The 72,089-nt window shown below is 37.2% G+C and overlaps 2 protein-coding genes across 3 annotated transcripts; one reads left to right on the top strand and one right to left on the bottom strand.

The window, feature by feature from the left end:
• The first annotated feature begins 36,963 nt into the window (after positions 1-36,963).
• On the top strand, positions 36,964-55,015 carry TIP1 (Ankyrin repeat family protein with DHHC zinc finger domain-containing protein). Of its 2 annotated transcripts, none has more exons than XM_028255813.2 (13): positions 36,964-37,686; positions 38,876-39,016; positions 44,985-45,097; positions 46,181-46,260; positions 46,399-46,562; positions 48,319-48,457; positions 48,551-48,650; positions 51,584-51,641; positions 51,855-51,932; positions 52,023-52,121; positions 53,018-53,096; positions 53,266-53,414; positions 54,343-55,015. In XM_028255813.2, exons 1-13 carry the CDS (start codon positions 37,384-37,386, stop codon positions 54,760-54,762), a joined length of 1,923 nt encoding a protein of 640 aa, XP_028111614.2. In that variant the 5' UTR covers positions 36,964-37,383; the 3' UTR covers positions 54,763-55,015. The 2 variants fall into 2 exon arrangements, 1 of the variants encoding a protein (XP_028111614.2); XR_014328593.1 differs by having other exon boundaries at positions 36,984-37,686; positions 53,018-53,155.
• A 3,070-nt stretch (positions 55,016-58,085) lies between these two features.
• LOC114309934 (protein PHOX1) lies at positions 58,086-64,780 on the bottom strand. The gene is made up of 3 exons (XM_028255812.2): positions 61,660-64,780; positions 61,341-61,574; positions 58,086-58,461 (listed from the first exon to the last, which is right to left on the bottom strand). Exons 1-2 carry the CDS (start codon positions 63,941-63,943, stop codon positions 61,426-61,428), a joined length of 2,433 nt encoding a protein of 810 aa, XP_028111613.2. The 5' UTR covers positions 63,944-64,780; the 3' UTR covers positions 58,086-58,461; positions 61,341-61,425.
• Positions 64,781-72,089: the final 7,309 nt, after the last annotated feature.

The raw sequence follows: 72,089 nt of genomic DNA, 5'->3' as shown, positions 1-72,089 counted from the left end.
TTTATAAGCAGAAATTCAGATAAATGTAAACCATTTTTTAGTTTACTAAAAAAAGCCATGGATTTTTTGTGGACAGAGGAGTGCAAAATCGCCTTGGCCAACCTAAAGAAATACTTGACAACAGCTCCAATTTTGTCAAATCCAGTACCTGGAAATGAGCTATTCTTATACTTGGCCGTTTCAGAGCATGCAGTGAGTGCAGTCGTAATCAGAGAAGAGAATGAAGAAAGAATAAAGGGCAGTATACTATGTGAGTAAAACCCTAGCAGGCGCAGAGACCAGGTACTTACCCCTGGAATAATTAACACTAGCCTTGATAATGGCTTCAAAGAAATTGATTCATTATTTCCAAGCCCACAAGATTGTGGTGTTGACAGAGCACCCCTTGAAGTCCTTGCTGCAACAAGGAGATCTGACACGCAGGATAGCCAGATGAGCAGTAGTAATTATTTCCAAGCCCACAAGTTTGTGGTGTTGACAGAGCACCCCTTGAAGTCCTTGCTGCAACAAGGAGATCTGACACGCAGGATAGCCAGATGAGCAGTAGTATTGGGCTAATATGACTTGGAATTTACACCCAGAACAGCAATTCAGGGTCAAATTTTGGCCGACTTTGTGGTCGAATTCACACCTAGTGCTATTTCACATCGGGCTCCGATGAGCCGCGGCTTGGGGTGTCAAGGGGAACAAGAAGAGACCTAGTTGGGAATGAAAAACCCCACAGCAGAGTACAAAAAAGAAGAGAAACTCAAGCCCTATGATATTTACATTAGTGACTCATTTCGTCTGTTTGTTAACGGGAGCGGGGGCAGGAATGGTGTTGGTATCACCAGATGGCGAATGTTAGAGCAGTTTGGGGTTCAAAGCCTCAAACAATGAAGCAGAATATGAGGCGCTAATCGTAGGGTTAAAATTAGCAGCAGTAATGGAAGCTGACGAGGTGGTAGTCTTCTGTGACTCCCAACTTATTGTGAACCAGGCAACATGCGAGTATGCAGTCCGAGATGAGAGAATGATAGCCTATGTCAAAGAGGTTGTTAGACTGCTAGCCTTATTTCAGGATTGCCGACTACAGCAGGTTAGCCGAGATGACAACAACCATGCCGATGCCTTGGCTAACCAGGCTAGTGCAATGAAATCCGGGGAGGCAAGGACAATAATAGTTGATTATTTGTCAAGCCCAAGTGTGGAACCACTAATCACAGAGTATGAAGCAATGTGTGTAGAGATGGATCCAAGTTGGATGGACGCAATAGTGATGTTTCTTAGGGACGACAAGTTACCGGATGATCGCAAAGAGGCGCACAAGACCAGACTTAAATCGGCCTGGTTTAGCCTAACCATAAAAGGACATCTCTATAGAAGGTCTTTTACTGGTCCCCTTTTAAGATGTGTGCATCCCTCCCAAGTTGAAGACTTCTTGTATGAAATACATGAAGGAGTATGTAGAAGTCATACTGGGGGCAGATCACTTGCTCATAGAGCCATTACTCAGGGGTATTGGTGGCCCTACATACAGAAGGATGTTGAAGCCTACGTCAGAAAGTGCGAGAAGTGTCAGAGGTTTGCACCTTTGATACATCAACCAGCAGCCGATTTGAACCTAGTGTCCATCCTTTGGCCATTTTCCCAGTGGGGTATGGATCTTGTCGGACAACCACCCCAGGCAACTGGGCAAAGGAAGTTCTTGCTGGTAGTAACTGATTATTTCACAAAGTGGGTAGAAACTGAACCCCTTGCGAAGATTCAAGATATTGATGTGAAAAACTTCATATGGAATAACATCATTATCAGGTTTGAGATTCCGAGGGAAATAATAGCAGACAATGACACTCAATTTGATAGTAAGTTAATCAAAAGCTTCTGTGTAAAGTACAAAAATCAAGAACTATTACTCTACTCCAAGTTTCCCCCAGAGTAATGGTTAAGCAGAAGCATCCAATAAGACTATCTTGGATGGGATCAAAAAGAGGCATGAAGCAGCAAAGGGAAAATAGGTAGAAGGTTCCCCAATGTACTCTAGGCATATCGGACTACGCCGAGGAGATCAACTGGGGAGTCTCCATTTGCCATGGTTTATGGCATTAAAGTAGTTATCCCACTAAAAGTCGGCATTCTAGGGATCAGAACCCAAGGAGTAGAAAATGGTACTAATGAGGCATTTCCAGCCCGAGATCTAGACCTATTGGAGGAAAAAAGACAGAAAGCAACAATTCAGCTGGGGCCATACCAACAACAACTTGCTGGGGCTTAGAACAAGAAGGTCAACCCAAGAGAGTTCAAAGTTGGGGACCTTGTGCTAAGGAAAGTGGTCGGCAACAAGAAGGATCCTAGGGAGGGCAAACTAGGCCCAAATTGGGAGGGACCTTATAGAATCATCTCGGTCGCTAACAATGGAGCGTATCGGCTTGAGGACAGTGATGGCAAAGAGTTGCCAAGACCCTGGAACCCTTGTAACTTTAAGTTTTTCTATCATTCGATTTTTTGTTTTTCGAAGTTTATGTCATAGTTTTATTAGCCGAGGCAATAATAAAATTTTAGTTTGATGAATTTGAAATTTGTGTGAAAGGACGGATCAGTCCCATGGCAATGTTTCTAGAGTGAAACATGACAAATAACTTAGGTTTATTGTATGGCAAAGTTGAATTATACTTGCATATAATAAAGTTGAACTAAGTTGGCGATGTTTCTAAGTGGAACATGAAGAATAACTTAAACTTATTATATGGAAAAGTTGAATTATACTTGTATATAATAGAGTTGAACTAAGTTGGCGATGTTTCTAAGTGGAACATGATGAATAACTTAGACTTATTATATGACAGAGTTGAATTATACTTGCATATAATAGATTCGAACTAAGTTGGCGATATTTCTAATGAAACATGACGAATAACTTAGACTCATTATATGACAGAGTTGAATTATACTTACATGCAATGAAGTTGAATTAAGTTGGATTAACCTGGACTTGCCATGTCGGCAGAGTCAAACTCAGATTGGAACTAAGTGCATTTTAGTTAGATTAACAGAGAAACCAAGGTTGATAACCTCTGCTAGTCTTTGTTTGAATCTAACTTCGGCGAAAGACCATAGACACATGCTTAATGTGAACTTAAGTGAGACTTGGGTTCACATTAGGGGGCAGAGAGCTGGAGAATGATGAATAAACTTAAAAGTTTGAAGTTTTTGGGACTTGTTGAAATTTTATAGACAAAATTTACAAGTCAAAATGGGCTTAACACTTGTTGAAATTTCAGAGAAATTTACAAGTGAGAGTTAGCCGAGGTAATTATGAATAAAGTATCCGAGATACATATTACCCAAGGTAACCAACCAGGTTGTCCAAACTTGGAAAGGGTGAAGTCTTAGAATATAGCATATGAAAGTAAAAAGTGATACTGAATAACACTTGTAAAAATATTTTGATATTTTTAAATGCTAGTCGAGGTATTCCGATGGTTAGCCGAGGAAAACATTCAAGGTTTATATTTGAGGTATTATATCCCAGAGTCATTATACAGTTAAGGTATACTTTGAAAAAATGAAAAATTATTCAAAGTATGGAAGTGGTAAATATACATAGAAGAAAAGAAGACATACAACACTTGGAAAATGAAATCAGACTTGTATTCAAGAAAAATATTACTTGTTCAATTACAAAAGGGGCCACATCGGCCAAATTTCAAGCTAAACATTGTTCAGACAAAACAGAGGTACAATTGAAAGAAGAAAATTCTAAGTGCTGGGGGCATGGGCATCGGCCTCGACTGGCAGTGTTGCATTCTTCTCCGCCTCTACCTCGGTATCTATTTCAAGTAGAGTTTGATCCAAACTCTTCTCGGCACATTATACCTCGGCCTCTGAAGTGGTTAGTCTAGGAGAGGCGCCCTTGGAAGCCAAGTCATCCTCCTCATCTTGAGTCAAGTCAAGGACTTACTCATTTAAGGTGGGGGACTTGGCATCAGTGGCAGCCTCCTCCTCCATTTCATCAACATCACCATCCTCAGCATCATCCTCGACAGCTTCATCGCCAGAGTCCTCGTGCTCTGGAGGGAAAGGCACTTGAAGCAGATTGATGTCTCGGAGGTTGAAGTCCATTGGAACAGATAACTTGTTGAGCGCCGCCGTCCAACCAAGGTAATAACCTTAGTTGCAAGCTAGGTTGACTTGTTGTTTGTACTGGTCACGGATGGTAACATGCCCCTCTTTGTAAGCCTTTTCATCGACTGCCTTGACCTCGGCCTCCTTGGAATCAAGGGCCTCTTGAAGCTTAGCCTCTAAGTCAGCTGCCTTGGCCTTGGCAGCCTCAAGATCAGCTCTGGCGACCTCGGCTTCCGCATCGGCCATTTTGGTTTTTCCTCGGCCAAATCCTGAACAGCTTTGGAAGCCTTGGCTTGATCCAGTTGGGCTCAATTGTTGGCTTCGGCATGATTAAGTGAGGTGAGGAGTTTGGAAGCTTCCTTAGTCTTCTTTGTCAACTCCTTCCTTGTCATCTCAGTCTTGACCGCGTATGAATGAGCATGCTGGATAGCCTGCAAGAAGTAAAGCAGATTAGTGAAAATTGACTAAGTATAGAAAGACTGTAAAAGAGTAAGTAAAGAAGCTTACCAAGACCGAGTGTTGCATCATAAGGGCGAAGTTTTCATATTCATGTAATTCAGCCATACAGTTCATGTCTTCTGGTAAAAGAACAACCGTTCACAAGGCTGCGTCGACTTCAAGATTTATTGCGCTGTCGCCAACTGTCAGGGGTCTGTCATCCACCATGCCCTCGGGAGCCCAGGTCATATTGCGATGGAAGCTACGGCTACCCTCAGGATGGTCAAACCTCCGCCTTTTGGGTGGTTGAGAATTGGATGCATCGGCCTCGGCTGGCCTTTTCTCAGAGGCAATTTAGCTCTTCTCTAGCTCGGCCAATTTCGAGATCGGCACAGTGTCCTCAGAATCAATCTCAGTCACTGTGGCCTTAGCCTTGGCCTTCTTCACTCTTTTCAACTTTGGCTTCGGTTGGAATGGAAAAGATGATGACTGCACCATCACAACCCCGGGGATATTGGCAAGGAGATCCTCAACGATGGCTGGTTTACGGCCCATTTCGTCGATAGTGGAAGTAACTGTTACTTTGGTGCCGAAGTGTATTGCTGGAAGGGCGGTTGAGGGATTGGCTGGGTCGTAAGCTGATGCCTCAGAATATCGGCGTTTACGACTGCGAGTTCTGCCAGCAGGGGCAGAGATTGGAGCTCGGTGTCGGCGTTAGTGCTGGGATGGAGGAATAAGTTAAGAGGCAAAAGTAGGTGGTTGCTCAGCTGGGTCAAAAGTGGAGGCCTGATCTAGCCTTGGAGATGAAGTTGTTGGTGGAGTTGTGGCAGAAAGAGGGGTCTTATTTCGTAGGGGTGAGCATGGTCCGGATTGGGTTAAAACCAGGACCAATCCGTTATTTACGGTTCCTGAAAAATTAGAACCAATCCAATCCGTTTAAATCATGGAACCAATCCGAACCAATCCATTTAAATATGGATTGGATCGGTTTAAGACCACGGATTCACATAATTAAATAACAAATATATATATATATAACACTTTAATTTCATAAAAATATAAACATAGCGCTATATTAGTTTCACGATAGCAACATGTTTTTCTATAATAGCGACATACTGTTCTAGAATTTAAACAACCATACGAAAACTGGTTTCACCATAAGTATTTAAACCATTACAAATTAAAACTAAAAGCTAACAAACAAAAGTAATAAAAGAAGATATTATACGGTTTTAGGTTTGAGTTTAGATTTTATATAGAATAAGAGAAGATACTATGGGGGAGGATGTATAATAAAAATATAGACTATTTGTATACGGTCCGGATCGGTTCCAATCTAGAACCATGAGGTTCAATCCGAAACCAATCCATGGACTACAGATTTTTAATTCTTCAACCTGGAACCGAACCGCGGATTCAAAAAACCAATCCAAACCTATTGGATTGGACTGGACTGGATTGAATTATGGATTTCACATATTCCTTGCTCAGCCCTATTATTTTGGCGTGGAACGTCAGGCAGGGCCGACTTGTATGTAGGTATGTAGTTCAGTAGAAGAAGCACCTTACGCTTCTACACAGGGAGATCTTAGATCTCGGCTAGGAACAAATGATTGCCGAAATCCCTTCGCCGGCTAGGGAAGAACTGCAGAAAACAAAGAGTAAACATTAGAAGAGATAAATAAACTAACAAGCCTTAACCAAAATGGAATTTCAGTATGAATGACTAAGTCTTACCATTACCCTTTTTAAAAACTGTTTGGCTCAAAGGATAAAGATGGAGGTCGTCATTAGGAGAAAACTCTCAGTTGCCTGAGACGATGAAGTAATCATCTCCAGCACCCTTGTTAGAGTCTGGGAGGTCGGCTATTAGCTTGAGATAGTATATGTAGCCTTTTTCAGACTTAAGGCCACACATAGTGTAGCAGAATTGGATATCAGCTAAAGTAATCCTAGCTTTTTCTCGGTGTGCTAGTTCAATTATGCCATTTATGACCCTATAGGAGTTCATGGCGAGTTGCATGGCGTTAAGTTTGTAGTAGTGAAGGATTTCTCAAAAGAGAGTATCAAGGGGAAACCGAAATCCACATTCGATGAATGCAACAACGGGAAAGGGCATAGAGTCTCCGTTAGGCATGATGGAGTTTTCTTTCCCAGCTAACCTCAAGTGGACATCGGTTGGGATGGAGAACTCTCTCCTAAAGTACTCAAGTTTTTCTGGGGTGTCCACCCTTCACCTGAACATCCCCATGATGTCGGCTTAGTAACAGTTGGGGCAAGATTTGGAAGAAAATGAGTGGAATAGGTTTGAAAACCTCGGCTTAAATCTAGACTAGCACTAGGGCTAAGGTTTTCTCAGATCAAAGGGGAGTTTATTTCAGTTTCTCCTAAGTGTTTGGTTTTTAGGCAAATCCCAATCCTAGAAACTACAGAAACGGGTTGCAAAGGCAAGATTTGGAAAAAAGCAAGAAAAACAGAACAGAAAAAAAAAAAAAAAAAACATGATTCAGACTCAAGAAAGCAAACAGAAATTCAAGAACACTGAGTAAGTGTGTGCAGATGTGCAAAAGCTAAGAACAGTGACAAATTGCTAAAGCATCAAGTATATGAACAGTTCATATGTGTAGACCTAGAGAAAGATTGAACAAAGTCGCAAGCAAACATGTTTGACACCCAAATGATGAAATTCAAAGCACAAGTAAAGATTCAAGAACACAAGCAGATTTACAATGGTAGCAAACAGCGTGTAAACAAGCAATAGATTTTGAAATAAATCAGCGATTGAACTTAAAGAAGAAGGAAATTATGACTTATCAAATGAAATGAGCGCCGATATGGGGATCGTCGGAGTCAGACGACGCGAATGGCCAGGAACAAATGATGAAAAGTTCGCTGGATGAGGTGAATGAAGCACAGTTGTAGAGAGCTCGAAGGAACAACAATGGTGATTTTTGAGAGAAAGTTTGAAGAAAAAATACTCAAAAGTGAAGAGACGGATAGAGAGGGAGAAGTTTTTGTTAAAATTGTGAAAAGGTGGCAAACCATAATAATCTGCCTTGGACGACGTGTCTGTCAGGTGACGTGCACAAAAGCGACGCGACCTGATAGCGCGTGTCAAGTACGAACCAATGAGGGAGCGACGCGTGGAGAAAACGATTAAGTAAACCGTGCGTGACAACTCATGCGTAGATAAAACTCTTGGAGTTCTTGATTTAATGAAACAAAAACCTCGGCTAGATGAGCGATCTCTGTTCAGGAACTTGAAGAACTTGGTCCTTGGTTCTTGGTTATTGATAAAGCAAATTGCAGAGTCTTGGTCATGTGAAGTTGACAGATGATGATCTCGATCATGAAGGATAGAGTAAGTCTTAACCGACCTGCTATGTGGACAAACGATGTAGATTCCATTACCTCAGAATGCCGAGGTAATAGAACCTAGGGGACAGTTGTGGGGACATATTTTGTGAATGACCACACGTGGCCAAGGTGACACCAAAGTGTCAGTCGAGGTGCCACGTGGCTTGGTCACGTATCGAGATGATCTCGGCTAGGCCGAGGTTATCTTTGGAAATATCAGAATCCGAGATGAGCGGATAAGAGACAAGAGCCCTAGAATGGGGGAGGACCTGAGTCTAGATAAAAATAAAGCTCTTGTGGAGTTTATCTCTATCTAGCTGGGAGTCCAAGATGAGCATTGAGCCAAAATCCATTGAAGCTAGACATCTACAAGGATCAGGTTAGTGCTGGCTATAAAGGTAGGGCACCCTCATGGGTCTAAGATACGCTTTTTTTAGGCCCTGTCTAGTGAGTTAAGCACTGTTGGCTATCTTTGAGAGATAATTACTGACTTAATCGTCGGAGTGCCCCCGGGTGGACGAATCATCGCTGGATTCTTATCTTTTTGTATCAGGTTGTTCGGACTTAATCTTTTTTGCCGGTGCTCTCCTGCTGATTTTTCCTGTTTGGTTGTGTGGTCAAAAATCAACACCCACATATAGTAAGTAAAAACTAATGGTTATAAACATCTCAGTCAACAATGATCCACATATAATTTTGGTATTTTGTTTTTGTGGAAATATAATTTGGGTATTTAGAGATTCATAGAAGTTGCAAAAAAGTGTGCAATTTCTTGGTTCTGTTGTGTTCAGGTTCTAGAAACAAATAGAGACAAGAAACCCAACAATAACATATAAGGGGGTGTTTGGTAAGAAAAATTTTAGCCAAAAATTAAAATAGCCTATTAAAATAACAACTTCCCAAACACCCGCAAAGATTTACGTAGTTCGACAGATCGCCCATGTTCACGAGAGCGGGTTTCATTAATTTCAAGAGAATAAACAAGTACAACAATGGAGAAGGAAGAGGAGGAGGAGACTCTTAAACTTAACTCACACTCACTCACGCTTTGCTTATACTTGTTTGCTCTTAGATGCTCTTGTTCACTCTAATTTTTTCACTCTGTTAGCACCCCTATTTATACAACAAAATTGGAGGACAAAAGTGTATTTTTTCATAATTTCAGCTTGTCAACTTGCTTGCAAGTTGCATTTGCAGGTTCAAGTTTTAGAAATACAACTTGTCCACTTGGTTTTTTAGAATGGGCAATATTACGTACTTCGAATTTGAGTTTGCCTCGAATGACTCGAATTTCATTTTGTCTATCGTTCAGCAAAAAAGTTGATAGTTGCGGTCGATAAGGTGACAACCGCAGTAGACAAGTGTTTCACCCGATTGACCGATAAACAAAAATTTGAACCATTCAAGAAAGTTCAATTCGAGACATGAAGGATTTCTCTTTTAGAATTTAAGCCAACCCATTGAGTGAGTTGACTTAATAAGCCACTCAATGAATTCAACTCAATTCAACAGGTTCTTCCATTTGTAACCATGTCATTGTCTATGTTATAATTTTGTCATGGATCTATCTGAAATGTCCTTGCAACAAAAATTTAATAGTTTATATTTAAACTTAAAATAAATAACATCATTTTAGGGTATGTTGTGCAAAAAAATTAACATAATTTTAGGATAAATTACACTGATCTCCTTGAGATTTAAAAAAATAAAAATAAATCTTACAGTTTTAACATAAGTACATTGATATTCCTTTTAGTAAGATTAAATGAATCGAAACTAATATAAATGATGCGAAAATATAAAAATAAATAATGTAAAATATGCGTTTTTGTATAAACGAAATTACAATATTAATTTTTTATCCATATAACTAATCAATTATTAATAAAAATGAGATTAAGTATTATATGAATAAAAAATCAAGAGATATCAATATAATTATGCCTCTGTTTGGAAAGTCCATCTTGGGTTTTTTTGGCTAAAATACCCACAAAAAAACAAAATAGGTTTTTTAACTCGATAAGACAAAACATCACATCCAACTCATAATCATTACATTCTTTCTCTCACAAAAAGTCAACAAAGCTAAAAAAATCTTTCTCAAACGAGACTTTTTAACCCCAAACTAAAATAACAAAAAAGTTAAAAAGTCAACTCACTTTCTAAACAAACCCTATATAAACATTGTAAAGCTTATTGTATTTCTTAAAACCTAAGTGTAATTTACTCTTAATTTTAAATGTAAATTATTAAATTAAGTATTTTACTAATTATTGTGACAAAAATATATAATACAAAAAACAAAATAGAATCATTGAAAAATTCTTATTGTCATTTTCTTAGACGTACTTTATTCTTTCATTATTACCCAACTCATATAGTCTCACAGGGGCAAAAGGGTAAATAAAAATTACATGTCGAAATAATAACGAATCATTTTGGAAAGATAGTTAAAAATAATTTTTCAATTTTTAATCCATTTTAAATAATATCATCTCATATAACTTTTATATATTTTTCAAAAAAATATATATAAAAAAAAATTTAACTTCTAATCATTTTCTCAAAACAATTCAAATTCGTGAAAGTCAACTGTTTTAGTAGCCTTTGTTGCATTGAAAATTACCTTGACCAAAACAATCTCCTTTAAATTAATCTTTGCTCAATTATAGCAAATTATGATGATGTTACAAAACTTTTTAATATATATATATATATATATAAAATAAATTTATTAATGTGCTACTTTAAAACACAATTTAAAATTTTTAAATAGATTAAAAAATTTTAGAAGATGTATAATTTTTTAAACATTCTCAACCTATGTATCTTAAGGACACTCATTTTTAAATTAAATTTTATTAATGAATATTCTAAGATATTTATTAAATAATGTAAAATAATTATACATATATTTTATAAAAAATATATATATGAAATCTTGTTATCAAGTGTTACTAAAATATTAGGTAATAAAAATTTCAATAATTAAACATTATTTAATGGAAGAGGTTATTATTATGGCCTATTTTGAGAATATGGTTAAAAATTGATTTTTTTTTTTACTTTTTGATTTTTTTTGTTTGAAAAAATATGTAAAAAATATAAAAGGTGATGTGATTTAAAATGAGTTAAAAGTTAACTTTTACCTTTTTTTCTTTCTTCCCCAAAGAGCCCTATGTGTGTTCTTGAAAATGGTGCATATGGCATGTTCTTCTTAAAATTTTGAAACATAGTATAGGATTAATTACATTAAAATCTCGTACTTATTTGTGAATATCATTGATGAATTCGTGTATTTTGATCTCATTATTTATAAAACTATATTATTTTTACCATTCTTACTCCTCTTAGAATAGGATTTCTGTACGATATTTGCAATTGATATATTCAAAGTGTACAAATTCATTAAAAAAAAAAGTAGAAAAACAATATTTGTTAATACTTAGCTCATATTTTTATTAGTGATTCGTCAATAAAAATAATGATATCTTTTTCTTTTATACAAAAATATATATTTTATGTTATTTATTTTTATATTTTCACACTATTTACATTAGTAAGTGAGAGGGAGATTTATGAGCTGAAATGGGCCATGGTAAAGGTCGGGCAAAATGAGGGGCCGAACATGTTTGGGCCGTGATAGCTTGGGCTCGTCCGGATAAGGTTTTGCTCGGTAGAGGCCCAGGACCATGTTGGGACCGAGCTACTTGGGCTTGTCTATGTAGAAAACCGAGCTACTTGAGTTGCTCAGGTGAGATGATTGCTTGCCAGTCTGGATTCCACGGTTCGCGCGTTTAGCGCGGCAGGAAGGCCTTCGGTTTGTTGGCTCGACCTATCTTGAACTCGGCTTTGCCGGAATGCAATCGAGCTCGGTCGCTCTGGAGCTCGGCGAGTGGAGCACTCGGGTACGCTGCGCAGCGCGGTCATGAAAGGCCGAGGAGGTTCTTCCGGTCTGCCTGACGGTTTGGTTAGGTGGTGATTGCAGGATTTATGCTGACAGATGGGAGAGCAGCACCACGTGTCAAGAGATTAATGGGAGCAGATTTGGGCGCAGAAAGTATATAAGCATGCCTGTGCCCCCCATGCTGGGATGGAACATCATTTGGTGAGAACACCCTAAATATAAAACTCTCTCCTCTCTCTCTAGATCCATGAGTGTGTGCTAACTTGACCGTCGGAGGGGTTTTCCGGCCACACATCGTCGGGCAACTCACCGCCGTTGTGCTCACAGGTCGATCGGATAAACAAGGAGCTTGGACGAAAGGAGTACGGGCTCCACGGAATATTTGCTCCCCGTACAATTGGCGTCGTCTGTGGCAACTTGATAGACAAAACCTTGTCTTCCAAGCTCATCTGATCGCCTTTCATGGTGAACAACGACGAGATACCGTCGTCTACCATCGACGGAGTTACCCCGGAGTCAGCCAGACGGAGAGACAGACTCCCCGCCATTCCACCAATGGCGGACCTGGAGACTTCCCTAGGAGGACATTCAAGAGACGCGCAGGATAAGCGGGGAATGAGTTTTGGTCACTCTCGGAGCCCAGACGAACACCGGCGGCGGAGAGAATCTCACGCCAGACGTCTGGAGCACAAGTTGAGGGACCAAGACGCCGTCATCCGAAGAATGGCGGCAGAGATGGAAGATCTCAAGCGGCATGTCAAAAGGAAGGGTGTTGCTGGAGTGGGAGACTACAGTGAGCGCACCCAACAACGCCGTTCAGGCAATCAGAGCTAGTGGCACACTCCCTCCCTTTCTATTACCAGAAGTTTCAGGGTTGGAGATTCCGACGCGCCTGTAGAGAAGTCGAGCGCACAAGACAGTACCTATCAACCCTCGCGTCCGGCGACGACGTCGAGGTATTCCTACTCCGCATGCTCTGAGGACTTGCAGGCAGTGTTAAAGGAGCGGGCTCGCCAGCGAGATACTCAGAGGGTGCTGGCGCTCCAGCGGCTATCTTACAGGTGTCATGCAAGTGAAGAGGTCATAATGCCACCACCCCGCCCAGCCGTTCCTCTCCCTCTAGGCACAGATTTGGCGAGGCTGAGCGCCACCCCCTTCTCCCTTGAGATAGAAACCACTCCTCTCCCCGCGGGCTTCCACCAGCCCAAGTTTACACTCTACGACGGAAAGACCGATCCGTATATGCATATAAGCCACTTTCGGCAGGTCATGACCGGACATAGGCGCAATGACGCTCTTATGTGCCTAATCTTTCCATCAAGTTTGGGTGAGCTAGGCTTGAAATAGTTTGAGAGGCTACCGGAGGGAAGCATCGAAAGGTGACTCGTTTCAAGACCAACACCAAAACACCGAAGGAGGTGGACCACCTTCTCAGTGTCAAAATAGAGTCGAGCGACACACATAAGGCATACAACTCCAGATATTGGGAAACCTTCAATGAGATTTTAGATTGCCCGATCAACCTGGCAATCACCCAATACAAGCGCGGTCTCCCGGTTGGACATAGGCTGCGGGACTCGCTTACCATGAACCAACCGACATCCATGGGCCAACTAATGCAGCGCATCAATGAGCACATCCGGGTAGAGGACGATGCGGCGGCATCCACCACGAAGACAACTCCGGTGGTAACAGATAAGAGATCGGCTGGCAAGGTACACGCAGTCGAACAGGATACTAACCGATCAAGTGATCGCGCCGAGGAATCTGACCGAGGGTCAAATCGTCGAAATCGGGGAAGGGGTCGTCGTAATGACCAAGATGAATACCCCCGCGATGACGTAGCTGATGCTAACAGAAGGTTGAAAGCTCGGACAGGCATCACCACGGTCTTTAAAATTCCAATCTATCGCATAATTAGTGAAATTCGGGACGAGGATTACATCCAGTTCCCTGCTAAGTTAGGCGACGCACAAAAAGGTTTCAATCCGCGGTACCGCTGTACATATCACCGGGAGCGAGGACACCGGACAGAGGACTGTTTGCCTTTGAAACAACACTTGGAGGAATTAGTCACAGCCGGACACTTGGATCTTTACATTGACGGGGGTGTTAAGGCCGTACATCCCACCCTGGCTGATCAGCATGGACCTGATGACTTGGAGACGCCCCCTCAAGGAGTAGTTAATGTGATCCACGGCATAGTGGAGCCGGCACGTGTATGCGAGCTCCGAGGGATGATTAAAAAGGCGGAACACATGAGGGAAGTGTTGTCAGTCTAGCCCGCGATCAAAAGGGGCAAGAACGAGGAGAAAGACGTGATTAGTTTCTCCGCGAGGGACCTAGAGCGCATTCAAACGCCACACAACGATGCCCTAGTGGTCACACTCCGCGTCAAAGAATTTGATGTCAAGCGCATCTTGATCGACCAGGGAAGCTCGGTCGAGATCATGTACTACGACGCGTTCAAACAACTCAAACTCTGAGATACAGACTTGGCTCCGGCAACTTCTCCGTTGGTTGGTTTCAACTCGCAACCGGAGTGGCCTTTGGGAAAGATAATTTTACCGGTCAAAACCGAATCCGTGGTCAAGCAGGTAGAGTTCTGGGTATTGCAGGTGCCGTCTACGTACAATCTGATCCTCGGTAGGGGATGGCTTCACGCTATGCAGGCTGTGGCGTCGACTTACCACCAAGTTATGAGATTCCCCTCGGCTATGGGGAAAATTGAGGAAGTTTGGGGCGATCAAGTCATGTCGAAACAATGCTTCGTGGCAGTGAACGGGAGCCGAGCTGCCAAAGGTTTCGTCCAAATGATTGAAGGACCGAAAGACCGTGGAGTCCTTGAAGATGTGGGTGTCAAGGCTGAGGACAAAGCTGTTGAAGAGTTGGTAAAAGTACGGATTGACACTGAATGCCTGAACAAGTTCTTCTTCCTCGACTCAAGCCTTACCGCCCAAAAAAGGACCGAGATGGTAGAATTCTTGATGGCAAATATCGAAGTCTTCCCATGGTCGCCCTACGACATGCCCGGCATCGACCCGAGCTTTATTTGTCATCACCTTAATGTTTTCCCCGGTGCAAGGCCGCTCATTCAGAGAACTAGGAGATCAGCGCTGCACCACGCCGAGGTAGTCGCAGAGGAGGTAAAGAACTTGCTTGAAGCTCAAGCTATTTATGAAATGCACTACCCTCGGTGGATTTCAAGCACGGTCGTAGTACCCAAGAAGAATGGGAAGTGGCGAGTTTGCGTCGATTACAAGACCGTCAACCAAGCATGCCCTAAAGACAGCTTTCCCCTGCCCAGAATAGACCAGATGTTGGATCTAGCAGCCGGACATAACAGGCTCAGTTTCTGGGATGCCTATCGCGGCTATCATCAGATTGCCATGCATGGCCCCGACCGTGAGATCACCTCTTTCACTACTCCACGGGGACTCTTCTGCTACCAAGTCATGCCTTTTGGTTTGAAGAACGCCGGGGCAACTTTCCAAAGGATGGTGACCAAAATGTTTGCTCCTCTGCTAGGTCGGACGATGGAGGCTTATATCGATGACATGGTAGTTAAAAGCCGGCATCAAGCAGACCACTTGTTTGACCTAGCCGAGATGTTTGCCATCCTCAAACAGCACAAGCTATGCCTGAATGCGTCTAAATGTGCCTTTGGCGTGGGATCCGAAAAATTCTTGGGTTTCCTAGTCACAAACTGAGGCATTGAGGCAGACCCCACACAGATCAGAGCCGAACAGGAATTGAAGCAGCCCAACTTGGCTAAGGACGTGCAGCATCTGGCTGGGATGGCCGCCGCGCTTAACCGATTCATAAGCCGGTCATCATATCGCTGCAGCCCTTTCTTTTGAGCCTTGAAATCCAAGTTTTCGTGGGACGAGGAGTGTGACCGGGCTCTGGCCGAACTCAAAGAGTATTTGTCTTCTGCACCACTATTGGTAACGCCCAAGCCCAGCGAAGAACTCTAACTTTATTTGGCTATGTCCCAGTATGCAGTTAGCGCAGTGCTTGTCCGGTCAGCAGGTATCCAGCATTTACCCATCTTCTACGTAAGCAAAACCTTACTACCAGCAGAGTCGAGATACTTGCCGCTGAAAAAACTTGCCTTAGCATTGATGATGGCCTCTAGGAAATTGGCACACTATTTTCACGCTCACACAATCATCATTTTGACCAAGTTTCCCCTCAAAGCCTTGTTCGAACGAGCGGACTTCTCCAGTCGAATTCTAAAGTGGGCAGTCGAGTTGGGACAATTCGACGTTCAATTTCAACCCCGAACAGCCATAAAAGCTCAAGCATTGGCCGATTTTGTTGTCGAGTTCTTGCCCGGGATTCACCAAGTATGCCCGGTGGATCTCACCACGGTAGCCGAGGAGGCCAATGAAGATTCCACCGAAATTGTATTGCAGGGCGGTGTTGGCGACGCGGAACTTGCGCGCCCCGCCATAGAACCTCCAGTCGGCATGTCATCGCAGCCCGGCAATGCGACGACAGACTTGGGCATAACAGACCAACCTGTTAGGTCCAATGCCGCGTCGCCGAGGGGGGGGAAGTGAAACCGATCAGCATTGAACCTGAAGCCGAACAGCCAAGCGACTGTGATCCCATCAACCTTCAAGCCTTCCAGGACCCCTCAGAATGTTGGAAGCTCTTTGTTGGAGAAATATGAAAACTTTTTGTAGATGGGGCCTCAAACCGTCACGGTGTCGGGCTAGGCATAGTCTTGGTCTCGCCAGATGGTCTGACCATTGAGCATTCTATCACCCTCGGATTCCCTGTATCAAACAACGAGGCCGAGTACGAGGCGCTACTGGCCGGACTTAAGAGCGCGCTCCAGGTGCGCGCGTCCGAGCTGATGGTCTAGAGCGATTCCCAACTGGTTGTCAACCAAGTATCTGGGGTTTACGAAGCTGAGGATAACAGAATGGCAAAGTACAAAGTTCTGGTAAGGGACCACATTAAGCGATTCCAGGCGATCAGGGTCCAACAAATTGGACAGGAAGACAACGGCCGCGTGGATGAGCTGGCCGGTCTGGCTTCCATAGTCAACCGAACATCACCCAATCCACTCCTGATTGAGTTTCTTCCAAGGCCTAGTATAGAGGAACCGGAGCAGACAGAAGTACTCTACATCGAGCTTGGCTCTTTTTGGATGGACCCTATTATTCTCTTCTTGAAAGAGCGGACACTTCCAGCCGATAAAAAGGAAGCGCATAAAGTCCGGGTAAAGTTAGAGCGGTTTTGGCTCTCTCCATCTGGCGCTTTATACCATAAGTCTTTCACCAGTCCTTATCTCAAGTGTGTACACCCAAACTGCGTGGCAGCTTTCCTGTACGAAATTCACGAAGGCATATGCGGCAGTCACGTAGGAGGCAAATCTTTGGCCTACCGCGCTATCTCACAGGGATATTGGTGGCCGTGCATGCAAGCAGACGCTCAGAAATATGTTCACAAATGTGAGAAGTGCCAGAAGTTCGCCCACCAAATTCACCAACCGGCAAGAGAACTCTTTCCCCTCACAAGCCCTTGGGCTTTTGCAATGTGGGGACTCGACATAGTGGGACCACTCCCAACGGCACCGGGCAATCGAAAGTTCTTCATTACCGCTACGGATTACTTCACCAAGTAGGTTGAAGTTGAGCCCCTAGCAACTATCAAGTAGAAAGACGTCAAGCGATTTGTCTGGCAGAATGTGGTAACACGGTTTGGCGTTCCCAAGATTCTGATCTCTGATAATGGCACCCAATTTGACAGCTGCTTATTCAGAAGGTTTTGTGAAGACTTGAAGATTGAATTCTACAACTCCAGCCCGGCTTACCCGCAGTCCAATGGCCAAGCCGAAGCATCAAATAAGACCATTCTTGATGGGTTGAAGAAAATACTTGAGAAGGCCAAAGGAAAATGGGCCGAGGAACTACCAAGTGTCCTCTGGGCATACCGGACGACCCCGAGGCAATCTACCGGGGAAACTCCTTTTGCCCTCGCGTACGGCATGGAGGCGGTCATCCCATTAGAAATTGGCATGCCCACCATCCGCAGTGAAAATTTTGAGCCCGAGCTGAATTCTGAAGCAGTCGCCCTGGAATTAGACCTTGCTGAAGAGCGCCGCGAAAAAGCTTTGATTCACGTGGCTGCATACCAACAAGAATTGTCCAGGAAGTACAACAAAACCGTGCACCCCAGACCGTTTAAAGTTGGCGACTGGGTTTTAAGAAAGGTCATGGGCAACACCCTGGTGCTAGGCGAAGGCAAGCTAGGGGCAAACTGGGAAGGACCCTACAGGATAAACGATCCGGTGGGCAAGGGGGCATACCACTCGGAAGATTTGGACGGCAAAGGCATACCCTGGCCATGGAATGCAGCCAACCTCAAACTGTACTATTTTTAGTTTTTATAGTTTTTATGTTATTCTTTTGAGCAATGACTTGTTTGCCTTTTATTTCAGAATATAATACTATTTTTGTCAATATAATAGAAGTGACTTATCTTTGTTGAAGCAATCTGTTGTTTTCGATGCTTATTTCGTGATGTTAACCGAGATATTTTATTCCGGTTGATTGAGTTGATGACCTGCTCAACTTTGATATTGAAACCGAGATGTTTTACTCCGGTTGGTTGAGTTGATGATGTACTCAACTTTTAGATTCTAACTGAGATGTTTTATTCCAGTTGATTGAGTTGATGACTTGCTCAACTTTGATATTGAAACCGAGATATTTTACTCCGGTTGGTTGAGTTGATTTACTCAACTTTTAGATTCCAACTGAGATGTTTTACTCCGATTAAATAAGTTGATGTTTTACTCAACTTTGTGATTTCAACCGAGATGTTTTACTCCGATTGAATAAGTTGATGTTTTACTCAACTGTGTGATTGCAACCGAGATATTTTACTCCGATTGAATAAGTTGGTAATTTGGTCAAGGGCGAGTTGATGGTTTGTCTAGCCGAGATCGTTTTCCCGGCTGAAGTTGTTTAGCTTAAACACAGTGCAAACACTTGACGAAAATAGAACTTTTCATTGATGAGGAATAACATTACAAAAGGTGGGACACTAGCTCGGTTATATTTTCAAACGAAAAAGAAAGAAGGTAAAGAAAACTAAACTAAGAGGGAAAGGTCTGTGAATTCAACCTCGGTCGCGGTCGCGGTCGCCTCCAGGTCGACCGTGGTTGTGGTCTCCTGGACACCGGTCTGCTTCTGGCCGGCCTGCTTTGGGCGGTTGTCACCCTCGGTATTTTCCTTGGCGTCTTCCGCTTCTTCTTCCTCGGCCTCAGCCTGCAATGCGCTGAAGATGTCGTTAGCATATGACACAAGGTACGTCGGCAGGAAAGCAGCTGGGGGAGAGGCAAACACGTTGGTCCTAGATCCTTGGCCAAGCTATTCACAAGCAGCCTTCTAGCCCGCCTTGAAGAAGATGTCTTGGGTGACATGGACTTGCTTTGTGTAGCTCTCCTTGGTCTCCTTGAAACTGGCGTTGTTGGCGTCCTCCAACTCCTCCTTCCTTGACTGCTTCAATGCCTCCAGCTCAGTCCGGATGGCATCCATTTCTTGCTTGGCGACACCAAGCTGGCCGACCAACCTGGAGTTGTCAGAATTTGCTATCTCCAGTGAAGCCTTAGATCGTCTGAGCTCGGCTTGAAGGTGTTCAACCTGGCCGGCAGCGTCGGTTGCCTTCTATTGGAGTCAGTGGATCCTCTCCATCACCAAGTGTTGTTTCTAGATGGCCTGCAAGAAGAAAACTTTATCAGAGGAAGGAAACCAAGCAAACACTTGAAAAAATTTAAAGAAAGTATGCAAAGTTCTTCCCCGGGTCATGGACTTGACCGAGGACTTCACCAGCCGGGTGTCCGGCACGTGGTCGCTGCCGACCACGTCGCTCGGTAGCAACAAGGCTTTGGTTAGGTCAAAGGCGAGTAGATGCTCCTTGTCACGTTTGACCGAGGTAGTCGTCGGGATCTCCTAAACCCAGTGCTTGAGCTGTGGCTTTCATGGCGGTGTTGGGTCAGTTGTCACCGCTGGTTGCTCGGTGTTCAACTCCGCAGCTAGCTCGGCAGAGGGGTCGGTACGTGGCCTTTTCCCAGCCCGACGACTTTCTTTGCTTGCCTGCCCGGCGGCAGGAGATGCCAGTGCAACTATGGTCCCGCTCGATTGACCGGCAGCGGCTGTACGGGGTAGAGTGATCGGTAGCTCGGTGGAGGTAGTAGTGAGGAGGTTTTTGATACGACTTCTTTTGGCCATCTCTTCTGCCTCGGTCAACCGAATAAGTGGCACGTCTGGCAATGTGGGATCGGGAGGGGGAGATGGTGCACGGAGGAAGTCTATAACCTTACTCTGGCATGGAGTTGAGTACCTATTGGTTGGCACATAACTGAGGAGTTCATGGCAATCCTGGTTACGGTAGCGAAGCACGGTTCTGATGGTAGCTTCGTTGGGATAATGGTAGTTGGCTTGCAAAGCTTCGATCGCTACAAAGCGGAAATGAACAAAGCACATTAGTACAAAATGGTTAAGGAAAGTAATCTAACTGAGCAGTTAGCGCGGCTAACATGTTTCACCGAAGTTTTTGCTTATATACCAGCCCGGCACGTCGGCCGTTTCGTAATTACCGGACACCCAGAAAAAGTCGTTGTCATGTAAGTCCTTGTCTGGGGTACCGGTCACTATTTTCTCCTTACCCGGTCTGATCTTTAAGTAATAGGCAAGACCATCACTTGTATGCCCGAGGGTATACTGGCGAAGTATCTCGGCCATTCCTAAGTTGGTGCCTAGCCGGTTGTTTAGCTCAACGATTCTGTTTATTATACGGTAGGTATTGGTTGAGACCTGGGTTAAAGCTAGCCCGATGCACCGCAAGAATTCGCAGATCAACGGGTTAACTGGGAAGCGGAGGCCACCTTCTATGATGGAAAGCACAGTGAAGGGGCACTGGTCTAATCTGTCCCATAGGGTCGTGTTCTTGGCACCGAGCTCTAGGTGAACGTCGTCCGGGATACCATATTCTTCCTAGAACGCGGCTAAAGCGACCGTCGTGTCGACCAGGAAGCGGTAGCGCCCCATATGTGGCCGGCTGGTTTTAGCGCGGCTGAGGTGGTTTGGCACAAACTCTAGTTTGGTGGCTACTCAATCTTTGAGAGCCTCGGGGTTGGTGCGTTGTCCCCTTGGATTCTACAAAAAAAGGAGGGCAAGTATAAGTGGAAGCGCGGTCGCGCAAAATGAGCTTGACTTTAGCTCGGTCAAATGGAGTGCCAGGCCACCTCGCTCACGAGGATAAATCCAAAAGCTCGGCCGTTCAAGCGGACCAGATGTTAGCCCAGTCGAGCGGTCAAGCCCTCTACCTACCTCTGTTCTTACAGAAGTTTTTGCAAACTCACAATTTGCTCGGTTTGGATGTTTTTTGGGATCAAAAGAAGACTTGGAGCCTGGTCCGCTCCAGATCTTCATGCGTTCATCATTTAGGCTGAAGAACAGTAAAGGGAACAGGGGTAAAGGTGGGTTTTGGGGAGCTATACCCTAAAATCTATGGTTTTGGTGCCTTAAAACGCGAAATACCAAAGGAAAAAGCTATAAAGAGAGTCGAAGAGCTTACCAGTAAAGAGGCAAGAGCTGGTTCCTCGAACACGAACGCAGAGGAGGGCAAGAATGGAGCTTGATGAGGGCACTGCAGCTTCAAGTCGTCTGGAACGAAGGAGAGGCAGTAAGAAGAGAAAGTGAAGGGGAAATGGCATACTTATAGGAGTAAAAGGGTGCCTAAATTTGAATATAAAGGGACGTCTAGGTTGGCTGCCCAAGGCCAATAAATGCACGACGCGTGTTCATAATGGCGGCAGCGTCAGTTCTGAAGAGACAAGATGGCAGGTTGAGGCGGCGACCGAGCAAGCCCAGGAACCGGGCATGGAGATTAGCGCGGTTAACATCTTGCAAACTAGACACCGAGGGAGAGTCTACCCCGGACAGACCATGTAATCCCAGTCACACTTGCGCGGACGGAATTAAGGGGCAATTGAGAGGGAGATTTATGAGCTGGAATGGGCCATGGTAAAGGCCGGGCAAAATGAGGGGCCGAACATGTTTGGGCCGTGATAGCTTGGGTTCGTCCGGATAAGGTTTTGCTCGGTAGAGGCCCAGGACCATGTTGGGACCGAGCTACTTGGGCTTGTCTATGTAGAAAATCGAGCTACTTGGGTTGCTCGGCTGAGATGATTGCTTGCCAGTCTGGATTCCACGGTTTACGCGTTTAGCACAGCAGGAAGGCCTTCGGTTTGCTGGCTCGACCTATCTTGAACTCGGCTTTTCCAGAATGCAACCGAGCTCGGTCGCTCTGGAGCTCGGCGAATGGAGCACTCGGGTACGCTGCGCAGTGCGGTCGTGAAAGGCCGAGAAGGTTCCGCCGGTCTGCCGGGCTCCGCCGATATAGCCTGACGGTTTGGTTAGGTGGTGATTGCAGGATTTGTGCTGACAGATGAGAGAGCAGCACCACGTGTCAAGAGATTAATGGGAGCAGATTTAGGCACAGAAAGTATATAAGCGTGTCTGCGCCCCCCATGCTGGGATGGAACATCATTTGGTGAGAACACCCTAAACATAAAACTCTCTCATCTCTCTCTAGATCCCTGAGTGTGTGCTAACTTGACCGTCGGAGGGGTTTTCCGGCGACACACCGCCGGGCAGCTCACCGCCGTTGTGCTCACAGGTCGATCGGATAGACAAGAAGCTTGGACGAAAGGAGTACGGACTCCGCGGAATATTTGCTCCCCGTATAGTAAGATATCAATTTAATTACATTAGGGGGTGACCATTAGCTGGTTAGTCCGCCCAACACGCCGAGTTATATTTTTAGGATTTGGAAAAATATTTAGCCCATAAAATCGAATTACACAAAATTCTTAAACTCATTTAATTTTTGAACTGGACTTAAGATGATTATATTAAACCAAATATCAAATTAAACCAAGATGAAAATAAGGGCAAATTATTTGGAGGTCCTATTTAAAAGATGATAAGTCTATTTAGTCCCACAACCTTTTAAATACTCTTAAAAGTCTGTTACCCAAAAGACAACCTAAGGGGGGGTGAATTAGGTTTTTATAATTAAAATTAATAATATCCTAATAAAAATTATGACTAGCACAATAGATAAATATAATTAATGAAATAACAATAATTAAAACAAGTGTCTTAACAACTATGTTAGTTAATGATTTTAGCACAGTAAAAATGTGAAATATAGCTATGGCAATTTAAAATAAAATAAAGAGATAAGGGAGAGAGAGCCAAACAAATTTATAGTGGTTCGGTTTCAACTCAGCCTACGTCCACTCCTCAAGCTTCACTTGAGATTTTCCACTATACTCTAGCTTCACAAGGTGCTAGCAACCTTTTCACAGATGGAGCAATCCTCCACAGATTTTGCACTGACTTTCTAAGTCAAGAACACTGAATGTATTACACTCTTACAAGGTTAAAAAGAAGGCGTTTTTTTTTTCACAGAAAGCTACAAGAATTATCTCTCAAAGATAGATATAAAAATGAAGCTCTAGTTTTTCTATAAACCTCACACAGGAAAGACAGGCTTAAAGCTATAAGGCTCAATATATAATTTCTGAAAGAGGATATAAACAAAAATTGAAGAACACTTCTCAGAGAATTTTTCAGAGAATAGGTGTGAGTGATTATAGCTCAAAGAATATTTTCTGGTTTTTCTTGTCACTTATTTACATTAGAGGTTTTGGTATATATAGGCCTCGTTTGGGAAGTGGCTATTTTAGTAGACTATTTTAGTTTTTGTGTTTGGAAAGATGAGATAGATTTTTATTTGAGTTGTTGTATTGAAAAATGTGTTGAAATGATGTTTGAAGTTAAAATGACAAATTTATCCTTAAGATTACAATTTTTTAAATTGATATAAAAGGGCAAAATCGTAATTTACCAGTTGATGTAACAATTTGTCAATTGACAGTGTAGGCTGTGCCTACACTATCGGCAGCTGCAGCCTTTTTTTTAAAAAAAAAAAAAAAAAAAAACTTTGAACAGTGTGACTTTTTGGCTTATTTGTAATTTGAGGCTATAATAGCCTCAACCTTTTCTTCCCAAACAGCGCCATAATGAAACTTATAGCCGTTTATAGCTGTTGTATTCATTTGAATTTATAGCCGTTTATACCTGTTGTATTACTAATTTGAATATCTTCCACTCCATCATTAATAATTTGAATATCTTTCACTTGAACATTTTGAACTTTTTGAACTGCTGTTGTGCTGGGCTATTTGAACTCCTGATTTAATCAAATATTAAATACATTCTAACAACATTTAGGATAAAGGTTTAAGTGAGAAATAAATGGACAACATAAATTTTGATTCTATTTTTCTCTTCCAAATAAATTAAAAACATAATTAAATAAATCATCAAAATAAATAAGTCTAACAATCTCCCCCTTTTTGATGATGGCACACAATGATATTTTGATTTGATTTGGGAGTGAGAAAAGCTCCCCCTCAAGTCATGCTCCCTGAATTCATTTCTAAAAACATAGATTAACACATGTGTAACAAATAAGCTTTAATTAGAGACATGATATGAGACTAAGATATCAAACTATAAATACATAATCATCAGATTAGTTTTCAAATAATACCATAATTTGAAAATAATACCATAATACATAACATCATATAATTTCTCCCCTGTGACATTATCAAAAGGAAATCATGGGTCAGAATCTGAAGGAGGAAAATGATAGTGATAAATAACATCAAAAAATAGATAATCAAAACATATATATACACACACACACATATATATATATATATATATGAATCACCCGCGCCTCTCTTTTTCGTTGAAAATCGCGTCAAACACGCGGCCTCGCTTTTGCGTCAGCCGACCGACAAAAGCAGCTCTTCTCGATTGCCGCTCGCCTTAGCTATCGCTTCCTCCTTGTCTTCTTCTCTTCAGCCTCTTCTCTTCAGCCTTCTTCTTAATCACACTCGTTTGCTTCTTCTTCTTCACTTCACTCTCTTCTATCTCTTCTTTTATCTTTTCTTCACCACTCTTTTCTGCTCTTCTTCCTCATCGAGAGACAAAAAAAAAAACTAAATGAAGGAGGCCAAACCTCAATCTATTCTATTTTATTTCTCTGTAACTCATTTCTTTTACACCTCTCACCTCTAAACCATGGCTTCCTCATCCCGTCCCCTCATTCTATTTCCGGACCTGAACGATCCCATAAGCTCTACTGGACCGAGTGCCTCTACTTCTACTCTTCCTGTCATTCCTCTGCCTAACCTTCCTATGAAGTCGATTGAGCAAATCATGGCAGCTCAATCTGACATACAAGCCAATCATTTCACATTGACGTCCTGTATGGAGACAGTGACAGCAGTCACAAAATTGGCTCATCGATTGCAGAACACGACGAGTGAGCTCCATCAGGTCAATGCCCAACTCTCTCTGCTCCAGCGCATGTACAAGGATGCGCGAGCAGAAATAGGCACACTAAAGGCCGAGAATAAAGAGCTTAAATGGAAGACCACCTCCATGGCCCGATTTGGAGCAACGTCGTTTTTGGCCTTTGATCGTCAGCGAGGAGTCATTGCTCTCGACGAAAGCATGGGGGCAGGGGCGTCAAGGGTTGCCCAAGGTGATAAAAAGAAGAATAAAACAATGGAAGAGTGAGTAAGATCGGTGTATGGTCGGAAAAAAATGAAGGGTTTTTTTTTCATGTAAATATTTGTATTTTGATTTGTTTTTGTTTTTATGTTTAAGTGTTGAAAAATGAAATTAAAAAGCAGAAAAAAATAAGAAAATTAAGTCCAAACAAAAAATAATAATGAGAAAAAAATAAAAATAAAAGAAATTAAGCCTAAAAGCAAAGCAAAATAAAATAATAAAATAAATTAAAATAAAATAATACCAGCGAAAATTAAACTTAATGGGATGTTGGTATTGCTGGAATGGTAATGCAAAAAAAAAAATACCAAGAGGGTTTAAAAAAAAATCAATGTATGCAAAGTTAACTTTACCTCAAGATGCAGAACTAAAAAAAAATTACACAGTTGAGAACAACAAACTGTTAAGGAAAATAAATGTATGAAGGACTTGAGGACATTCAACTAATATAAATGTTTCCATATCAATGTAGCAGTACACATATATCATTTTAACAAAATTCAAGTTTCACAGTCATAACAAAACTTTTTAAGTAGAAATCGACATTCCAAGCTCGCCACGAATAAAATTGAAGCGATCCTCGCTTAGGGGCTTTGTGAAAATATCCGCCAATTGCTTGTCGATGTTTACAAATTCAAGTACAATATCCCCTTTTTGAACGTGATCTCTTAAAAAATGATGTCGAATTTCAATATGTTTTGTTCGTGAGTGTTGAACCAGATTTTTGCTTAAATTGATGGCACTAGTATTATCACATTTAATAGGGATATAATCATAATGCAAATAAAAATCCTCCAATTGTTGTTTCATCCAAAGCATTTGGGCACAACAACTTCCGGAAGCTATATATTCAGTTTCGGCCGTTGATAAAGCAACAGAATTTTGCTTTTTGCTAAACCAAGATACTAATGAGTTACCAAGAAAGTGACAAGTGCCACTAGTGCTTTTTCTATCAAGTTTGCATCCAACAAAGTCGGCATCCGAGTAACTAATTGATTCAAATGCAACACCTCTAGGATAAAACAGTCCTAAATTTTAAGTGCCAACAAGATATCTGAAAATTCTTTTAACAGCATCGAGATGTGATTCCTTAGGATTTGATTGATATCTAGCACACATACAAACACTAAACATAACATCGGGTCTACTTGTAGTTAAATAAAGAAGTGAGCCGATCATACCTCAATATTTTGTTTGATCAATGGACTTACCTTTTTCATCCTTGTCTAGCTTAATGGATGTGCTCATAGGTGTTCCAGTTATTTTGAGTCATACATACCAAACTTTTTGAGTAGTTTTTTTGTGTACTCAGCTTGGTTGATAAAAATTCATTCCTTACATTGTTTGATTTGAAGCCCAAGAAAATAATTTAGCTCTCCCATCATGCTCATCTCAAACTCACTTTGCATACACTTAGCAAATTCCTTACACAAGGTTTCATTAGTAGCACCAAATATAATGTCATCCACATATATTTGCACAATAAGTAAATCATCATTTTTAGTTTTAACAAAAAGTGTTGTGTCAATCGTTCCTCTAGAAAAATTATTTTCAATAAAAAATTTACTTAATCGTTCATACCATGCATGAGGTGCTTATTTCAAACCATATAAAGCTTTTGATAGTTTGAAAATATGATTTGAAAAAGCATGATCTTCAAAACCTAGGGGTTGTTTAACATAAATTTTCTCATTTATAAAACCATTAAGAAAGGCACTTTTTACATCCATTTGATACAGTTTGAAATCTCTAAAACATACAAATGCAAGTAACATGCGAATGGTTTATAATCTAGCAACCGGAGCAAAGGTTTCATCGAAATCAATACCTTCTTCTTGATTGTATCCTTGTGCAACAAGTCTAGCCTTATTTCTTATAATTGTGCCGAATTCATCAAGCTTGTTTCAAAAGATCCATTTGGTACCGATAATGGTATGATCTTTAGGTTTTGGCACAAGTTCCCACACTTTGTTTCTCTCAAATTGGTTAAGCTTTTCATGCAGCTATTATCCAATGTTCATCGAATTCGGCTTCTTAAAAGTTTTTAGGCTCAATCTGTGAGAGAAAAACCAAGTTACTACAAATATTTCTAAATGAAGACCGAGTTTCAATACCTTTTTGTAACAACCCTCACCACTGTTTACCGATAAACTACCGATTACTGCTAAATTGAGACTGATTATGAAAAGTAATTGAACTGATTGAAATACAACTGACTGACTGAAATCTGAAACTGATTGATTGACTGTATCTGTTTAAATGCATTATCTATCTGTTTGATTGTCTGATTTATCTGTTCATGTTTTATGTTCAAATTGCGAATTGAAGGCCTTATCGGCGGCCGAATCTGAAATTGATTGATGATTTGCGTTAATTGGAATTTATGGGACTTTATGGCATATTTGTCTGAAAATCGTTCCGATATGATTAAATTAGATTAAATGGTAAAGAATTATAAGAGCTGGACTTATTACTTAAATGCCATCTAGTGGGGCCTTTTTTATTAATATGTTGAGCCTTATTACACTTAGATACAACATTTGTTCAGCCACATTGAGAAGCAAACTGACTAGAGAGAGAGAGAATAGGGAGTTAGAGTGTTTTCATCTTGAATCTGCTAGGAAGCTTAGGAGATTTAGAAGATAATTGCAAAAAATTGAGCTTCTATTCTTGTGTTTGGAGACCTAAGGTAGTATAACTACCCTCTTGTTTGTGAATTCAATTGATTCTTGCATGGTTTTAGAGCAAGTTGAAGTCTAGAGCCAAGTTATGGCTTTTAATTGTTGAGTTATAGCTTAATTCATGCATGCATGCCTATATTATTGAATTTCGAGTTGATTCCATGGAAAATTGTCATATGCATGCTCATAGTTATGTCGAGTCCACGTTTTCATCTTGTTTTTGGAACAATTGGCTCATTGGAGCTAGCATTGAAGCTTTGAAGTGGTTTTAACTCATGCATGTCATCCTTGGATTATGTTCTTGAAATTTGGTTTGAAAATGAGTTTAATTGATCTTCCTTTGGGCTTTGATTTTACAAATTGAGCCTTGAATCCTATTTAACTATGAGTTTTGAAGTGTTTTCCAGGAAATGGGCCCAAAGGAATCAAATTGATACATTTGAACTTGATTTTGAGCTTGAGGTTCAAATCTGGGAATTCCATATTTTGAACTCACGCTCAAGCGGGGTGACTGGCGCTCGAGCGTGGAAATCGTGCTCCCAGCATTTTGTTCTGTTTTGGTGTCCACTCGAGTGGGGTAATTGACGCTCGAGCGTGACCTTGTGTCTTACGCTCGAGCGGATGTCGAGCGCCCAATCGAGCGTGATTTTCACCTATCCAGCACTTTTGACTGTTTTGCATTACGCTCGAGCGGGTAAGTCTGCGCTCGAGCGGAAATATTTGTCTGCATGTCCGCTCGAACGGATTAACCTACGCTCGAGCGGGACCCCTGTTTTCTGAAAATACTTTTAATGTGCATCTTTGCATCCTCATTTCATCCTAGGCATTCTTAGGCCTAGTTTAAGGCATCTTAATGAGGATATAGATGTAGAACCACACCAAGTCAAGATAGGGATTAAGTTATTATCTTTCCCAACTATGTAGCTTAGTGTGTGTTCAATCTGTAAACTGTGTAGGGTTGGCGACTGGGGACGTGCTCTAGCCTAACTATAGCCCAGAACTCTGTGAGTAACAACTGTGTAAAGATATGTTCAAAAATGATTATCTTTTAAACAACTGAACTGTACTGTTTCTGAATTGATACTGTTAATAGAATGAATGTATGTCCTGTATTCTGAACTGTATTATGGCATCCTTAGCAACTACTGTTACTGACTGTTACTGTTACAAAGATCTCTGTCGGTTCTCTTGTTGGAACCACTACTGTTTACTGATTGATGGCCATCATTGACTGTTCGGTCTTTCAAGACCTACTGTGTTACTGTACTGTTATGCTAATGGATGTACCACATACGACTGTACTGACTGAACGATTGAAATATTGATTTAATGAACTGTTTTCATTATTGTAAGGACATTCATTCTAAACCCCTTTACGCATTATGTTATTCACTGGGCTTTAGTTCATTGCTCATATATATATGTAGGTGTTCAGGCACCAGACCGCGGTTAGAAGCGTCGGGGTAAGCTCCAGTTTTGTCAAACCAACCACTGTGCCTCACTGCGAGGTTCCGAGTCTGCCAAGTTATGGCTTAGGGGTGTTTTAATTTCCCCTGTCTGTCTCTGTAACTGTTTTGTAGACTGTATAGACTGTTACTATAATGTTTAATAGGGATTAGGTCCCTGATCTGGATGATTAAATGTTGTACATACTGTTCTGCACTGTATATATGAAAAGTCTTTTTGGTATTCAGACTGTCACAGCTCATTGGACATTGCTTATTTACTGTATTGGCTTCCGCCAGGCCCCTGTACTCTGTTTTACTGTATTACTGTTAAGCAGGCCTTCGGTAATCTCGGATTACTGGCCGGTTACGGTGCTAAACCCATAGGGGCGGGTTTGGGTCGTGACACTTTTGTAGGGTCACCTAGAATCCAATCCTTAGGGTGATTATGAACAACATCCATTCTCTTGGCAAATCATCATTGTTTCCTCATTCTTCTTGAGGTGGGAGAATAGGTTGTTCAATCTCTTTGTTCAACTTACATGGTTGGTTTGGTTCTCTTCTTTGTAGATACTTGAATCTTCCACATTTGGTTCCAAATCTATATTATCACTAACAGTTTGCTTTTGAGCAGAGATGTTAGTTTCATCAAATGCCACATGTATAGATTCTTCCACAACAAGTGTTCTTTTATTAAAAACCCGATAAGCTTTGCTAGTTAATGAATAGCCAAGAAAAATTGCTTCATCAGATTTTGAATCAAATTTACCTAAGTTATCCTTACCATTGTTATGCACAAAACATTTACAAGCAAAAACATGCAAGTGACTAATTTTGGGCTTTCTATCATGCCAAAGTTCATAAGGAGTTTTTTTAAGAATAAGTCTAATTAATGCACGATTTAAAATATAGCATGCGGTGTGAACGACTTTGGCCCAAAAATATTTAGAAAGATTATTTTCGTAAAGTATTGTTCTACTCATCTCTTCTAAAGTTCTATTCTTCCTTTCTGCTACACCATTTTGTTGAGGGGTTCTAGGTGCTAAAAAATTATGTCCAATACCATGCTCATCACAAAACAATTCGAATTTCTCATTTTCAAGTTCTCTACCATGGTCGGTTCGAATATTAGTAATAAGAAAGCCTTTTACATTTTGAATTCTATGACACAATTTGTGAAAGAAGAAAACGTTTCATCTTTGTGTGCTAAAAACATAACCCATGTAAATCTTGAATAATCATCAACAATAACAAAACAATAACATTTACCACCTAAACTAGATGTCCTTGAGGGACCAAATAAATCCATATGCAATAGTTGTAAAGGTCTAGTTATGGAAATATGAGATTTTGATTTAAATGATATTTTAGTTTGTTTTCCTTGTTAACAAGCACTATAAAGATGATCTTTTTCAAATTTAATTTTTGAAAGTCTAATGACCAAATCTTTTCTCAAAAGTTTATCAATTAAATCCATACGAGCATGACTAAGTCTTCTATGCCATAACCAACTATTTTCATTATTAACATATAAACATTTAACATTACTAGCATAGAGATCATTAAGATGAAAAACATAAACATTATCATGACGATTAGCAATGAATAAAGCTTTATGATCATTTGTGCTTTCAATTGTGCAATGTGATTTATCAAAAATAACTCCATTACCTTTATCACATAATTGACTAATACTAAGTAGGTTATGCTTAAGTCCATCAAAAAGTAAAACATTTTCAATAGAAGAGTTAGGAGAAATACCGATACTACTAATACTGATGATTTTTCATTTCTTGTTGTCTCCAAAAGTAACAAATCCTCCATCTTTCATGATAGTTTAGTAAAGAATGATTTATCTCCAGTCATGTGTCTGGAACATCCACTATCAAGGTACCACTTCCTTTTTTTAGCTTTGGACTTAAAGCAAACCTACAAGATGACAATCAAGTGTTGATTTTTGGTACCCATAGTTTCTTGGGTCCTTCTTGGTTAGTTTTGTTAGATCCCTTAATAATCCAAATCTTTTTAATTCCCATGTTCATATTCTTTTTGAATGGACAATAAGATATATAATGGCCTTTCTTTCTACAATAATGACAAGTAATATGAAGGTGTGTCATGAGAGGTGCCTTTTCAAAAATTGTATTGAGATTCTTTTGTTTCTTAATAGGGTCATATCCAATACCCGCTTTATCAAAAAACACATCTTTGATTCCCAAGAAGCATGTTGAGATTATCTCTACATTTTACAAAATTTTCAATTGTTTTTGTTAATCATCAACATTGTTTTTTAAAGTAATTTTCTCATTAGAGATAGTATCAAAATCATTTTTCAAAATAATTTTTTTCTTTCTTTAATTCTTCTACATTAATGGATAAAGATGCAACAGATTTCTTCAACATATTATTTTTAGCACAAACTTTTCTAAATTCATCTGATAGTTCATGGAATGCATTTTCAAGTTCTTCATAAATAGTAGTTACCTCATCTTAAGTAGAGTCTTCATCTTCAAGAGCCACGAGACATAAGTTGGCTGCTTCATTTTCAATTTCATCACTTGGGCTTTCATTTTCACCTTCTCTCCAACCTGCTACCATGGCCTTTTTGTTTTTTTTGTAGTCTTTTCCATGATTCTTCAATTTTGGACAATCCATCTTCATATGTCTAGGATTTTTGCACTCATAGCAAATAATAGGCTCTTTCTTGTTATCTTTGTTGTACTCTTTCTTGAAAAGTCTTCTTCCTCCATAATTGTTTTTCTTGAAGTGCTTTTTGAGATTTCTACTAAACATGGCATAGCTTTCATCCTCATTGGAGTTTTCATGTTCTTCTTCATTTGATGAGGCTTTGAATGCAATTCCACTTTTCTTTTTGTTTTCAACATCCCCATGTCCTTTCATGGTGATCTTATGAGTCATAAGGGAACCCATAAGCTCATCCAATCCAAGTGTGGAGAGATCTTTGGTTTCTATAATGGCGGTGACCTTTGCTTCCCAATTCTTTGGTAAATACCTAAAAAATTTTCTTACCAACTCACTGTTAGTATAAGTTTTGCCAAGAGATTTCAAAGAGTTTACAATTTCAATAAATCTAGTAAACATACCTGAAATAGATTCATCAGAGTTCATTTTAAACAATTCATAACTATGAACAAGCATATCAATACAAGATTCCTTTACTTAGTTTGTACCTTCATAATTACTTCAAGTTTGTCCAAAATTTTTTTTGCCGAATCACAATTTGAAATTCTATTATACTCCTTAGAGTCTAATCCACAAACAAAGGTGAGTTTGGCTTTAGCATTGGCTTGCAATAATTTGTGATCCCTCTCATCACATTCATCTTTAGTTTTAGGTACACTAATATTGTCTACTAATTTGGTAGAAATTTTGAACTTTTGGTGACAATAATCCACATAGCATAATCAGTGGCTTGTAGGTATAGGGTTATTTTATCTTTTCAATGACTATAGTTATTTTTGTCAAATAATGGTGGCCTATTGGTGGCTTGTCCTTCAGTAGTGCTAGTGCTAGTGCTAGCTAAGGTTGCCATGGATCAAAACTCTTAGATGGTTAAATTTAAAGCAAGAGTCTAGGCTCTGATACCAATTGTTACCCAAAAGACAACCTAAGAGGGGTGAATTAGGTTTTTATAATTAAAATTAATAATATCTTAATAAAAATTATGACTAGCACAATAGATAAATATAATTAATGAAATACAAATAATTAAAACAAGTGTCTTAACAACTATGTTAGTTAATGATTTTAGCACAGTAAAAATGTGAAATATAGCTATGGCAATTTAAAATAAAATAAAGAGATAAGGGAGATAGAGGCAAACAAATTTATAGTGGTTCGGTTTTAACTCGGCCTACGTCCACTCCTCAAGCTTCATTTGAAGTTTTCCACTATACTCTAGCTTCACAAGGTGCTAGCAACCTTTTCACAGATGGAGCAATCCTCCACAGATTTTACACTGACTTTCTAAGTCAAGAACACTGAGTGTACTACACTCTTACAAGGTTGAAAATAAGGTATTTTTGCTTTCACAGAAAGCTACAAGAATTATCTCTCAAAGATAGATATAAAAATGAAACTCTAATTTTTCTGTAAATCTCACACAGGAAAGATGAGCTTAAAACTATAAGGCTCAGTATATAATTTCTGAGTAGGGGTGAACAGCGGATATACTGATCCGCCAAAACCGACCGAACCGAACCGAACCGAACCGATTCGCCGCATTTTGGACGGATGCGTGATGACGAGTGGGCGGTTGCGAATTGATTTTCTCCAATCCTCCAATCTGGCGGACGGATGGCGAATTTGAGATTCCTTTGACCGCAACCGAATCGCCAAACTGCTAGCATCCCTAGTAATTTATAAGACTTTTGTTTTCAGTTTGTTTAAATATTCTGTTTGTGTTTTCAATTGAAAAAAAGTTTAAATATTCTGTTGAAAAAAAGTTTTCAACTTGAATTTCTTGTTTGAATTGAAAAAAATAAACGTATTATTTATCTATATTTTTTTTTATTTTTAAATCTATCTCTAAAAATAATAAATAGAAAATATGATATATGCTGATTGGTTTTTGTTTTCAAAAACAGATATAGATGTAATAATATAAAGACATACAATCTCTACTATCGCTCTGTTTATGGTTTTGGTGGTTTGAATTGTTTTTATATTTTAAGAACCACAGATTGTAATACTTTATGTGGATGAGGCATGCTGTGATTGTGATATTCTAAAGTTTCAAACTTTCTTACTTTGGATGAGGCATGCAGTGATTGCAATTTTTTTTAAGTCATTGACTGCAATACTTTCTTCTTCTTTTTTTTTGAGGAAGTGCATAAGTTGAATTATGTTGAAAATTTATAAAATTTTAAACTGCCAAACCGATTCGCATCCATCCGCTAAACCGTCAATCCACCCAATCTACATCCGCTGGATTGGCGGATAGATGCGGATGATTTTCTCCAATCCGCCGATCTGGAAGACGGATGGCGGATTGGAGGTTTTGTGGCCGTAATCGACCCGCGCTCACCCTTATTTCTAAGAGAGGATGTAAACAAAAATTGAAGAACACTTCTTAGAGAATTTTTTATAGAATAGATGTGATTGATTATAGATCAAAAAATATTTTCGGGTTTTTCTTGTCACTTGTTTACATCAGAGGCTTTGGTATATATAATGAAACTTATTGCCGTTGTATTCATTTGAATTTATAGCCGTTTATAACCGTTTTACTCCATCATTACTAATTTGAATATCTTTCACTTGAACCTTTTGAATTGCTGCTGTGCTGGGTTGTTTGAACCTCTGTTTCGGACTATTTGAATTCCTGATTTAATTAAATATTGAATACATTATAACAACATTTAGGATAAAGGTTTAGGCGAGAAATAATGGGATAAAATAAATTTTGATTATATTTTTCTCTTTCAAAATAAATGTTGATTATATTTTTCTCTTTCAAATAAATCATCATAATAAATTTTGATTCTATTTTTTTCTTCCAAATAAATTAAAAGCATAATTAAATAAATCATCAAAATAAATAAGTCTAACAAAGTCTACTACCTATTTATTCGTTCTTCTCTCTCTCTATTTCTCTTCCTAATTTCCGATGACCGGCGACCATTCCTTATTTTTTCTCTTTATCCTTCTAATATATAATCACCGACGACCATCATTACTTGGGAGTTCACCAGCAACCACCGATTATTGACTCCTAACTTCACCATCATTGACGGTGAAAGAAACGAGTTTCCAGCGAAGAAGATAAGTAGATCTACTATCAGATCTGAGTAGATCTACATGAGATCTTATTAGATCTAAACCAAAAATAGTTGTCGGAGTACAATATTCTCTCTCTATCTGTTTCTTTTCTTCAGTTTCTCAAATTTTCTATATTCTCTGCTACATGTTTCTATTTTCCTATTTTAATGGAGAAAATTTTTAAATTCTGAACAAGTTGTTTTTAAGTTTTAGTTATAATAGATGAAAACTATAAAATTTTACAGTTTCGTAACATTATTTAAAATTGTAAAATTTTGCAGTTTCATAATATGTTTTCCAATTTGATTAATAAGGATAAATACTTAGTAGAATAATACTTTTAAACTGTAACATTTTACAATTTTAAAGCTTCCTTTTTAGTTTGATTAATATTTGAGATTATTTGTTTAAACCCTATAAAAATTGAAAAATAATATATATACTTTTTCCCATTGTTGTTTGTTGTTGTTATGTTTTTTTTCCTCTCAGTTTATCAATATTTAACACATTTTGTTATGTTTTTTCACTATAATTTTTTCATTTATTCTTTTTAGGGTGAATTGCACTAACAGTCCCTATACTTTGGGGCTTGTGTCATTTTGGTCCCTGACTTTTCAATTGTAACACATTTAATCTTGAATTTTGAATCTTGTTCCAAATAAGGACAATTGAATATACTATTGGATTTTTCAAGGGCAAAATTGTCAATTTGATAAAATATAAATTAATTTAACAAAAATAAATGTTAAAAAATTATTTTTAAATTTTTAAAAATTACTTTTACCTACTAAAGATAAAATTATATAAAATTGATAACTCTTTAGAATTTTTTTTTACCAAATTAATTTTTATTATGTATTTGGATGATGATTATGCAAAATTAATTTTTAAAAATTAATCATGTAATTTTTATTAATTTTTATCAATTTTACATAATTTTATTTTTAGTGGGTAGAAATAGTTTTTAAAAATTTTAAAATATTTTTTTGACATTTATTTTTGTCAAATTAGTTTATATTTTATCAAATTGACAATTTTGCCCTTGAAATTAAGCAATAGTATGTTAATTGTCCTTATTTGAAACAAGATTCAAAATTCAGGGTCAAATGTGTCACAATTAAAAAGTTAGGGACTAAAATGACACAAGCCCTAAACTATAGGGACTATTAGTGTAATTTGCCGTTCTTTTTATTTATTTATTTATGGCAATATTCTAGATATTCTGGTGAGTCTCTAATGATATTCTTAACGTGCAACGAATATATTGAACATTTCGACGACTTCCAATAATGTTCAGAACACTTCGACGATACTCCGACGAACTTTCAGCGATACTCTGACAACTTCTGATGATGTTGAATATTTCGGCGAGCCTCTGATAACCGTCTAACCGAAGTCCGACAGTAGTAGAATGTAATAGCATTTTTAAAGTTTATAAAAAAAAAAAATTGGTACAATTAAAAACATGTTGGAGTAAGATAATTAGTATGAATATTTTATTTGAAACTAGATAAATTTTAAATTATATATATAAAATTTATTAATAAATGATCCTTAAAATAACACATATACTCTTATTATATTACCCGTCCGAACTGAACCTGGCAAGGTCGATGTTTGTTGATTCAATTTTTTTTAAAGTGAGATGTCAATATGATTTACATGACAGAACAATCTTTAAGATTAGTATAAAATTCCTTGGAATTATCTCTCTCTCTCTCTCTCTCTCTCTGATAATCCCATATGTTGGAGGTTGGTCTCTGATTGTTTCTCCGGAGACCCCAAGCCTCCCCTTCCCCTTGTTTCTAGTCAACACGGACTCTCTCTCTCTCTCTCTCTCTCTCTCTCTACACCTTCTTCCAAGAAAATTCTTATCTCCTTCAATCTCAATACATATTAATTTATATTAAAATTAGAGTTTGTTGATTGTGAAATTGGTATCGGATTCGATTCCATTTGCTGTGAAATTTGAATTTCGTGGTATTTGGATGGCGTCGGAGATCGAGGTCGTTGAGGAGATCGAATCGAGAGATCGGGAATCGGCTGCGGCGGCGGCGGCGGCCGGCGGTGGAGAGGTGGAGATCGGAGGAGGAGGAGGCGGAGGCGGAGGAGAAGACGAGAGCCTGAGGAACGACGTGTATACGGCGGCGGCGTACGGGGATTTGGAGAAGCTTCAGAGATTGGTGGAGTGCGAGGGTTGCTCAGTATCGGAGCCCGATGGTCTCGGCTACTACGCCTTGCAGTGGGCGGCTCTCAACAATCGCACAGCTGCTGCTCAGTATATCATTGAGGTCTTCAAATTCATTCATAGTTCTTTAATCTCCCTGAAAGATGTGCTTTTTTTTTTGTGGATTAGGTCTCTGAGATCGCTGTTGAGCTTTTGTATTTGATTTGTTGAAATTCATTCCATGGTTTTAGCTATTTTATTTGCATTTCTGCCTCTATTTGCTCATACTTGCATGTAGGTATTTTATTTGGTTATCATTTTAGTAATTTGAGCTAGAGATATGTTCATTTGACATATTTATAAATGTTCTTTCTATGAAAACTCTGTCTTGTTTGTGAATACTCACTCAAACTTGAGTCACAAAATATGTGTTTGTAATTGGTAGTGAGTACTTCACAAAGAAAAAAAATAAATAAAGAAAGAAGAGTTATTTATTTATTTTATATCATATGTATGAAAAATGCTTAAGACCCCTAAAGTTTCACCCTAGATTTTCCCTAATGATGTGGATTGTTGTATATTTATTATTGATTTGTTTAGGTATCAATCAACCAAGCTAAATACCAAACCCCTTGTCAGGTTAGGATGGGGATGGGTGAAATTAGGCGTCCTGTTTTAGGAGTCGCTAGTATTACTTGTGTATATAAATTATTATCTATTTAGTCATTTGAGCTATAGATATGTCCATTTGACATATAAAATGTACTCTTTAAGGCTATCACTCAGAATTTTACTCAAATTTGAGTGAAAACTTTATTTAGTATGAACCACTCCACTGGACAAATTCGTATTTAAGCATAAATTTGAGACCGAAAATATTTCCATGAAAATTTTGAGTAAAACTCAATTTGTATAAGTTTAGGTCAGTGAGTGGAGGCTGTTTTAAGTGATTTTTATCCAAATTTAAGTTTGATATATAGTATGGAGTCAAGGATTGGAGATACCCCGAGGAAACTGTCTTGTTTGTGAATATTCTCTTATCTCTCTCAAACTTAAGTCTCAAATATGTGTATGTAATTGGTAGTAAGTACTTCAGAAAGAAGAAAAAAATGGTATTTTTATATATTATATTATAACATATATATAAATTCATTTATTGTACATTGAAAATAAAATGGAGTGATCTCTTCTTGCTCCCTTCTACCCTATATCTCTGCTTGTTTGGTTTTGATATGAAATGAAAGTACATGGTAAATAGAGGAACATTACTCTTACTGTTATCTGATCATCACTGGATCATATGCATTTGGTAGCATGGCGGAGATGTGAATGCTTCGGATCTTACTGGGCAAACGGCACTACACTGGAGTGCAGTCCGGGGTGCAATCCAGGTCGCAGAACTTTTATTGCAAGAAGGTGCTCGGGTTCGTGCAGCCGATATGTATGGGTATCAGGTTAGTGTTCCTTCCTTTGATCATCATTTATTGGTTATGGATGAAATTACTAGGAATATTCAAGAGTATATCACCCTTGTTATATATTTTTTTTCCCAGACGTCAGCCGTTATAGTTTTATTTGATGAAACAAGGTCAGTAAACTTCAAGGTATAATTGTGGAGAGATACTTTAGAATCTAAAAGATTTATGTTAAGTAGGACTAAGAAAAAATATGCAGAGTACAAATTTAGTCAAACTAGAAATAAGATGAAGATGGAGTAAAACTTGATGGATAAAAGATAAGTGTGACCATTTTTGTATCTTGGGTCAACAATTCGTAAAGAATGAGAGATAGAGGAGGATTTAACCCATAAAATTAGAAAGGATGGATGAAATGAAGAGTGCATCAGGCATATTGTGTGATCATAGAATTGCTAGCTATTAAGTCAAAAGAAATTTTTTTGTAGGACTTTTATAAGAACTTCTATGTTATATATGTAGGTTTTCTGAATGTTTTCTGTATATTCAAACTTGTATGTTTACAAAGAGTGCATCAGTTATATAGCCCTAATCTATGACAGAAAAAGGAAATACAAAGCAAAGGAAATTGCCTAATTTGTAATATACACAAGCTAGGAAATTGCCTAATATTGAGAGTTTGCTAAGAAGAAACTGAAATCGAGCGGTAGTATGAGTCTTGGTGAAGAAGTCCGCAAGTTGCAAAGTCGAGGAGACAAAAGGAAGCGAGATAGAGCTAGACTGTAGATGCTGTCAGATAAAGTGACAATCAATCTCAATGTGTTTCGTTCGTTCATGGAAGACAGTATTGTGGGCAATTTGAATAGCACTGCAGTTGTCACAATAGAGGGAGGTTGGAAAAGACTGAGGTACACCCAAATCAGAGAAAAGACAATGAAGCCAATCAAGCTCAGCAATAGCATGAGCCATAGCATGGTACTCAGCTTCGGCAGTGGAGCAAGCAACAAGAGTTTGTTTCTTGTTTTTCCAAGAGATCAAGGAATCGCCAAGGAACATACAGAAACTAGAGGTGGACTTGCGATCAATAACATCACCAGCTTAATCAGAGTCAGCATAGGCCACCAAGTCTAAAGAGGAAGTAGATGACAACAGCAAGCCCTGAAAGATGGTACCCGGGAGATAGCGAAAAATGCGAACCAAAACAGCCAAATGGGTAGAGCGAGGAGCAGAAACGAACCGACTAACCACATGAACAGTATAAGCATGATTAGGGCGAGTGACAGTCAAATAAATTAAACAACCCACTAGCTCGCGATAGACCGTGGGATCATCTAGAGGGACACCATCAGTAGAGTTGAGCTTCACATTAAGCTCAATAGGTGTATCAAAAACCTTAGTATCAGTGAGACCGACACGGTGAATAATCTCATTAGCATACTTGGCTTGAGACAGAAAATAGCCCTTTGGAGAAGAGGCACCCTCAATACCAAGAAAATACCGCAATGGATCCAGATCCTTCATTTCGAAGGTGCGAAAGAGATGCTGTTTGACCTCAGAAATAGCAGAAGAGTCAGAGCCAATGATGATCATATCATCCACATAGAGTAAGAGAGCAACAAAACCAGCCGAGGTATATCTCAGAAACAAGGCAAAGTCGGAAGCAGAAGGATGAAACTCAAGCTCGGTAACGACAGTCTGAAAACGATCATACTAAGCACGAAGAGACTGCTTCAAACCATACAGAGCACGCCGAAGACGACAAACCTGCCCAGAGGAGTGGAGAAGACTAAGGGGAGGACGCATGTAGACCTCCTCAGTGAGATGACGGTTAAGAAAAATATTCTTAACGTCCATTTGATAGAGAGGCCAAGAATGAACAACAGCGACAGAGATCAAAGTACGGACAATACCCATCTTGGCAACAGGAGCAAAGGTCTCCTCATAATCAATACCATACTCCTGTGAGAAACCTTTGGCAGCCAGACGAGATTTGTAGCGCTCAAGGGATGACGTTGTAGACCCATTTATAACTAACCAAATTCTTACCAGTAGGCAAATGAACCAACTCCCAAGTACGAGTTTTTTGTAAAGCAGAGAACTCATCCTCCATAACTTGAACCCAATGAGGATCCTGACAGGCCTCCTTGTAAGATTGAGGTTCTGAAAAAGAGTGAATAGCAGACAAAAAAGTACAATAGGAAACAGAAAAACATGTATTAGACCAACCCAATCTGTTTGGAGGATGACGCGCTTGAGTAGGATATCGGTGTGCAGTACGATCAGAGTCGTCAGAAGCAGGGGGATCAGCAGTAGGGGTAGAGACAACCAGTGGAGGAGGAGCCTTGCGACGAGAATAAACTAACAACGGAGGAGGAGAAGAAGCACCTAGAGGTGAAGCAGGAGGAGAAGATGAAACAAGCTCAGGGGAACTGTGGAGATATACTCATCAAACGGAACCTTAGAAGGAAATGGATCACTATGAACCAAATCCTCTTTGGAAACTGGGGTGGTGAGAAGAGGAAGCTGAAAGTAAGATAGACGTTCGAGAAAGTCAACATGGCGGGAGACATAAAGGTGACGGGAAACAGGTTCATAACAACGATAACCTTTCTGAGTGAGACTATAACCAAAAAAGATATATAAGAGAGACCGAGCACTAAGTTTGGTTATATCTTTATGGGGTAAAAGGACAAAACAAGTAAACCCAAACACATGAAGGAGGGAGTAATTAGGAAGATGAGAAAACAGAGCCTCATAAGGAGACCGACTAGAAAGAAAGGGGTAGGCATACGGTTGAGAAGAAAAGCAACAGTAAGAACTGCCTCACCCCAAAACGGAGCCGGAACAGAGGCAGAGAGAAGGAGAGACCTTGCTGTCTCAAGGAGATGACGGTGTTTACGCTCAGCTCGACCATTTTGGGCAGGTGTATCAGTGTAAGAAGTTTGGTGAATGGTACCCAATTTGGCCAAATATTCATAGAATTTAGTTTTAAAGTATTCCCCACCCAAGTTAGACCGTAACAATTTAATAGTAGATCCAAACTGTGTAGTGACCATAGACTAAAAAGTACGGTATATCTGGTAGAAGTCAGTCTTATGAGTCGTAAGATAAATCCAAGTGTAACGAGTGCAGTCATCAACAAATGACACATAATAGGCAGAACCCCCTTTGGTGAGAATAGGAGAAGGGTTCCAAACATCAGTATGAACTAAAGAAAATGGTGTATCAGATATAGAAGTACTTTTATGAAAAGGTAAGGCTATCATTTTGGCAAATTTACACCCCCAACATTTAGTAAGTTCACTAGAAGAAATTTTACCCAATATATTAGACTGAGCTAAACACCATAAGCGATCAGCAGACAAATGCCATAATCTAGAATGCCACAAGTAGAAAGGACTAGACAAAGAATCTAACTGAAAAGAGGAAAGGGTAGTCAGGGATGTTGCCATAGGCAGATGAAAGCTCTCTACCACGTAGAGGTTTCCAACTCTACGACCGGTCTCAATTTGCTGTTTAAATATCTGATCCTGCACAGAACAGATAGAAGAAGAAAAGATAACATCAAAACCAAAGGCATTAAGCTGACTGATAGATAATGAACTGACAGATAACTGAGAAACATAAATGATAGATAGAATAGAGACGGCAAACATAGCAGACGATAAGACAGATCCAACAGATACAACAAACCCATTAGCAGCATTAATAGTAATAAGAAAGAGGGGAGGAGTACAATTTTGAAGTAAAGAGAGATGGGGAGTCATATGATGAGGCACCAGAGTCAAAAATCCAGACAGACAAAGAAATACCTGAAGAAGACCCAAGCAAACCTGAATGAATAGAAGAAACAATGGAGCCAGACGGGGATGACTGGGAAGTAGACAATATATGCTGAAGTTGACTAATCTGAGCAGTCAAGGAAGTCAGATCAGGAGCCGGAGCAGATGCAGTATACGCAGCAGGAGGAGCCTGTAATAGGTTATGATATTGCTGAAAAGATGAGGCAAGCAGACGTCCCTTCTTGGGATAGTGGTACTTCCAATGGCCCTTCTAATGGTAGAAGGCATACTCATCAAAAGTTAGAGACATCGTAATACTCAGAAGATTGAGGGGTTCTAGTACAATCAAACAAAGTAGCCAAACCAGGGGTTTAAGTGTAATAATCAAAATCTGAGGGGTCAAACTATAATAATAACTTAACAAGTGAGCCAACAGGTATAAATGTAATTCTTGTCAAAATGTAATAAGGGTTCAACAGTATTGATAGTCACAATGACAGAGACGGAGAGAACTAGGATCCGAGAGTTGTGATGATCAGATGAGGCCGACGAGCATTGAGAGAGACACGATCACGATGAACCGAGAGAAAGCCACAGAGAGAGAGAACAACAGTCAAAGAAGATCAGAGGAAGCTTCGAAGCTCACGGTGGAGGAAGCTTCGAAGCTCACGGTGTCGTGACTCCAGAACCAGAGAGACAATCGGAGCAAGATCGCGACGTCGGGGAGTGAGAAGGGTCGCGACCACGGCTGAGATTTCAGAAGGAGGGACGATTAATGGCCACGAACCAGAGACTGAACTGACCACGGCTGCGATAGTGGAAGGTACGATCGACGACCACGAACTAGAGGACTAGAGTTTGAATATACAGAAAACATTTAGAAAACTTACATGATATACACAAGCAAGCAAATTGCCTAATTCCTAATATACCATATATACAATATATATTCTCACAGTATAGTCCGATTGTTGGGTGATTTAGAAAAAAAACATGTTCAAGTGTAGCTAAAATGAGAATGTTGGGATAGATGAGTGGTGTTACCAAAAAAGATAAATTAAGAAATGAATTAGGAAGAAGTAAGAAGTAAGAAGTGACGCCATTTGAAAATAAAACCGGGGAAAGTTATTTGAGATGGCATAGTCATATCATATGCACCTTTGGTCAATTAACACGTTTGTAAGGAGTGATTGGATCTACATGGAAGATTGATTTCTAGAGGTTTGAAAGCTGTGTGTGATATGCAATTTTTCAGTTTTTATTTTCCTTTTATGTTGTTCGTGGTGGACTCTTCTTGTTTGCCTTGCTATCTCTTATACTTATTTTACCATTCAATAAGGGGAAAAAAATAGAAATAAATTCCTAAATAAATCTTGTTTTTCCTAAACTTCTGTTGGTTATTCATTTGATGACTTCTTATTCCCAATTACTATATCCATATTTACATGTATCAAGAGTGGGAAAAAAAATCAGATAACTTCATGAAGAATTACATATAAATGGAAAAGAAAATTGTGATAGGGTTTGGACCTTTGAGTCAAGCTCTAATGGGGAAGATGGAAGATGAAGAAGACAAGTAGAAAGGAAAAAATTGTACCTGGGCCTGGGCCTGGACCTGAAAGATACATGCTAGGCTTTGAGGTAGTTGCTTGGGGTACTACTTGGCTTTGGACCCAGAAGGGTAAACACTACTGTTTTGAGGCAGTTTCTAGGCTCTGGCTTTTTGTTCTGAATAAAAATGGGACTGTGAACACATTTTTCTATTCCATGTTGTAATCATAAAGCTACTTCATGTAGTTCATGTTTGGTAATGTTGGAAAATATGTTGATGTTATCATAGTTTTTAGGTTTCGGTTGGACTGCCTCATCTCAAGCTCAATTTGGGCTATCAAACTATTGGCCCATACCTTGATAAAACAGGATGAGGGTGTAGCTAGGTTGTGTGATTGCTGATTGTTGTTCCCTTGTTAGTTCAATAGTTGGCCGGTGTTTGGAATTGTGTGCTAGTGATGCACCAAAGAATCTTTGGATTTGAAGGGTTGAAGTTGTGTGGTCATGCTTTTTAAGCGGGTTAGTTCATACTGTTTCCTTTTGGTCGATTTTGAACCTTTCTCCTCCCTTATCCTTTTTCAAAATAATTTACTTCTGACTTGATAGAATTATTGCCAGCCAAATCCTTGAAGGATTGACTATTAGTTGTATAATTAAATTTGATTTGATTGCAGACAACTCATGTTGCAGCACAATATGGTCAAACAGCTTTCCTTTATCACATCGTCACAAAATGGAATGCTGATCCTGATGTTCCTGATAATGATGGAAGAAGCCCTTTGCACTGGTATTGCAGAATCTAACTCTACAATTTTAGTCTTTAATGATTAGTAAAAATTATAGTTTACTTCAGTCTAATATCTATTTATTTAATGACATTCGTATTATATGTTTCTTATCAATTTGTATATTTGTTATAACTTATAAGTTCTTGTGACATGGATTGAGAAAACACCAACGTTAACGAAAGTAGAACTTGAAAGTTCTTAGCAATATCTTCCTATGGTGATTTTTCATGTTGTAAAGTGTAAGAATCATGAGGTTTAAGTGACAAAATATTTGGTTAAAAGCCCATTTTTTCCCTAACCTGTTGTTTGAATTAATAATTATTGTTGTACCCTATAGGACATGAAATGTTGAAACCAAAGAGAAGATAAGTATGCTTAATGCTCTTTGGAGGGATCTAAAACATTGCAACATATGTGGTCTCAAAACCTTTGGTTTAATGGAAAGTAAGGCATTTTTGTATAAATATCATAAATTTTGTCAAAAATTAATGTGGAAGATTTTGTCTAGTAATCCTGTGGAAACATGTAATATATTTACACTTAGGTGGATAGATGGTTTTGTTTCAAAAGCCGTATGTTGTAAAGAAGTTACAATGATTTTGTTTACTGTATATTTCGTTATGTATCACACTATGCAATTTTTTTATTTTTTATTTTTTATTTTGAACTTACTTCCCAACTCTAAACCTAACTGCTAGTCATTTTCAATATGCAATGCAATGCATGGCACAGATGAAAAAATTGATGCTCCCATCAAAGAAGGAAAGAAAAATAAAAGGGCAAGTTTGGCCTGTATGTATAAAAGAAATTAGCTTCCAGTAAAATTTTTAAGTCTGAACCAGTGATACCTTCGTCTGATATGCTTACATGTTGTCTTTGTTACGGAACACATTCTTGGAGTTTCATTGTGCTATCGTCTTGGTCCTGTCATCAAAATTTTATTGTGTACACATGTGGAACTTGGAAGAGTTAGATTGTTGACCACAACTATTGTAAACAATTACTCTCAAAAAAATTAATTTTCTAATTTGTAGCCTTATCTTGTAGTTGAAGTAATGATACTTATCTTTGGAGAACTGTAGGGCTGCATATAAGGGTTTTGCTGATTGTATACGGCTTCTGCTATTTCTGGATGCATATAGGGGACGCCAGGACAAAGAGGGTAACTTCTCTTGCTTGGTCTTAAAATTCAGAAAATTTTACATTACTGCAGTTATGAAAGAGCTGCGTACACTGATGTAAAGTATTGACTTGCCTAATAAAACTAGTGTTTCTTACACTTGCCACCTCATAATTTTAGGTTGTACCCCTCTCCATTGGGCTGCTATTAGGGGCAACTTAGAAGCATGCACAGTGTTGGTGCAGGCTGGGAAGAAGGAGGACTTGATGGTGACTGATAACACTGGTCTTACACCGGCACAGCTTGCATCTGATAAAAATCACAGACAAGTTGCTTTTTTCCTTGTAGGTATTCTTAAACAGTTGGAAAGTATTTTGTTGTTCTTCCTGAGATAAGAGTGTACCTTCTTACAGGAGTTCAGGTTTTCAACAGCATGCCATCTTGTTTTTCACTGATTGGATAATACATAGAATGAGAATTGTTACAAGTGCACCATATTCATTCTTGCTACATACTGTTTTGTTTCTTCTTCTTCTCTTTTGTTTTCGTGATCATTACAGAATTTTCATCATTTTGATACCTAACCAAACCAAACTAAGCCTTGTGTCTTAGTCAAACGGGGTCTACATGAATCCTTTATTGCCATTTTGTTCTGTCATGAATCATTTTGATACCCGTGTTTTAATTTTTTCTGTCAATATAGTTGTTTCTTGTATCTCCACTAAAACAAAAAGGATAATAAGGGAAAGAAGAAAATCAGTTGTTTGGGACTTTTAATTCTTGATACTTTTGTTTCCCTTCTGCGTGTCTGATTTATTTATTTATTTTTATATTCAAGTTATCTTAACTGGCCTGTCAGAGTTGTCCTTAGATGTAGCATCTTGGCATTTGAGTATTCTGAAGGTTGTTATAACCCAATATATCAAGTGTTTATTGCACAATGGAGAAAGCTCCCAAGCTAACCTAATCAACAGAGCTATGCCCCAATTTTGATTCCTTAGCTCAGTTCAACAAACTGAATTATTTTGAAATTCTGAAGTTTTGACTAAAATTTCTGTTTGTCTATTTGTGTATGCATGTCTGCTTGCATAGTCTGATATAATATGCACAAGTTTGTTTTTGTTGACTCATGAAGTTTTTTAGCATTAGTTTGGGGGTTCTAATAGGATTTTTCAAATAATTTTTGTTACATTTTATCATTCATGTTTCTTAGAGTAGCACACTCTTTTCCATTTTCTTGAGAGTTGTTTTTTTTGTTGGAACTGGGAAGTAATCCAAACTCTTTGCTGAGTGGAAATTTAGAAGTCTGTTTCTGTTATTGTTGATGGAAATCTATAGAAAAGCTTTGGTTTGCAATTTACTTGGATTTGCTACTGATTTTTAAAATTTTAGAGAATGAAATTTTTTAATTGTTATCTTTACCTCATTAATTATGTATATTTTTCCTTTTAGGTTTGTAAGCATTAGAATATATTTTTTTGGGGGGTACAGTTTTTCTTAAGAAAATTTTTATGAAAATAAATTTTTGCCCTTGTCTATTGGGATTTGATGTGTGTCAGAGCCAACTTTTACTACGTAAGTTCCTAGTTAGGACTTAATAGTTCTGGCAGCATCTCCTGGTTATTTTCAGATACAATTGCATTTATTTGAAAGATCCATTTAAAACTTGAAGTTACTTTATATCAAGAGATGGCAGGATGTCGATCTTTTCATTGAGTATCCATATTGGAATGAAATATTATTGGATGATTACAATCATTTTATTGGTATTCATGTTAATTGTATAGTTGGTTCTAAAATTTTAAAGCTTATTCTTTTATATAGTGTTCAGTGCTGGCTTGATAGTATGATAAAAGATTCTGGTTTAAGATGGCTTCTTGAGAAACTTTGGGTATCCATGTTGATTGTTTAAGTTCTTAATTTTTTAAGCATCTTCTTTTGCATAGTGTTCAGTGCTTGTATTGGCATGATATTAGATTATGCTTTGAGATTGCTTTTTGAGAAAATTATGATGTGTGGTAATACAATTTATTTATTTATTTATTTTTTCAATTAATCATCTTTGACGTCTTATGTGCTTTCACAAATTTTATTCTGCAGGGAAATGCTAGGAGGTTGCTTGACAAACGCTGTGATGGGAATAGCCGCCTTGGACGTCTTTCAAAATTAGGACTGGCACCATTTCTTTGGTGTATAATCTTCCTGCTTCTTGTTACCTATATTCATGCGGTCATCATGGGTATCTGCTCTGATCTTTGCATATGTGGTCTTGAATCAGAGTATTCATGTGATATATTATCCTTATAATCATATATCTTTCCTTTTGATACAGCTTCAAATTTGCCAAAGTTAACTGCTGGCTTTGCCCTTCTTGCGTGGTTGGGTGTGTTACTAGCGACTGCTGGACTGGTTTTGTTCTACAGGTGTAGCAGGTATGCTCTATACATCTTTTTGCCATTATGGAACTTTATAAAGTAACCTTTCAATAATTAACTCTTTGTTTTCTAAATAGCTTGTGTTTTAAGTGGACATTGGCTTACTTGGTGGGTTTTTGTTGTGTTTCTTTCTTCCTTCCTTCCTTTCCTTTTTAGCATTTTGAACTTGTTCATTATTTTTTTATGTGTTGGGGAGGTCTGCTAGAGATGGGAGCAGTTTGCCTGTTGGATATTTAGTTTAGTGTACATGAATTGAGAAATGGTTCTGAACGATTGTATTGAGTATTGTCATCATTGTGAACTATAGAAATTTAAAATATGATAAAAAAGTCAAAAAGTATATAAACTTGGATTTATAGTTTTTTATTTGCACTTATGGTTTTTACGTTGAGATAGGTATGTTCTAGTAGTTTGTGACTGTGCAGCTTGTTGAGAGTGGTATTTTATATATCATCATGTTTTAATTCGTGAATCAATGTAGATTATTATACTAGGACCATGAAAATTGCTTTGCCTGCATAAATATAGTTGCTTAAAGTTGGATGAAGTGTTGCCTCTTTATGAAAATTGGGTTGTTTTCTAAATTTTGTGGTGTATAAAACTCTGTGTTTGTTTGAGTTGGTTAGATTTTGGTCCTTTACAAGCAAGGTTTTAAAAAGCGGCCGCAACCGTTACGTAACGGTTTTGGTGGTTTCCGCAACCTGTTACAGCCGCTGTTGCAGTGTGATTAAGATTCACAGGTGTGTCGGCTGTAGCGGCTGCCGTAGCGGTTGTAACGGTGCTGTAACAGTCGTAACGGCTTGTTACGTAGTTACATAACGGTTCCGAACTGTTTCTTTCGAAAAAACACAAAAAAAAGCTGAAAATGGTGGAAGAGGGATAGAGAGAAGAGGGAAGATAAAGAGAGAAGATGGAAGAGCAAGAGATAGAGAGAGAAGATGGAAGATGAAGAACATGTTATTGATTTATTGAAATTGTAAGACCTATGCTATTCTATTTAGCTGCTATCACTCAACCATTTTGTTTGTGTGTGTCTATCTATATATTGTTTGATAATAATAATAATAACAATAATAATAAAAAATGTGGTCATTATCTATTTGGTTTGGTTAAAATATGTATATATATATATATATTTAGACTCTTATTTATTCTCTTACTTTTGTCATTGTTTATTTTATATATAATAGTTAGTGATGGATTTTTTGTATAATATAAAGTCATTAGTTATTTAAATAAAATGTAAAAAACTCAGTTTATAGTGATTTAAAAATATAAAATATATTGGATCATACTTAAAAAGTTACAAAAATTGATTAATATTTATTTTAAACTCAATAAATATGATCATGGAAAAAATATATGCATATCGGTAAGTTTTTTTTAAATTGTGCTAGAAATAAAAAAATTCACGGTTCCGGTTACCGCAACCGTTACGCTATGGCCTTTACATCCCGCAACCGCAACCGCAACCGCAACCGCAACCGCGCTACCGCAACCGTTACAGTGACCGCAACCGCTTTTCAGAACCTTGTTTACAAGATAGTTTGTCTACTTGATTGCATTGGACTTCATTTGTTTCATTAATGAGACATGTTTCCTTGCTCATTGGGTTTCATGCTTAGCACGGACACGGATATGGACATGGACACCGACACGGGACACGGCAATTTTCAAAAAATGGGGACACAGACACAGTGGTGGACATGGCGAATTTTTTTATTATTATATATTTTTACGTGTTATGTAAATTCATATTACATTCATCCTAAATCAAAATTAACAAGCACTAACATAGTAACATTAATTCAATAAATAACCACTACATTTAAATAAATTAATAGATCATTCATTCACAAAAAAGTCATAATAAACGATAACAAGAATTAAGACGAGAAGGGGAAAACATTCAACATCCAACAATATTCTTCACAAAAGCACTAAATAAGATAGGCAAAAGAAGGGGGAAAAAAAGTAAAAAAAAAAAAGTGAGTCCTGCTGTGTCTTGATATGGACAGGCGTGTTCCCGCTGTGTCCCCTATAAAAAAATCATTAAATTACGTGTCCCCGGTGTGTCCCCGTGCCGGACACCGCCATGGCATTGATTTTGGAGTGTCCATGCTTCATAGGTTTCATGTCAATGGGGACCTCTTGCTATTCTATTTTAGGTTTCTACATAGAATTCCTATGACCTCTTTTCAAATGATTTTTTTTTTAATTATTTGGAACATTGTGCATTGAATTCTGTTTCGTTAGTGGAACATGATTCCTTGTTCTCATTGATTTCATGTCAATAATGACCTCTTGCTATTTTATTGTAGGTTTCTTCATATTTTTCCTGTGAGCTCTTTTCAAATGTTTTTTTTTCCTCGAAAGTGTATTGATATTCTCTTCCTGGGGAATAACACCATGTTCTTCTTTGCTTTCTCTATCATTGTTCTTCTGCCTATATATAACCAAACTCTCTCTCTCTCTCTCTCTCTCAATGCTCGCTTGCTGGTCACCGAGGCAGGGTTCTATTTGTGTTCTGTTCTCTGCAATAAATTCTAATGTCATCTTTCATAGTATTGCTCATCAATATGGATGTCAGCCCAAACTTTTATTTTCTGTTCAGCATCTTCCTCCATATGTGCCCTGTATAATTTGACCTCAGTACAAAGAAATTTCACTGTTTGATATTATCATATTACAAGATTGCTACTAATTTTAACATTTCACGTCTATATGTGTTGCTTAGACTGATTGTAGTAGTCATCACATGTCTTGTTAATATTGGTGTAACAACTCTGTGACATCAATGATGGAAGAAACACTTCTTATTTGAATCTATCTCCGCATTGTTATATTTCATATTCACAATTGTTAAAATTTTCGATTATGCTTATATATATTGTTGTCTAAATTTGATTTTGGTTGATTTTTGTTTGTAGCAAAGATCCAGGTTTCATCAGAATGAATGTTCATGATTCGCAGAGTGTGAAAGATGATGTAAGTTATTTCCATATTCAATTCAATCTCTCGTTTTCTGGATTAATTTCATTGTTCAGATTTCTTTGCTCCAAATTTTCGTGCTTCTCGTCGTGCATTTTTTATTTTTATTTATTTTTTACTTCAGATTTATCTTTGATATTAAATGTATGTCTACTTTTATATCGCACTACAAAATGGTTTTAAATCTGTTTATATTCCTATCTTCACTAGGAACCTTTGTTGAAGATTGAGATAAATAATCCTGCTTTGCTGGCTGGCAATTGGTCTCAGCTCTGTGCAACATGCAAGGTGCTGTGAACCTCTGGTGATTCTGTGTCCTACTTGTTACTCATTTGTTTGTTTTGATTGCTTTCTAATGTGATTTTTTTGCCCTATCAGATTGTCAGGCCTCTTCGTGCAAAGCACTGTTCCACCTGTGATCGTTGTGTTGAACAGTTTGACCATCATTGCCCTTGGGTGTCCAACTGCATCGGAAAGGTGCTTTTGACTTTGAGGGTGTATCTTGGGACCTTCCATTTTTTACCTGAATTTTTATGTGTAGAGGAAATATTATATTAATGTCCTTTAGGCATCAAGGCTTGTGTGGCTGGACTGCCTGATCTTAAACAACCGTTTTAAAAACCTCACCTGCCATTTGGATACATCGTTACACACATGAAGATATGAATACAGACATGCCTACATAATTGCATACACCTTTGTGGCATTGCTGTATATGAAGGCACATGCACGGATACTATCTTGAGGATTTATATCTTAAATTTCATTGGCTCAATATACAAAATCGTACATTTCTGACTTGGGGATTTAATAATTCGTCCCTAGCCCAAACTGGTTTTCCCTCCTTTCATGACGTGTATGTGGCTGGAGTTGATAAAATTTCATTACCGTTTATTAAGTTGTTTGGATAAATTATGTAAATGGTCCCTATAGTTTACACGATGTATCAATTTGGTCTATGTTATTTCAATTTGCTTGGTTTTGCTCTTTAATTTAATGGATTGTGTCGTATTAGTCCAATAAATAATGGCTGTTAGGTTTGGTGGACGGAAATTTGGTCATTGTAGTTTACACGATGTGTCAATTTGGTCTCTGTTATTTTAATTTGCTCGATTTTGATAGGGATCAAATTGATACATCATTTGACTTTCCATCCACCAAACTTAACAGCTGTTATTTATTGGACTAATATGACATAATCCGTTAAATTAAGGGGCAAAATCGAAGAAATTGAAATAATAGGGACCAAATTGACACATCCAATTGACACAACCATTTACATAATTTTCCATTCCTTACTTCTGCAAGTGTATTAGTCTTGTTTTTGTAATTATTCCGGCTTATCTTGGTCCGTTTATTTACTTGTGATACAGAAAAACAAATGGGATTTCTTCCTGTTTCTTATTCTAGAAGTTTCTGCAATGCTGATCACTGGTGCAGTCACCCTTGCAAGTGAGTGTCTTCTTCTTAGTTGCTGATCTTCAGGCCATTTTTTAAGTCACTCATATAAGGTTTTTTCCATTATCATTTTATGGTCCCTTTTTTTTTGGGTTGCTTTACCTGCTGAAAAAAAGTAAGTTTTTCTTCGTTTTTTCATTATAAATTATTATTTACAATGCAGGAGTTGTGACTGATCCAATGGCTCCATCTTATTTTGGAGCATGGGTGAACCATGCTGGTACTCAGCATATTGGTGCTATTTCATTTCTGATTGTGGATTTTTTCCTCTTCTCTGGTGTGGCAGCCTTAACTGCAATGCAAGCTTCCCAGGTGTGTTTATAATTCTTTCTGTTAGCTTGCACATCTCGTTTGTCTCGACTGCGTAGAGAATTTGCTCTTAATTAAGCCATAATGCCAAGAAATGTGTATTATTATGTAACATTCGAACAATATGGATAACAATGATATGTGCCTCGTCTTAGACTCTTGATACCCTCTGTACTAGAATGTTGTGGGGAGGTTTGCCATACATTCAACTAATGGTGTCCATCTAAGAAGCACAGATACGTGACAACATAGACATGTCGACACAAATTTTCAAAAAATGCAAAACATGACATGTGCGGGACACATATTTATATGCCATGATAAGGAAAAACACTTATTTATATCTCATATAATACCATTTAATTCGAAGGCAATAACAAAATGCTATGTACCACTAATTTTTAAATTCCGAAGGAAGGAATAGGTTCCCCATCTTATAAAAAAAAAGGGAAGAAAAAAGACAGAGAAGGAGGATGGATATAAATTTATATTATTTTTCTTCTATTATTGGCTTTCAAATTATTTTATTAAAATTTGTTTCATATTTCATGTGTGCCTAAGCAAATTTGCCCGTGTTCTCTAAGTGTCTAAAGCGTGTCTAGGTCTAATTTTTTTTAAAAATTAGTGGGACATATTTTGAGGTTTGCTTGACAAGGGTTGAGAAGTGTTCCCTGAGTGTTGTGTTCGTGTCGGACACTACACGCTACCTTTTTAGAAGTGTCCATATTTCTTTGGTGTTCATCCATGTAGATGTTTCTTTTCAGGCATCTAAATCCATTCCAAGTGCCTTCTAAATAATGCTTCTGATTTTTTTAGTGGAATATCCCTCATTTGTTCCAAAATTGGTAGATATGGCTTTACCTTTTATCTAAATGCATTTCGTTTTTATTGACCAATTATTTTACTTCTGTGTGCACCAATTAATTCGCAGATATCACGTAATATTACGACAAATGAGATGACAAATGCATTGCGTTATAGCTACCTTAGAGGACCAGGTGGTCGGTTCAGGAACCCATATGATCATGGATGCAAGAAGAACTGTTCAGATTTCTTGATCAACGGCTACAACGAAGACATAGAGCATAATGAAGAATCGGCTGAATCTGAGGGGATCGGAATGGTGCAAATGACTCGGAATTCAACGGTTCAAAATGGGGTCGGCCATTCTCATCATCAAACCAATGGTAATAGCCACGTTATAAATGTGAGTAATAACCCGAAAAATCATCAAGGTCACGTTCATTCTTCCCAATGTAGTCATAGTAACCATGGAAAAACTGAACCTGTTCCCTTAGGTTTGGGTCTTGGCCTGGGACGGAACAATGCTCGCTCTGTTGTAGCTTCATAATGAAACACACGGTATTCACTGTAGGTGTTGGAATCTGCCATGTTTTGTATCTGTAACTGTTCATAACCGTTCACTCCGTTTAGCTTCTGTAATTCAATTGATTAATGCTCTTTTTTGGCTTTGTGATTATGCTCTCTTTCGGTCGATCATATTCCTTGATCAGTTGTGGCGGAAGAGATTTGACGAATTTTGTATCTGACTCTGTATGAAATATATATGGAATGAGAAGAATTTTCCGTTGTTTGCACTTTAACGCTCTATTTGTTCTCATAGAAAATATTTCTCTGTACTTTTTAGTACACGTTTTCTTTTGTTTGGATGTGACTTTAAAACTAATGTGTTGATATTCGTCGTGGAGTTGGTAATGTAGTGGCATTATTAATTTAGTTTGGAAAATGATTTTCAACAATGCTACAGACCCCAGTACGAACGACCCCCACCGACCCCCAGTGCCACGTGTCGGCCTGGGATTGGCCGAGAACTTAAAAAAAAAAAAAAAAAAACTGTTTTTTTTGCCCAATCATGGGCGACCCCAGCACCCCAGCTGGGGGTTCAAGTCATTTTTCAATGATTTTTACCTTTTTAAAGTGAAAAATATGTTTTGTACGCTGTGTTTGATTAGAGAATTTGAAGAGAGATTTAGAAAGAGAAAGGAAAAATATGTGTGAAATTAAGTGAAATGTAAGTATATTTTATTCACATTTTACCTACATTTTTTTTTTTTTTTTTTCAAATCTTCTCAAATTTTTTAACCAAACACAATATTAGAGAACTATAAACTTGTTTTTTCATTTTTTATTTTTGATTTTCAATAAATATTTTCTGCTTAAATAACTGGTGTGCGAGTGCGCTAGTATTTTACATTTTTTATTTTTTTAGGATAAATTATCAATACGTCCTAATAAATGGATTTAATTCCTATTAAATCTTATTAAAAATAAGCTTTTGTAGAATCGTTATTAAAAATAAATTTTTGTGATAATTTTTTACATGTCATTAAAAATTGATAATTAACGATTTTGTTTTTTTATTACGGATTTTATAAATTGTCGTTAAAACTTACAATTAGTGACGTTTTTTTATGATAAATTTTTTAATCTGTCGTTGAAAATTAAAAATTAGCGACATTTTTTTGTCATAATTTTTTTAAACTGTTGTTAAAACTTATAATTAGTGACATTTTTTATGACAATTTTGAACTGTTGTTGAAAATTAACAATTAAGAAATTTTTTTTAATAATGTATACCGCCGTGATTAAGACCCCCTCAGATTCCCACCCACACCACCCCCACACACACGTAGGGGTTGGTGAGTGGGAAAGAAGAACAAAAAAAAAAAAAATTTGACCAATTAAAAGGCAAAGGGGGTCGTGGGGGTGACTTCCAAAGGGGATCTGAGTCTTTTTTGTAATGTATAATGAAAAATGTTATTAATTATTAAAAAATTTATTCAATAATAAATCCACTTAGTAGGATTTAAGTTGCCCTTATTTTTATTTTTTTGAGCACAAAGTCTCCCTTATTTTTAATGTGCCCAGATAACCTTATGGTTCTTGAATGACGGTGATTATTGATGAGAGGGTAATTTATATGAAAATTGGGCCGAGCTGGGTAATAGGCCGTTATGGGCCACAGTACGAAGGGCTGAATAAAAGGGCCTTAAAATTAGTCCGGTCCTAGAAGGCTTTAATTAGTCCGGTCCCAGAGAGCATATTGTTATCTCGGTCCAGGAGAGCACTGCGGATAGCTCGGTCGCCAGGTTGCCACATTCAGAGTTAGCCCGGTCATGGAATACTGCAGCTAGCTCGGTCAGAACCATGCTAATTGTCAACCCGGTCTAATCACGCCATGGTCTGTATAGGAGGAACCGAGGTAAGAGCAGTAAAAGGAAGAACCAGACTAGCTATAGTTCGGTCTACTCTGCGGCTCAGCATAGCCATGCTTATCTCGGTCATATTGGAATCCGACCATGGTGAAATCATCTCACTTGGTTTAAGTAGTGAGGGGGTGTTGAAGGATAAGCATTATCTTTCAGGAATATAACTCCTACGAGGACTCTACATGGAGGAGTAAGAGTCCTACTAGAATTGTGCCACGCGAAACCTATAAAAGCTCATAATATCACCTATGGAGAGGTAACACAACTTTGATTCTCGAATACACAGAGCTTTTTGTCTGTTTGTCTATTTGCTGACTTAGGCATTGGAGAGGTATCCGGCACACACCCGCCGGCTAGCTCACGTTTGTGTTTTTAGGGAATAAAGCGACGATGTACGGAGGAGCGCAATCTTGATCAACAGAATTATACGAGAAGGTTTATTTCTTTCCTGTGCAATTGATGAAATTGAAGACATTGATTTGCCAAATCAAATTTGTGTCCCAATCAAGATGAACACGAACCCCTTCATAGGAAAATTTAGCTAAAGCCCACTGGACCTTATTTAGTGAAAATGACAGTTCAATTTATTTTATTTCATAAACTTCTTAAAGAGAAAACACATAGTTAGTAAGGACAAAATAAAATATATATTTTTTTTCTTAGACAATATTGTCAGAGTAATATGTTATTGTGAAATAGAGTAACATGTAACCGTCAAACAAAGTAATTGTCAAACAGAGTAACATGTTATTGTGCAGCATATTAATATTACTGCTTACATCAATTTCGACAGTAATAAATTTTTTTTTTAAAGAATTTCGTAGTGAACGTAGATCTTATTTGATAGATTTTGATGGGAGAATTTTAAAAATACAAATTTTTATTAAAAATCGATATCTACATCAAAAGTTATATTATTTTAAAGTTTAATATTTTGATAACAATAGTATGTGTTGAATTTTTCAAAAAAAACTTTTTATACTTATTCTTAATGTATTAAAATTTTATTATGATGTGATTTTGACCAAATCTCCCATCCTAATATGACGAAGACATTTGATTTATTTTCTAAATATAATTTCTCGGAGCCAGATGAAATAGACTGTTACTTATGGAGAGCTTTTGTTACCTTTTTTTAGAGGCCTACGTCCCATCCAAACTGTCAATCAAGAATGGTATCTCATTGATATCTAACCCTAACCAACCATGGCCATTTTTTACGGACTAAAGTTCAAGTTGTATCATAATATACTAGAAAGTCTTGCTATTAAAAATTCCAATTTCATTCAATTGGCCGTCAATTTTTAATTGAAACTGATGTTATGATTTTTCCTAACATGCTCAAGTTCAAAGAGAGAGATCTTCCAAAAGCTCTGCTTCTCAGGGGGGACAAAATCATTGTATATTACCAAACAAGTTTATAGAAGTTACAAAAAGAGAAAGCTTAACACCATAAAACAAATTACAATCTGGAATATAATATTCTGAGGTTCCTAACAATAAGAATGATAAAAATTAAAAAATATAATCACCTAAAGGCGTTTAAAGTATACCAAAAAAAAAAAAAAACTCTTTTCCATGCCTCCTGAAACTGATAGAAATGGGGAGGTGATGTGGGTAAGAGCAGAAAAAAAATTAAAAAAAAAAAGAAATTCCTTCTGCTTCTTCGCATCCCCAAAGAACTAACTGAACTAATAGTAGCTTTGGTTCTTCGATGTAAAAAATACAAACAACAATTGCAAAACCAGTGAACCGCCTTCTTTGTCTTTACACGCGTCTAAGGCCGAAGCGGAACCTATGAGCTTATGTAGAATGAAAAGCTGCATCAGACAAACCGATGTTTAAAAACTCGCTGTAAACACTATTTTAAAATTGAAATTAGTACTTTTATCAGAACTTATCAAAATATCAACAACTGGTAAGAATTCGAGCCCATGATCTCATATAATAAAGTAGAAAGGGATTTTATTCAACAGCCAAATTTAAAAATTAATAAAGAATAATAATAATTCCACGATTCATTACTCAAGTAAAAAGTTAGAAGATGAGTTTGAAACATATGACAGAAAGGGGAAAAAAAAAATTAAAAATTTCAGGACCTCAACATTTGTATTCTTTACATGACAACTAGTCACCTCTACAAATACACTGCTTGAATCAGCTATATCAGAACATCAAAAGGAATATCACTGTCCGAATGTTGGCACGTATCAAGGTTTTGGACACAGCTAAAACCTTTATTCATAAAGGGTCCTGTTAGCAAGGATACTAAGGTTGCAAGAACAGCCTTCACTTGAATTACAAGGAGAAATTAGAAAGTGCCCCATCAACCATGCAGTGATAATGAACTAATCATGCTTTATTATTTGAAATCCCATTCTCCAATTGAATACATTTTACATTTTATGCCATCATACTAAAACATCAGATCTTCTATTGTTCTCCAAATATTCTCATGTGATACTAGTACTCTCCTACAACTTTGATTCCAAATGGAGGATTGAGAATGTAGCCAAGCCTGTCAGAAGTTTAATTCCTTGAGGTTTTCCCTTACTAGACAAGACCTATGATAGCACATATTACTAGAATCACAACAACGGAACCTATCCCTCAAATCAGACCTATAAGTTGTCATATATCAAAGTAGAATAACTTAGAATCCAGGAAGCATTTCTTTTTCTTTTTTTTTTGATAAATAAAATCCAGGAAGCATTTTGATGGGGAACATAAAAGAATTGGACGAAGATTAGGGATTAGTTTATTGTTATTTTTTATTTATAATTTTATTGTCTTGTTGGTCTTTAATTATGGTGGTTTCATCTTTGGAAAGTATTAATTAGGGCTTTCTTTGGATGCTTATAAATAGGCTATATGTAATAGGTTTAGGTAGGTAGACTTGAATGTTGAATTGAGAATATTGATATTGAGATATAGGGTTTGCTTTCTTTTCTTTGGGTGTGGGGACTTTTCCTTCCTTTAACATTTATTTTTACGGTCTACATCACATTTACTTCCCCCAAATGCTCACAGTACAATCACTGGCTTGTAGCTAACATTTTCAGCTATTTATCAAATTTTCCCCGTGTAACCTATTAGAGTTACTTCTTGCACATGAAGCATTTATTCACCCTTATTTCTTGGTGGTCTTTTATCATTCATCATTACTTAAAAGGCATTCATTCTTCAACGATTTCAGCTTTATAGTGTGCTGAAGGAAGCTTCTGCAAACAAATATGAAGTTACAGTCGAAAAGGCATCTAATTTAGCGCCCAGACAAATCTAGTTCTACAAACTTTATGTACATCAACTTTATTAATGCTATATTGTTAACAACCATCTCCTCTAAAATTGCAAGCTGCTAAGAAATAAACATAACCATATATGTCAAGCTGCCTTAACACCCTCCTTACGTGCGAACCAAAATCTTGAACCAATGACTTCCTGGAACTAGAGCTCTAATACCTTGTTATTGTCAACAACCATTTCATCTAAATCCAAGTTTGAGATAATGGGTGACGTAACATGGCATTCGAGCTTTGGATAATTGTATCTCTAAGAATTACATTATCTCCTCTCCCCCGCCCATCTTGCCAATATTTGCCTGGTAGAAAGCTATCACTTGCACCAAAGCTTGTGCACCAGTTGGCAGTTACAATAAACCAAAAACGATGAAACGTTCGAAATGTTTGACTAATCCCAAAACATAGTGTGTGTGCTAGGTCAATAGTAGTATCACAAGCATTATTGGATATTTCAGCACTAGAACTCATGAATATCATAAATGATTATCAATAAGGGAAACAAATGTGACATAGTAAAGTAAACAAACTAAAGAAAGTAACACTAGCCAAGTTACAAAGTAATATGTATCTGATATCTGACAGAAGGGTGTTTTCACAAATGATAGATGACTAGTGTGCAAAGATTTCAAAAGGATGACCCAAACCCTCTTCTGTGGTTACAATTTTCAATTTCTTTTTGAGTCCTGCTACAGACATACCATTTTTTACTCCATTTTACACCACCTACTCACAATGGGAGTGAGCCCCACATCACCACATGGTGCCACTCCCATTGTGAGTTGGCGGTGGTGTAATCTTACACTTTTCTAAATAGCCCAAAGGCCAAAATGATGATGTTTGCAATCAACTGGCATGCTAAAGCCTATGGAGCAATCAGTTCCACTGGAAGGTCCACACATGTTTTATCATCTACAAGGACCCAAGGATCCTAGACTACAATTTATGTTCTCCACCTGAAGTGGCTAGGAGACAAAAATTGTGCCTAAATAGAAAAGAGAAAAAAAATGAAGAAGAAATAAAGATAGATGTTCCACTGGTTTATTTCATAAAGCCTGAATATTCAGAATTCCACATAACAACTTCATAGACTTCTCCTAACAAATTTTAGGAGTTATCACTTCACCAAAGAACAAGGACACAAGTCAATAAATCAATGAAACAATTTCACAGAGAAGATCTGGAATAAGGAAACGGGTCCCAAAACACCATGTTCATTAAAAGTGGTTTGTTAAAGAAGTGATTGTAATTAAGAATCTGCGGAACCAAGGTACCGTATCATTCTAGGATGACATTATTAAAGTTCTGTCTTAAGAAAAGGAAAGAGGTTTCAATACAGAAAAGTTGATATTGGTAAAGAATTGTAGTAAAGAAAATGAAAACAGAATGTCATTTCTTACCATGTAGGAGTACTGATAGGGGCAATGCAGCAGTAACAGTGAGTCCATTTCTTGTTCATCAGAAATCAGATCAACAACGAGAAACTCACGCGTGCTCCAGGGCATGATAAAGTTTTGAAACTCGTCGTCGAAGTAACGGCTCTAATCGGAAAGAAGGAACACCACTATGCCACCTTTTAGCTTCATACATCTCGTTCCACGCCTGTACTATCTCATCAATGTTGAACCCTAAGCCTACAGTTATAGTAAGTGATCAGAGATATTCCAAGCAAAAGTGAAAGAGAGATGGAGAAAAATTAAGCAATATCATATACTCTACCTTCAAGTGCAGTATCATTGGAACAATGGTTCTTTATCATAACAGCAATATCCGTTGGAGAAGCTCCGGCAAGTTCGAACTTTTCAACCGCAACCTCCAAACATTCTTGCCAGACCGGAAGCCCTAATTTGAATTCCATAATTGACCGTTCATAGAGCATTGTACCCCACAAAAGGTTAATCTGGGACCTCGCGTTTGCAGCCAAATCTGCAGCTTCTTCTGCAGATACATCTTTATATAATGCATCCAAACCAAACTTCTGAATTAGCGTTTTAACTTTATTTGGCTTCGATAGTTCATTTAGACGCTTCTCCTCGGCTTCCTCCCACATCTGCATTCCAGTCTCCATATTGTTCTCGGCGTTGTTATAAAGCTGAAGAACATCTGTAGTAGGCCAAGTTTCAAGATCAACATCGGTGCTGATTGCATAACACCAAGAGAGTTTTGCCTGCTCGAACTGTTGTTGCCCAAGCGCTAGAACGCTTTCGAAGAAATCTGGCTTAATTCTCAACGCTTCTTCATATCTCTTTCCTGCTTTCAAGTATTCCTTTTGAGCCCAATCATATGCGGTTTCAACCATTTCAAGTACTGATTCTCTAGAAGCATCTTCTGTGAAGTACACCCTTTTTCTTGCCCGGGACATGTGAACATTTCCCCAATTGAACAAGGCCAAAGCTGCCATCTCCTGAAACTTCTCCGCTGCTGTGTGAAAGAGCTCTTGGGCTTCTTCACTTGTAACTGTCTCTTCCATCGCCTCAGTGTAGAGCTTCATCCCAAGCTCATGAAGGTCCAAATATGCATCAGAATTAAACCCAACATAGTTATTGAAAATCTGAGCAAACTCAACAATCCAGTCATCAATGCAAGTTGGACCCATTTCAGTTTTCTTACCTTTCCCAATACTTCCATTCTCAGTAATGTTATTTTGTTTGGTATTAGGCTTGTTCACCTCCTCTTCCCTTTTAACCTTATCATAGAAAGGATCTTTCTCTGGACTGACATCAAATATATACAGCCTGACAGAATTCGGTTGTTCAGCAGATGCTTCAGCCCACCTCAGCTCTTCGTTAGTGGTGATCGTGACCATATCACCTTCTTGGTCCCTGTATTTGATAAGTACGGCTTTTGAACTCGGAAAGCGATCACATATAATCTCTCTCAATTTCAAAAGGCTGCAATTGAAAGGCAACTGTGCCCATCTTATATCATCCCCAAATACCAATTTAACAGTTCTTTTAGGCTCTTCTTCCAAAACATTACTTATTTTTTCCCTCACAACCAGTTTATCTTCCGCATTCTTCTCCTCAACTTTGTCCTCACCTTTGTTTTCATTAGTTTTCTGTTCCGCATCCTTCTCCTCAACTTTGTCCTCACCCTTGTTTTCATCAGTTTTCTGTTCCGCATTCTTCTCCTCAACTTTGTCCTCACCATTGTTTTCATCGGTTTTCTGTTCCGCATTCTTCTCCTCAACTTTGTCCTCGCCCATGTTTTCATCAGCTTCCTCTTCTACCACTTTCTCCTCAACTTCATCCCTGGCATTAGTTTTCTCTTCTACCTTCATCTCCTCAGCTTTGTCCTCGGATTTTTTTTCATCAGCTTCCTCTTCTACCTCCTCCTCGATTTTTTCCTCAGTTTTGTCATCAGGCTTCTCCTCAATTTTTTTGTTCTTCTTCTTTCGGGGCTTCTCTTTCACTAAATTTGGCAGATTTGAAGCACAAGGTGGTTCAACATATTCCGGAACTAAATCAACTGCCATATCATTTGTTCTGGTGCCTTTTTTCTCAATGGTTGTTTTCACTCGTTCCTCAATCTCCGTTGCCATGATATTATTCGGTTCCATTTTCAACACTGTACTTACATCTCTCAGTGCAAAATCCAGCCTATTCAAAGCCTCGTAACATCTAGCTCTCTTCAAGAGTGCTTTACTGTACTTGGGCGTGACTTCAAGAGCTAAATTGCACTCGTGGATTGCCCTAGGATATTCACCGAGACCCATCTGCATATAGCAAGCGGCCATGTTACTCCTAAGATAGGATACATCTATGTGGTTTCTCGGAAGCAATTTGATAGCTTTCTCGTATTTTAACATGGCTCCTTCATAGTCCCTCTTCTGAAATAACTTGTTCCCCTCGTCTTTCAATTCCTGGGACATCAAAATGAATACTTCTGTATCTTTATCATACACTTTCAGGTTATTTTCCCCAACTTTACTTTCTTTCACACTTGAATCACCCGGTTTTTTTCCCACCTCTTTCTTCTTCTTCTTCCCCATTTGCTTCCCCATCACAAACCCAACAATTCCAAATGACCAAAAACGTCAAACCTGGATTTCCTAAACTACAACTTTACTTTGAATCAAAATCCTACTGATCCAATCCAATCAAACATAAAATCACCACAACCCAAAGACCATTGCAGCATAAAAACCTCCAAAAAGGTGTGAATCAAGACATCAAATACATATTTTTCACAAATTTAACTTATATAAAATTGTATCGTATCGTATCTTCCAAATCCAATTAACCACATAAGAAAATGAAGAAAATTTGCATACCCACCATGCCAAACCCTATCACCTAACAACTCATCTAAAACCCAGTAACCAAATCTACATAAAACCTCAAATCAGGTGTAAACTTTGGCGAAAGAAGCTCACAAAACCCTAGTTTAGACACAAACTCAAATGGGTTCTGTTCATTATCATATAATATGCACATTCAAAACACCACAGAATTTCCAAAACCATAAAGAAAATAAGGAATTTTCCCTTCCCTCCAAATTAGGATTTTTTGATGTTAACCCAGAACAAAAAATACAAATCCCAATTCAGAGAGAGAGAGAGAAACTGACCTAATTCAGCTACAAACACCTATTCTTCCATACCCAAATCTTTCTTTTAGATAAATACTTGAAAAGGAAACTTATCTGTGAGACAGAGTCCCCCTCATGAACCTTCAAACTTTCCAAGAAATTTTCCGGGAAAACCAAGATAGAAACTGTAAGAAAAAGAAAAGGAAATTTTTTTTGCTTCTGTATGAGAATAGAGATGTATGTATGTATGTCTCGCTTTGGTTCTGCAGAAATGGAAGGAAAACCGACCAAATCTTGTTGGTTATGTGTTGGCTTCTTTATTTTTTTATTTATATATATTTTATTTTTGTGTTGTAAAAAGGACTTTCACTGCTTAACGTAAACGCCACCAAAAAACCACGTTCTGAAAAAGTCGTTATTATTTTGAGTAAATTATGCTAGAAGCCCCTGAGCTTTATATTTTTTTTCTGATTAAGCCCTAATCTCAATTTTCTTTCAATTTAATCCTTTAAGTTTTAAAATTGGTTCAATGCATTACTTTTCAACAATTATGGTCCTGTTTGACTCAATAGGGGTTGTTTATAATTTTTTTTATTTATCTTTTGTATTGGAAGCCTACATCAATGTTTAGGCTTCGTTGGGAACACTGGGTTGGGTGGGTTTGGGGCTATTTTAGTCACAAAAAAATAAAATAAACATTTTAATTAAATAAGACAAAATATAATATTCAAACCATAATTATTACATTTTTTTCTCACAAAAAGTCAAAAAAACTAAAAAAACTCTTTCCAAACGAGGCTTTTTAGTTCCAGGCTAAAATAGCCAAAAAATTAACCCACTTTTCAAATGAACCCTTAGTATACATAAATAGTTTAAATATGTTTAAAAAAAAAAACTAATTATTTGAAAGTTGATAAAATGATTCTTTAGCTTTTGTTTTATTTGTTTATTTATTAGGCTCGATTTGGGAATAAAAGAAAAAAACTGCATTTTGCAGCTTGGGCCAAAAAAGTCAAAAATGTTTTTTTTGCCATCAAACCATTTGGGGAGCTTCTATGTGCACAACAAAATATATACTTTTTACACATCCTCCTCTCTACATTTTTTGCACATCCTCTTCATTAAGTGTGTGTATAAAGTGGATTTGATGTGGGTAAATAGAAGCTCCCAACCATTTGGAAAGGTAGCTAAAAGCTACCTCTGAAATTACAGTTATACCCTCCATGATATTTAAACGAGCCACATGGATAAAAGTGATTATTTTCTAAAATGGGTAAATGTATTTTGGTCATTTGATTATGATGTGATAGCATAAACAAATATTAAGTAAAAAAGCAAAAAAGCAAAAAAAAAAAATTTTTTACCAACTTCCCAAATGACGTTTTGAAAAAGTCAAGAAACATTATTAAAAGTCAAAAATTAATTTTTAACCATCTTCCCAAAATATCTTTTATTTTGAGAAAAATTGCACCAAACAATCCTATTTTATGAAACCCAATTGAAGGGTAAATTGGCAAAACTAAACCTAAAATTTTCCAATATTAGAACAAAAACAAAAACAAAAATCTTAGAACCAACGTTCTTTCATTCACCAGCACATCTTTAGGGTGTTTATAATGGATTTTTATTTGTTTTGATATTAGGAAGAAAAAAAAAAAAAAAAGGAGGGTTCTTTAGATTAATTTTGTTTTGGTATTTCTTTCATATTATATGGCCTTTTTTGGCAACTAGATTAAAAGTCAATTTATTAATTTTTTTGACTTTTTTGAATCACATTATCCCTCTATTTTTTTTTTTCATATTTCAAAAAAAAAATCAAAAAATTAACTTTTAATCTACTACTTAAAATGGGCCTATGTTTAATTGCTAAAAATAGACAGTATATATAACAAAAAGGATAAATGAGCCAATCTAAAAAGACACAAAGTTCAAGAGTTTTGATATAAGACACAAATTTAACATAATTAATCTTTTAAGTTTATAATTCACATAAATTGTATAGATGAAAAAATAATATTATACTTATTTTATACTGAAATGTATATTCGACCTTATTTATCTATCTATCTTTACGCTATTTATATTATTTTTGATCATTTTAACATTTATAAAAAATAAATGGGCAAATTACATATACACCCCTCGAGGTTTGGCTAAATTACAGATACCCCCTGAGGTTTCGGAAATTACATCCCGCCCCCTGAGGTTTGTATTTTCATAACAATTTGCCCCCTGAGGTTTATATTTCATAACAAATTACCCCCTAATTTCTTATGCAAATATAGCATTCAGGGGGGAATTCGTAATTTCTCAAACCTCAGGGGGCATCTGTAATTTAGCCAAACCTCGAGGGGTGTATATGTAATTTGCCCAAAATAAATCAATATAGTTATGTTAAATTTGTAGAATTTATTATATTTTTATTATAATTTAAGGGTTGTTAGTGTAACTTATCAATTAAGTTATTTTGTTATTTTAAATACTATAATATAGTAATATAATAATGAAACAGTGTTACCTAACAATGGCGGGCGGTGGGTCCCGCAACAACGTGAACTCCAAGTTTGTTGGGGGAACGTTTTGGATACGAAAGCCTAACGACTAAACGGTCTTTGCTTTTCACTACTTCCACACTTTTTTTTTTTTTTTTTTTGAGAATGACTACTTCCACACTTTATTCCTACTTTGTACACTACTATGAAACTAAATTTTATTTATTAAAAAAAATAAAAAACACAAATTTGAATTTTAGGAGTTATTTGAGAAGTGCTAAATTAGTATATTTGTTAATTTTTTACGAAAAAATATAAAATATAAGTTGTATTTGAAGTAATGTGGTAGATAAGTGATATGACACAAATAAAATAATGCGCAAAAATAACATGTATTATTTTAGCACACGCCAAACAAAACCTTACTTAACGTTTGATTACTGATTACAATTTTATTTAAAAATAAATTTACAAAAAAACATTTAGATTTAATTTTGTTGAAAATAATATATATATTTAGTACACATGTGTTTTTTTAAAAAATTTGTTTGATTGTAATTGAAGAGGGGGTTGCCCAAAGTAATTGTGAGAGGGGGTTGGGCAAGGGAGGATATAATAAAAAAATTATTTTCAAAATAAGTAAAAGTAAATTTTTTGTTTTGAAAAATTTGTAAAATTTAAAAATTATTTAGAATTTTTTGGAAACCAAAGGAATGTCAAATGTACTTTTGTTTACAATCTGCAAGTTTTTTTTTTTAAAAAAAAAATACTAATAAAAAATAATAAACATAAATGTTGCCAAAATTAGAAAGTTCCTTGGAAATAGTGTATTGCACCAACTTGAGTCTTGTTACTGCTCCAGGGAGGTGTTATTTGAGAGGGTTTACACCAAAAACTTTTTAGGATAAATTATCCATATGTTTTAATGTTTGGACTTAATTTTTATTAAGTCATATTGAAAATAAGTCTTGATAAAATTATCGTTAAAAATAATTTTTTTATGATAATTTTTTATATATGTCACTAAGAATTGACAATTAATAACTTTTTTGTCATGATTTTATAAATTATCGTTAAAACTTATAATTAGTAACTTTTTTTTATGATTTTTTTTCCATATGACCTATTAGAGAATAAGTTTACTTATTAGGATTTACATGTAAGTACTCCTAAATTTTAGGCATTGGATAACTTAATTTCAAATTTGACCTGCACTAATATTTGTCAATTCAAATTATATTTAAACAACGCCTAGATAAGAGTTCTCACAATGTGAATTCTATAGTTAATCTATAAATTATATATAATAAATAATATTATAAACTACATATTATTTTCTCATCATTTAAATTATAATGTAATATAATATATTATATTGTTTGAGACACGTAACTCATTCTTATAATGTTTCTTTTGTATTTTTAGGATTGTTTTATATCATGTTTGAATTTGAGCAAATTCAAGTCTAGTTTGAATTCTTTGAGTTAAACTTGAGCTTGAATTTTGACAAATAAGATCAAGCAGATGTGAACTACTCGAGATCAGACTTGAAAAAATTCCCCTACACTTTGACTAGAGCTTGGATAGACTCTCAACCCATCTGAACTTGCCGAGTATCACCCCTATCCTGAGAATTTTTGACAATGACATGAATCTTTTTTAACTTTTTGAAATTATCCTACAAACATTCAAATGAAATTATCAATTTTTTCTCAATTTTATTACAGACACCAACCATTTCAATGAATGAATTACCAACAAGATACATGTGTGCAGGCTTACATATATACGCATCTCACATTCACCTGTCTTATTGGTAATTCATTTGATAATTCGGTTAGTGTCATTATCCTTTTTTTTTCCCTCCTTTAAAACACAAAATAATATTTATTACTAAATTTGAAAATTCTAAACCATCTTTAAATCCAAATGTTTCCAAATTTTTGTCCAAGTTGTTATTCAAATTTCTGAGTGATTTAAATTCAACCCCTATATCCAAAACTTAATTGTGGCAAACTTGTGAATTTATTTGTTAGTTTTGCCAAATTTTAAGCTCCACTATATTAATGTCAATTATGACCCCCCCCCAAAAAAAAACAACAATGATTCATCCCACTAAAAATATCACCACTAATAGCACTAATGCATTAAAAAAATAAAAAAAATAAAAAAAAATTACAACTCCAAGACCAAAACATCATATCATTCATGACGGGACCCACTGCCACCTAATTAGTGGGAGCACTAATTAGTGCTCCCAAGCATTTTTCAAAAAAAAATTATAGTAATGTCACTCAAATTGAAAATTAGATTAGATAATTCAGTGACTATGGAATTAGCACTAAACAATATATGCATATCTAAAGATTTTGGAAGTAGCACTTTTACATAAATCAAGATTTTGGAAATAGTACCTACCAGTGTGGCCATTTGGGAAGAGTGGATAAAAAGCTGCGTTTTGCAGCATGAGAAAAAAAAGCCATGGCAGCAAAACGCAACAAACGATTTGGGAAGTGGTGTAAAACGCAAACTTGTGAATTAATGTAATTACCTTTCATGTTTCCAAAAAATTGTTCAAACACACACAACAGGTAAAAAAATAAATTTCTTAAGTTGGATAAGGGTATTATGGTCATTTTAATGTGATGTGGCACCATAAACAAATATTAAATAAAAAGTTAAAACTTCTCAAATCACTTTTTAAAAATGCTAAAAAACTTAGTAAAAAGTCAAAAGTCAATTTTTTATCAACTTTCCAATACATCTTATAGTCTCCTCCCTACTACGGTAAAGAATGATTAAAACTGAAGACAGGCTGGAAAAGATGCTGCCAACTAAGCTTTCTCATGGTGTGTAAATGTATATGCTAAAAGGAAGACATATTGAAATGAAGACATACATATTGTTCAGTTTAAGTGGTAAGAATTTTTTTTATGACTCAATTTTTCTCCAAAAAATTTACTTGGCATAAAGGTTTTACAACGCCAAAGAGGAGAATGAGACTCGAAACTAATAATTTGGGTAGAAGGTCATTTGGTAAAGAAGTTCGTTACAAAGAAGACTTTTATCACTTGAACGGCACACAATAAGTGTGCTTTTCTTCTAATAGTATAGATATATGGATTTGGTTTTTCTTCAATTTCAAATTTGCATGCCTTAAAAAAAATAGATAACAAGTGTGATTTTAAAAATAGATTATTCATTTTTTTATGACAAATGTGACAAATTAATTAAGTTACGATTATCAGATCAATCTAATTTTTTTTTTTTGTGAATTATTATATATACAAAGGTCTTACAAAATAAACAGTTCAGATCGTTAAAATATGACTCATGGTGAGCCCCACAGACCAAGACAGAGAAATAATAAATGGCCATTATATAAGAATTGTCATATTTACATCATTTTATGTCAGTAACCAAACAATGAAATGTGAATGAACATCTCATTTCATTTTAATCTTATATTCATTTTCACTCTTATTCTAATCTCACTTCGTATTCTTACATAATAGACATAATCTTCTGCTGGTTCAAAAAACCAAAAAAGACATAATCTTCAGTTGTGTTTGAATTATGAATTTAAATATATATATATATATATATATATAATTAATTTATGTTTCATTTATATTTTTCTAATCTATATTTCATTATGTTTTAAATTTATATTTAAATCCATGATGCAAATTTAGCATCAATTACAATCCCACGGTACAAACTTTCTAGGATAAAAGAAATTGATGAACAACCAATCCTTTTTTTTGTCTGCCATTAAAATGTGTCCTTTCCAAAAGAAGTCGAGTGCAAACGTTGGTATTTTCATCTAATAATTTTTATTATTTACATTGTTATATATATTACAAGATAGTTTTTTTTTAGTTACAAAATAGATATGTAAATAAATTATATCGCATCTATGTTATGTTTAATCCCAACAAACACTATAGAGACTCAAACTCAAGTTTTGTACAAAAAAAATAAAATAAAATGTTTTACCACTAAACTAACCCCTGTTGATACAAGATAGCTACTTATTGAAAGTAAAATTCACTAAATTTGTTATTAATTAATAATGCCACCTTATTCCCATCATTGTGATACTAAAATTTTACTGGTAATTTCCATACTCAAAGCATCAAAGCATGTGATAAAAATAAAAAGAAGGGCAAACTAGTGGGGTCCCGTTATCAATTAGCCTCGAAGAATATTGCACGTTCCCTCTCATCATTTACAATGCAACTACTTGTGGTTGTGGCAAGGGAAACTTTTTCCCGAGAAATTGTGTTCATAAATAATAGGTGTACGGGGAGGAAATAATTCTCCTCGTATACTCTTGTTGACCAAGTCCACGTTCCTCCGTACGACGTCGCTTTATCACCTGAAAACACAAACGTAAGCTAGCCGGCGGGTGTATGCCGGAAACCTCTCCGATGCCTAAGTCAGTAAGCTTGACAAATAGACAAAGTTTTATGCTCTCAGAAAGAATCACTACAACAAAATACACCTTTGGCGACTAAATTTTTAGTCGCCAAAGGTCCTTTTTTAGTCGCCAAAGGTCGAATTTTTACTTTCCCCGACAAAAACTTTTAGTCGCCACTGTTGTCGCGAATCCATGGTCGGCAATGCCTTTGGCGACTAAAAACCTGTTAGTCGCCAATTCACAGGTCTTCAGCGACGAAACAAATTGTCGCCAAATGCAATTCCATTTTTTGAAATTATACATTTAGCGACTAAATTTTTAGTCGCCAATAATGATTTTTTAATTTATTATTTAAACATTTCCCGACTAAGATTTTCGTCGCCAAAAGGTACACCTTTCGGCGACTAAACTCTTTTACTCGCCAAAAGACTATTTCAGGAAAAAAAAAAAATTCCCTCTGCTGGATTCCCCCAAGGTTCGAACCTGTGTCCCAACACTTGCACCCACTGCGCCTTTACCAACACATGCTCACCCACTACGCCACTCCCAATTCACATGAATATTATTGCAACAAATATTATTTATATACTATATTCATTGGTATTAATACAAAATTGTATATATGAAAATAATTTTTTTTATTTAAATATATTTTATGTAAAAAATAAAATATTTACAAAAAAAATAGGGTAAAGCACTTTTGG

The sequence above is a fragment of the Camellia sinensis genome, chromosome 5 (assembly GCF_055761805.1).
Source record: "Camellia sinensis isolate YWXY chromosome 5, ASM5576180v1, whole genome shotgun sequence".
Taxonomy (NCBI): Eukaryota; Viridiplantae; Streptophyta; class Magnoliopsida; order Ericales; family Theaceae; genus Camellia; species Camellia sinensis.
Note: the sequence above shows the minus strand (reverse complement) of the source record. Positions and strands in the feature narration are given on the sequence as shown.

What these genes read in the sequence shown, in the direction of transcription:
- TIP1 (XM_028255813.2), top strand. Translation starts at nt 37,384, where the DNA reads ATGGCGTCGGAGATCGAGGTCGTTGAGGAGATCGAATCGAGAGATCGG. An exon ending in CCGATATGTATGGGTATCAG is followed by an intron (nt 39,017 to 44,984) that starts GTTAGTGTTCCT and finishes ATTTGATTGCAG; the next exon opens with ACAACTCATGTTGCAGCACA. An exon ending in CGCAGAGTGTGAAAGATGAT is followed by an intron (nt 51,642 to 51,854) that starts GTAAGTTATTTC and finishes TATCTTCACTAG; the next exon opens with GAACCTTTGTTGAAGATTGA.
- LOC114309934 (XM_028255812.2), bottom strand. Translation starts at nt 63,943, where the DNA reads ATGGGGAAGCAAATGGGGAAGAAGAAGAAGAAAGAGGTGGGAAAAAAA. An exon ending in CAATGATACTGCACTTGAAG is followed by an intron (nt 61,575 to 61,659) that starts GTAGAGTATATG and finishes CTATAACTGTAG; the next exon opens with GCTTAGGGTTCAACATTGAT.